Source organism: Podarcis cretensis (genome assembly GCF_951804945.1).
Source record: "Podarcis cretensis genome assembly, chromosome: 8".
Classification (NCBI taxonomy): Eukaryota; Metazoa; Chordata; class Lepidosauria; order Squamata; family Lacertidae; genus Podarcis; species Podarcis cretensis.
In genome coordinates, this window is record NC_137177.1 from 15,831,000 (window position 1) to 15,903,088 (window position 72,089).

At 42.8% G+C, this 72,089-nt stretch overlaps 2 protein-coding genes across 4 annotated transcripts in view; both read right to left on the reverse strand.

The window, feature by feature from the left end:
* Positions 1-4,157, reverse strand: part of LOC307222605 (phospholipase A2 inhibitor and Ly6/PLAUR domain-containing protein-like) — a 5,815-nt gene extending 1,658 nt beyond the window's left edge. Inside the window, exons 1-4 of the mRNA XM_079988001.1 lie at positions 4,087-4,157; positions 2,978-3,100; positions 1,554-1,703; positions 267-413 (exon numbers count right to left, since the gene is read on the reverse strand). Coding sequence (XP_079844127.1) covers positions 267-413; positions 1,554-1,703; positions 2,978-3,100; positions 4,087-4,135 — 469 coding nt within the window. The 5' untranslated portion in view covers positions 4,136-4,157. The remainder of the gene's footprint in view (positions 1-266; positions 414-1,553; positions 1,704-2,977; positions 3,101-4,086) is intronic.
* A 16,841-nt stretch (positions 4,158-20,998) lies between these two features.
* On the reverse strand, positions 20,999-42,744 carry LOC307221685 (phospholipase A2 inhibitor and Ly6/PLAUR domain-containing protein-like). Of its 3 annotated transcripts, none has more exons than XM_079986444.1 (5): positions 42,321-42,712; positions 25,638-25,760; positions 24,216-24,365; positions 22,929-23,075; positions 20,999-22,000 (listed from the first exon to the last, which is right to left on the reverse strand). In XM_079986444.1, the coding sequence occupies exons 1-5, from the start codon at positions 42,370-42,372 to the stop codon at positions 21,846-21,848; spliced, it is 627 nt and encodes a 208-aa protein (XP_079842570.1). In that variant the 5' UTR covers positions 42,373-42,712; the 3' UTR covers positions 20,999-21,845. The 3 variants fall into 3 exon arrangements, with proteins under 3 accessions (XP_079842570.1, XP_079842571.1, XP_079842572.1); XM_079986445.1 differs by lacking the exon at positions 42,321-42,712 and adding an exon at positions 26,772-26,842; XM_079986446.1 differs by lacking the exons at positions 20,999-22,000; positions 22,929-23,075; positions 24,216-24,365; positions 25,638-25,760 and adding exons at positions 33,399-33,730; positions 36,535-36,681; positions 37,168-37,260; positions 39,501-39,623 and having other exon boundaries at positions 42,321-42,744.
* Between the last annotated feature and the right edge of the window lie 29,345 nt (positions 42,745-72,089).

A 72,089-nucleotide genomic window follows, 5' to 3' on the forward strand; every position in this document is an offset into this window, starting at 1 on the left:
AGAAGGGTATTTTATATACACATCTCACTCTCAATCCTTCTTCTGGACAAGCTAGTGGCATTATGAGAGTTAAAGGATACAGTGTAGGCAGGCAAAACACTAAGGAATGGTGCACAGTGGGGCCAGTGAAAGATGTGGTCCCTCTCATTTTTCCAGCAACATGCAAGGGAAAGGGAAAGGGTGGGAGGGAGAATAGGAGAACAGGAGGGAGTCTGCATGAACCATCTGATGACTAGGCCCTTTCCCAATCTGAGTAGCAATGTTACCTCTAGAAAGAGATCCTTTAAAAACAACACACTGGGTCTCATTCTCAAGGCAGTTGATGGTCTTCTCACTTTTACACTCTTCCTTTCCTTTGGAGAAGCAGGCTGGGCACTGCAAACCATTTTCCGTCAGCATGTTGCGGTCAGGAACTGCCAAAATCAAATGTATAGTGTGACTGTTCATGGTTTTGTCTGTTTTTGTATCTCTGTGTTATATTATTGTAACCCACCCTAGGCCCTTATAGTTTTGGTGGGGTAGCTGCACATACTCATGGATGAAATATAATCTGGACACAATCTGGGTTCAGGACTGAGCATTGGACAAAGTCACCATTGGTCTCTGAGATGAATTATCTTTCCCAAAATTTGGGTGGGGGGAGTGTGAACTTTCTTTTCCTTCTTGATCTCTCTGAAGGTTTTCATGCCATTGGTTATGGTGTAGCCTCTTTGAAATTATAGGATCTTAGATCCCTATTTTTGTACAGAGATTATGTCTCTCTTCTGCTCTTCAGCAATAACCTGTGAGTTTCAGTTTACCGCCCTAAGACTACCGGGTATAAAGTTAGTGTTAGGCAACCCATCCCTTCTCAGGCAGAGCTGTAATTGCCCAGTAGGTCCCTCTTTTTCACAGTTTCTGCTCATGCCTGCCTCCCCATCCTGCCTGACTCTCCACCTTGAGAGTCCCTAATAGTCTTGAGCTGCTCACCCCATTTGAACGTGTCCAGAGGAGGGCAACCAAAATGGTCAAAGGCCTGGAAACGATCCCTTATGAGGAACGGCTAAGGGAGCTGGGCATGTTTAGCCTGGAGAAGAGGAGGTTAAGGGGTAATATGATAGCCATGTTCAAATATATAAGGATGTCACATAGAGGAGGGAGAAAGGTTGTTTTCTGCTGCTCCAGAGAAGCGGACACGGAGCAATGGTTCCAAACTACAAGAAAGAAGATTCCACCTAAACATTAGGAAGAACTTCCTGACAGTAAGAGCTGTTCGACAGTGGAATTTGCTGCCAAGGAGTGTGGTGGAGTCTCCTTCTTTGGAGGTCTTTAAGCAGAGGCTTGACAACCATATGTCAGGAGTGCTCTGATGGTGTTTCCTGCTTGGCAGGGGGTTGGACTCGATGGCCTTTGTGGTCTCTTCCAACTCTATGATTCTATGATTCTATGATTCTATGAATGAGGCACAGGTCCTCTGAATACTGCTGATTGACTAAGGATCCAGGCCAGGCCTTGGCCAAATCCAGTGCACAGCCTTAACATGTTAAGGATTCTAAAATGATGCAGAAACTTACAGCTGAGAGTTGCATCGTTACACAGTTCCGTCTTGCAGCAGTACTTCTTCATCTCAAAGAATTTATCATCCGCTGCAGTGAAGCTGTAATGGCCCGAGAGACAAGAGCTGGATGGCGAGCATTTATTCGAAAGTTGCACTTGGGGTTTCACTATGAAAAAGAATTTGAAAGAAATACCCAGTTTGGGGGTGGGGGCGGGAAATATGCAGGTCTATTGCTACTCAGGCACATTCGTTGCAATGGTTCCAATTTTTTTTGTATTGTCTGAATGAGGACCTTTTCAAACTAACAATATACAAAGTGTTATTAAATTTGTCAGTCTAAAGTGATGGGCTGTTCCTTTTTTTATTAATTAAAATATGTATACACCACTATATCATAGAAAGAAAAATGTCAAAATGTTTTCCAGCTTTAATGCATAAAGCAGACAATAAAAACTGTATTAAAAGTAAAGAAACTGATATCAATGTATACTTAATGGCTAGTATGGGCCAGAGATTTTGGGGATAACATACAACTTACAGCGTGGGAGAAGTTATAGGATTGGGATTTAAAATTTACAGCATGTTACATGCTGAAAGAAAATTATTTGAAAATGATGTAAATAGCAGTAAATTAGCAAAAATGTACAAAACTGGGTCAATTGTATGTTAGAAATGTGGTGGACATGTAAGATAGTATTGGAGATTCGGGAAATGATTTATTATGAGTTACAAAATGTTTAAAATAACTTGTTTATTTAAACTCCCCCCCCCCCAAGCTTTTCTTTTAGGAATCCTAGGTGCCGAAATCCCAAGGGAACAGAAATGACTAATTATGTATGCGACCACGGCTGCACGAATGTTATTGGCCCAGAGATGGAAAGAACATGAACTCCCTACTAGAGGAGAATGGGAGATTAAGTTGAGGGATTATGCTGAATTGACAAAAATGACTGGAAGAATCAGAAAACAGGAAGACTGGAATTTTAATAAGGAATGGGGGAAATTTATAATGTATCTTAAAAACCATTGTAAACAGTCAAAACTTTTAGAAGGGTAAGCAGGGATTTCTCATTAATGCAAATCAAATTGTCCAAGCTTGGAGATCAGCACCCAGATCCAGCCACTGATTGTGATCAGGTGATGTTAGGTTCCCCATTTTCATTTACAAACCATTGCTTACTTCAGGATTGGGAAGCTGTGATCCTCCAGGTGTTGTTGGACTACATCTCCCATCATCCCTGACTGGTGGCCAGGCTAGCTGAAGCTGATGGGAGTTCTAATTCATCTATAGCTGAAGTGCTACAGCTTCCTCAACTCTCTTTTTTCATGGGTGAGTTGCCCTAGCATAGACTTCTATATGCTAGTAGAACCCTTAAAGTTCAACAATCTTAACCTGGATTTAATCCAACAGCAAAAGACAAAAAGGCAGGAAAATCTTACTTATATTTGTACGCAGAACACCGGCAACACAGGATTGTTTCTTCCAGTCACAAGTTGTTTTAAGATAGCCATTGTATGTCATTCCAGTACCGTTATAAGCATATCTGCAGTCCAGAGGTAATACTGAAGACAGAAGCAAAAGTTTACTTCATGGATTATTATGATAATTAACATTATTATTAGTTGGTTTTGCGGTTTGCTTAATGAGATTAAGAGGAGGCGGTGATAGTAAATTAAAACTTTTAACTTAAAAGGGGTTCAATTTTAAAAGCATTTTAATAGAATGAAATGAAATGAAATGAAATGAAATGAAATGAAATGAATAAACACTCATTAATTAAAACTCTCGAAGTCATCATTCAGAACACTGGCTGAATTATTTCCAAGAGGTGGGGAGGTGAACCCTCCCTTTCCATGACCCACTTTTCCTCCCATCCAGACTCTCACTTAAATACATTTTATTCCCACTGTTTGGTTACAAGCTTAGATCTGGCTACAATTAAACTAAGACTCTCAGTGGCTACAAATCATGATGGCTATGCACTACCACCAATAGCAAAAGTAACATATTTCCTCTATCAGTTGCTGGAACCCACGGTAAGGCAGAGTGCTGCTGTGCTGAGGTCCTGATTGTGAGCTTCCCATAGTCATTGGGTTGGCCAGTGTGAGGACAGGATCCTGGACTAGGGATGAACCAATCAATCAATGTCACTTGCTCTTAATTTCTATTTTTTCCAATTTATTTATTTATCTGCAGTCACTTCCTCCCAGAAGCTCAAGGCTCTGTGCATAATTCTCCCCTCCCCATTTTATCCTCAGAAGATTCCTGTAAAGTAGGTTAAGCCAAGGTATAGTGACTGGTCTAGGATCCCCCAGTGAGCTTCATGGCTGAGTGGGGATTCAAACGCTGGCTTCCTGGATCCTTGTCTAACACTCTAATCACAACAGCACACGGGCTCTTTTAAATTCAGCTTCTCAGATTTCCACAACCAATGAGTAGTAATAGGGAATCCAGAATCCTCTGAATCCTCACCAGTGGGTTACTGGTTAAGTGGGTTAAGTGGGTTAATGTGATCTGTTCCAAGATAATTAAATGTTCCCCATCTTACCTGCAGAAAGTGGGGCCAAGAGGAGGCATGCGCTCAGGAGTGCCTTCATCCTTCTAGAAAGACTCAGAACAGAGATGAATGCAGGTAGAGGCTTACCTGGAGGAATATATAGGCCATGGACTCATGCTGCAGGCAACACTTGGGAAGAAATGGTTCAGTGAGGTCCGGGAATGGGTGTTGTTTGTTCACCACAAAGATAAAGAGGAACATACTGAAATTCAAAGCTCAGCGTCTATGATCTCATTAGTTGTTGATAGACAGTTCTCAGATTTCTTTTTTGATATAAATAATATACAATTTAAATGTAAATGGTGAAGACACTCAAGAAAGCAATTTAGAGCAAAATAGGTGAGGGTAAAAGCCCAGAGGTCACCTACAGAAAAGCCCCTCAAAATAGCCTCCATCTAAGGATTCCTCTTAATAATGATGATGATTTTATTATTTCTTCCCCACCCACCTGACTGGGTCACCCCAGCCACTCTGGGTGGCTTCAAGCCTATACAGAAATATAATAAAACATCAAACATTAAAAACCTCCTTATACAGGGCTGTCTTCAGATAATCATTAAAGGTTTCATAGTTGCTTATCTCCTTGACACCTGATGGGAGGTTGATCCACAGTGTGGGCATCACTACCAAGATGCCCTCTGATTGGTTGCCTTCTCACAGTGACAGAATCGCCAGAAGGCCCTCAGAACTAGATCTCAGTGTGTGGCCTGAATGATGGGGGTAGAGATGCTCCTTCAGAAAAAGCCTGGATATTAGATCCATTCCAGCAAGGCTAGAAAGTATGGAATGGACTCAAGGTCTCATGGAAGCAATGGATGCTTTAACCAGGAAAACTGACCCTCCAGGCTTGCCCCCAAAGCACTGGAACCTAACAGTTGATTTGCACACTATACACATTTGGTCTTTCCCACCTATGTGGTTCAGAGTTTTTCTGTAATAATTAAATAAAGTGCCTCTAGCTGAATCTGATACAGTGCTCCTCTGAGACTTTGTTGTTTTATGCACCCAGGCTACTACAGCTCCTCAATGCTTTTTTGTAATCTGCATTTTTAAATTCTTATTTCAAAAGCATGCCTGCCATTCAGTTTTATTAGGCTGTATATACATAGCAATTTTAAAGCAGAAATTTTAAAGGAGCCATATACTGGTGCAGGGCAGCAGGGAAGGTGTCAACTCCCCTGGTAGGGATACTGCAGGATCAAGGACAGCTCCAAATATGCAACTTTTCCCAAGAAGGCTGCAATGTCAATTGAGGACATCTGACTGTGTCCATCATTAAAGCAGAACAATTAATTTAGTGCTTTAGTTGTTCTGCTGCAAGCACTGTTTGAATGGCTTGCAATAATGTTTTGAAATCTCTTCCCACAATGGCTGAGACAGCAAACCATATTCTTCAGTGCCTGGCTATAGCCCTCATTTGCTACAGACATGTGCACAAACTGCTAATACTATCACATCAAAGGTCTATGGGAAGTTGATGGCTCCTTGATGGATAAAGGTATATTCTGAGCCAGTGCCTCTATCTTTGGTCATACTTGATGTAGAGTCTTACCGAACTGGAAAGAACAATGTACAATCTTCCAGGCCACTAATCAAAGTGCAATGAAAGCCTCAAGCTACTGCTCAGGTACTGAAAGCCTCAAGGTACTGCTCAGATACTGCACTTTGCTCAGCTGGCAAAGCTAGACATACCTCAGGTCTGTTGAAAGGTCCCAGGGACACACTGGTAGGCACTGAATAGAATACAACGACTCCAGGATCATTACTGAGAGCTAATTAAATCATTTTACAGAACTTTGCCCCTCCTTGGTCTAAATGTGTCAGATTGTCAGGACAGGGAGAGATACTTTGACTAAGTTTTTCCGTTTGGTGATGACTGTCCTAAGCCACATTGTTTTGAATTTACCCCAACTAGTTATTTATACCCGCTTGAAATCCCATCTACCATTTTCAAAAGATAAGAAGAACCCTGGCTGTGCTCTTTTTTGCTCTTCAAGATATAGCAACCCTAAGGAGGCATAGATGGCCACCAATTTAGATGACTTAAAAAAAGGATTAGAGAAATTCAGGCAGGGCAAAGTTACCCACAAAGGCTATGTTCTACCTCTACCGTCAAAGGAAGTTTGCCTCTGAATACTTGGTACCTGGGAATTGCTGATGGACAGAATATTGTCACAGTCGCAGTCAAGTCCAGCTTGCAGGCTTCCCACAGGGATCTGTTGAGATGCTGGACTTGAGGGGTGATTGCCCTGATCCAGCATGTTCACCTTATGTTTAACTGCTGAGGGACAGAGCAATACCCTCATTTCCCACCACCCAAGGTACATTTTAGCCACACACAGCACAGAAGGCACAGAGGACACTCTGCACTAAGTTGTCTATCTTGGGGTTTCCTTCTCTTTGCGTCATGATTTATGTTAGGACTACTTGTTATTGTTGTTTAATTGTTTAGTCGTGTCCAACCCTTCGTGACCCCATGGACCAGAGCACGCCAGGCACTCTTGTCTTCCACTGCTTCCCGCAGTTTGGTCAAACTCATGCTGCTAGCTTCGAGAACACTATCCAACCAGCTCATCCTTTGTCACCCCCTTCTTCTTGTACTCTCCATCTTTCCCAACATCAGTGTCTTTTCAAGGGAGTCTTCTCTTCTCATGAGAAGACTCCCTCGAAAAGACCCTGATGTTGGGAAAGATGAGGTGGCCAAAGTATTAGAGTCTCAGCTTCAGGATATGTCCTTCCAGTGAGCACTCAGGGCTGATTTCCTTAAGAATGGATAGGTTTTATCTTCTTGCAGTCCATGGGACTCTCAAGAATTTCCTCCAGCACCATAATTCAAAAGCATCAATTCTTCAGCGATCAGCCTTCTTTATGGTCCAGCTCTGGCTTTGGGAAGAAGGGGGTAGTACTTAGGACCCTGTCAGAATCCTCACACCTTCTTCCAGAAGCTGTACAAATGCCTCCTTTTACTGCTTCTTTCAGACCAGAAAGAAGGGGCTTGCCCAACCCTTGCACTGTTCCCACACCTCTGCATTGTTTAGCCTAGGCAGTAGTCTAAACCAAATGTGCAAAGAAAAAATATATACTCAGAAAAGCCCTCATAATGGCAGAGTGATCAAAAGCCAAGGAGTAATGAACCAGCAGGTGACCTATGGAAGAAGAAAGAGCTGGCTTGGACAGATTTATGAGCCAAGGAAATGTACCAACTAGGAAGGACTGTTCCAGTGAGGAGCAGGAAATTATGGAAATAGAGAGTGCATGCTTTCCCAGAAATCCTATATTTCTATATTGCAACACAAAGCTCTTCTTTCATATTGGATGCAATCTTTCTAAGGAACTCTGTGGGAGTCAGCCAGATGCCTCTTCCAGTCCAACCACACCCACATTGTCAGTGAACAGGTACTTTAAATGAATATGTTTGTTTCTCGGGCTTTATGATAAAAGTGAACTCGAAACAACCTACTCCTAATGAGGCACAAAGTAATCAAAAATTAGCATGTCCCACACAAGCTCTTCCCAGAAATCAGGGGAACCTGGAACCTGCTTGTATCCATGGGGCCATGCAAGTTTGCACTAGAGGTTTTGTAGCTTATCAGTAAGTTCTTTTTTATGCAGTCATGATGGCTACCTTCCCTTCAGTATGAGAGCCATTAAGCCTATTAATACCAGTTGTTGCACATCACAGTGGAATATGTGTCCCGGAAAGGGATGTGTACTCACTGATGGTTGCCACATCTCTTTGAGGGTCAGAAATTGGTGTTAAAATACACTAGCTTAGATTAAGTCAGATTTGTTGTTTTCTGTGTAGGTATTTTCCCAAATGTTCCCGAATTCTTAAGTGACCTTCTTCTATGATCTTTTATTCCTATATGGTAACAGGGTTCTTACTACACTGTTGTTATTTTTTAAAATAAATATGTATTCTGTACTTTCTGTGCTTATTTGGATACAGTGTTGATTCAAACCAGAACCTCAGATCTCTTTGTGCATCCTGCTGGAGACATTGGGCAACAGCTCCTGCTTTCTTGGTCACCCAGATGTCCTTTGTACCCACAGGTGTCTCCTGGACCTGAAGGGAAGAATGGATAGCAAGAGGGGTGACATTCTAATGTTCTGGGAGGTTGGCCTTTTGTTGAACAGAAATCAGAATCCAACAAGAGAACAAGCTCTTAGAATGATGGGCCCTTTTCATAAGCTACAGGAATGAAAAGATTGTAGATAACATCTCCTCTTGTGACCTATCTTCAGTGATCTGCCTTCTGAACAGCTTTCATCTGCATTTTAAACAAGCACACATTCCTCTCCTCCATATATTTCTCTTTCCCCTCTCCTTCCTTCCTCTTTTCCTTTCCTTTCCTTTCCTTTTTCTCTTATTTCCCCCTTTCTTTTCTCCTCTCTTTCCTACTTTTATGCTGTTCTCTCTTTTATAGACCCTAACATTACCATGTTTGCAAAAAATATTGAGGATGAAATTGCTTGCATCCACTGGAAACTCGACCCCTCTGTTACTGCAGATGAATCTCAAGGGGTATGCAGAGCACAGTCTAGCCCTGTTGTGTTTTAGTTGGTCAAAAGAAACAAAGATCATCAAGCCGGAGGCAAAACAAAATGACCGCCTCAGTTTCTCTCTATCTTTTGTGGTTGGCTGTCTTAACTGTATTTTGTTCTGAAGTTGTTCTATGGGTTTTTGGACCTCAATAAAGATTATATATATATATATATATATATATATATATATATATCTCCACAGAAAACAAGGAATGGAGGAGACTAGCAGCACCTCCTAATTTTCCAAGAGCCCACTGAAGAGGTGACCTGATTTGGGAGGGGAGGTGTAAATCTGGTCTCTAAGGAGTGCAGCTGTTGCTGCCACTGTGGCAGCAGCAATGGGCAAGGAATTCCTTGCAGGCCAGATCTGCTGCCCCTATAATGATCTCTGGCAGGCATGCAGCCTGATAAGTGGCAAGGACTCTCTGTCAGTTTTATGTAAGTTTGTTTACAAGAAAAACACATCCAGAGTATGGTGTGCCACAGACAAAGCACAGCCTCTTTATTCTCCTTCTCTCTCGCTCTGCCAGTGAAGTCTGGAGCCTGCCTCCCCCAGTTCGTCTCTGGGCATACTGCCAAACCTTCGCACTGAAATGTCAGGAATGCCAGCCATCTTTAATGGCTGCCTGCCTGGCCCCCTCCTTCTTATCCTTCATTCCATAGCGTGGTGATCTAGTTGCAGAGAGAAGCCTGTACCATGCTCTCTAATGAGGAGAGTGTGCATCCTGGCCAGCTCATCCAGTAAGTCCCCATTAAGCCCGGCTTGATACAACGCCACAAGGGGCTTCTCCCCCCACTCCAGCTGTTGCCACCACATATTGAACTCCGCCCAAAATTGCATCACTGTTCTACTCCCCTGCCTCAAATTAAGCAATTGCCTGGAAGCAGCAGTCTGCCTCTGGGGGTCTTGGAACATCGTATCCATGAACGCCAAAATCCCGCCTTTCTTCTCCTTCCCTTCCATTGCTCTTAAAGCTTCTCCACTCTCCTCATTCAGGGACTGAATGGCTGGCCTGTCTCTTCCCCAGAGGGATGCGGGTGGCGCTGTGGTCTAAACCACTGAGCCTCTTGGGCTTGCCGATCACGGGGTGAGCTCCCGTTGCTCTGTCCTAGCTCCTGCCAACCTAGCAGTTCAAAAGCACACCAGTGCAAATAGATAGATAGGTACTGCTGTGGTGGGAAGGTAAATGGCATTTCCGTGTGCTCTGGTTTCCATTACAGTGTCCCGTTGCACCAGAAACGGTTTAGTCATGCTGCCCACATGACCCAGAAAGCTATCTTCGGAGAAGCGCTGACTCCCATGGCCTGAAAGCGAGATGAGCGCCACAACCCCATAGTTGCTTAATCGTCCAGGGGTCCTTTACCTTTTTTACCTTTCTTCCCCAGAAGACACCGCCTCAGACTCTGTCTTATCTGATGGTTGCCTGGCTTCCAACACTTCCTCTCTTCCTCATGAGAACAAAAAGATTATTCCCTGGGGAAAAAGGGGGTGGGCTGTCCTCTCTAAACTCAAACAGACAGCTTGCATTTGCAGAGTTAGCCCTTTGCTAGCTCAGCTCAATTTCTGAGGCTGACTGTCCTGCTGTGCTCTGGGGGGCCATGTTCCCGACCACCCCTATCAATCCAGCCACCTAAGATGGTCACCACACCTTGCTTCATGGGTGGGACCATCCTGCATCTTGATATGCCAAACTACACATTCAACCTCATCACTATGTAACCAGCATCACAAACACCAAATGGGGGAAAGCATTTACAGCTGTGACTCCAGTGTCTGAAGTTGAAGGATGCTATCACCGGATTCCCTTTGTAGAAAATGTTTGCCTACATGGAGATGAGGTTCTGAAATATTTACCCAACTACTTGCTGGTTTGTCCCATCTATGAGGACTTAAGAGAAGTTTTGTTCAAATATTTAAACCTCCCAAATGAGAGATGGATTGGGTATATGATAAACTTTTTATTAAGGGACAAGTGCCCATACACCTCTGAAAAAGTGGTCTGTTCTGCCTTTACAGTGACAATTATAAGGAGAAAAAATAATTCTGCTTTTATCCTGTTTTATGTATTTTTGATTTTGTAATTGCTTCAGCTAAACCAATAAATAATAATTGCATTTGTATCTGAAACAGAACTAAGAACCAAAATTTTATTTCCCATAACCATTTATTTTGTTTTGTAATGATCATAATGAAAACTTAACTATTTGTTAATGATACACTACAGGGTTCTTTGTAGTTAGAATCTACAACCCCACATTTTGACCCCTTTTTCATTGCCCCTTGCTTCCGTTTACCTCCACCAAAAGCAAAAAAGAAAGATCCACAAATCCTAAGCCCTGGATTTCACCACTAGGCCTCCAATTCCCCCTCATTGTCATGGATTTTGCAATACACAAGGCGGAGGTCTACACTGTCCTATTTACCCTTCATGTTCAGGCTGGCGTGATATTCCTGAAGCAGTATAACATCTTTTTTGGGTAATAAAAAGGCCAAATTCCCCACATCCAAGTCTTCTTCTGTTTTTCGTGATGGCACAAAAATCTGTTGTTCCACAACCTTGGAACGTGAAAATGTGGCAATTAAAGGGGGCTAGGAAAAAAGGAAAGAAATGCTGACATTAGTCCTTTACTCAGGGACTAGGAGATTGTGCTTGTGAGGCTAAATGAGAATTTTAGTAAGTTAGTTTTAAAATGTGTATATTTAAGAAATCTGAAAAATATAATTTCATCGGAACATGAATATACAAAATTTTGAACATGAAGTTCAGATAAAAAAAAAAATAACTTATATGTTATTCAGAATGGCCATCATACCCAAAGGAGTCTCAAGACATGAAGATTATTAGTAAACAGGTTATATTTATAAAATATAATGAAATTAGAGGATCTGAAAACAGGCCTAATTAACTAGATAAAACTGGTCAAATTCTAGTGTGCAGCTGAGTTGAATAAAATGGGAGGAATTCTATCCCTACCATCTCCTGGGCATGTTAAAAGTCACATGCTGTGGACACACAGCAAGATTTGAAAACAACACTCCCTCCCTGGTGTGGGAGCACTGAGTGTTTGAACCTGGCATGAGTCAACAGCCATACACACAAAAAAGCTGGAGGTGCACTCCATTGTCTCTCAGGACAGTTGGATGCCCACTGAGGCTTCCTCATTGCCCCACTGTGATCTAAGCATCCAGAGAATCCTCCTTTTATTTTACAAGTTTCATGTTAAACCCATCTAACATGAGGTAAGTGAAAAGGGGGGACTGCAAAAGCCAGTCAGGAACACCCCTCAGAATTCTTACTCAGCCCTTAGAAGAGAAATTTGCAAAGCCTGGGGCTATAAAGGGCAGGAGAAGGATCAGAAGAAGGAATGTAGGGCAGAAGCAGCTCAAATGGCCTTGACTCTGCCTCTTCCTTTATGGGGCAAATCAACCCAGATTCCCTTCCCCCATTCATTCCAAATTCCCTCTTCTTTTCAGAAAGGAGGGATTTGGCAAATTTGTCTTGTCTCCAAACAGCATTATTCCTCAAAACTATGTTGATAGGGAGGTATCCATCTAAGGCTGGATCTAGACACATCAAAATAGCAATTCAATTAAATGCGTTGCAACCTTCATACAAGCAAATGCGATTGATGACAGATGGGATTCCGTCATGCCATCTGGTGTCACAGTGTTATAACGAATAAAAAGTGCTATATCTTTACTAATGTAGCTAAATCATGACATCAGCAAAATGATGTATTCTTGTGGAACTGAGTATATCCTCCCTCTCTTCGTCCTCCTAAATACATTCCGGGGTTTTCCCCAATTCTGTGGAGTAAGTTTTGGGAGGATACAGAACACATACAGGCAGAGGAGAGCGGAAATTCTGTTGCACAACTGTAAATCCTTGCACTGATGGTCTGAGTTAGCCAAACACTGCTCATTTTCACAGAATTTAAGGAAACTTATTACATGCCTTTTACATAATAAATATGCTTTTTGAGCAAGAGGGACACATTTTGTTCTGGAATGCAAACCAATGGTGGAGAGATCCAAATGCAACTGGGGTGAAGCAATGAAGTAATTTGCCACATCTTTTACCATTATCTATCTATTAATTTGGACGTGGGTGGCGCTGTGGGTTAAACCACAGAGCCTAGGACTTGCCGATCAGAAGATTGGCGGTTTGAATCCCCACGATGGGGTGAGCTCCCGTTGCTCGGTCCCTGCCAACCTAGTAGTTTGAAAGCATGTCAAAGTGCAAGTTGATAAATAGGTACCGCTCCGGCGGGAAGATAAACGGCATATCTGTGTGCTGCTCTCGTTCGCCAGAAGTGGCTTAGTCATGCTGGCCACATGACCCGGAAGCTGTACACCAGCTCCCTCAGCCAATAAAGTGAGATGAACGCCTCAACCCAGGAGTCAGTCACAACTGGACCTAATGGTCAGGGGTCCCTTTACCTTTACCTATCTATTAATTAACCATAATAATCATAAATCATTCCACATTGCAAGTGTCCTAAGCCTGTCAAAGGAGACTATAAGGTTGCGGTGCTCATCTCGATTTCAGGCCGAGGGAGCTGACGTTTGTCCACAGACAGCTTTCCGGGTCATGTGGTCAGCATGACCAAACCACTTCTGGTGGGCAGACAGCGCGGAACCTTTTGGCACCCGAGACGTGTAGCTCGGGCGCATTGCAGGCCTTGTGGTGAGTGCCGCCTGCCATTTTGTCACCCCCCTCAGGGTGACACCCGAGGCAGACCGCACCCACCACAGCATGATTCCTAAGCCCCTAGCTGGTTTTTTTTTTTTTTTCATTCTTTCTTTTTTACAATATTTTTTAATTAGCTGTTTGATAATTTTATACATATAAAACAACCTTTTCAAACATTCAAATACAAGGTTCTTTTGAACCTTTGGACCTCCTTCCTTCCCTCCATGGATTCCATATTTAAATGTATGTTTGCCGCATCTTTTACCATTATCTATCTATTAATTAACCATATTTAACATAAATAATTCCACATTACAAGTGTCCTTACATCCCTGCCAAATATTTTAACCATTTACAGTGGTCTTTTAAGTAAATTACAAATTTACTCCAGCCTTTAGTAAATACTTGATCTTCCTGGTTTTGGATTTTCCCCATCAGTTTTGCCATCTCCACATACTCCATCAGTTTCATCTGCCATTCTTCTTTTGTTGGTACTTCTCCTTCCATCCATCACTGGGCTAGTAGCATGCTCACTGCCATTGTTGCATACATAAAAAGTCTTTTGTCTTCTCTTGGTAACTCTTCACTTGTTATACCTAACAAAAAGGCTTCTGTTATTTTAATGATAATAATAATAATAATAATAATAATTTATTATTTATACCCCGCCCATCTGGCTGAGTTTCCCCAGCCACTCTGGGCGGCTCCCAATCAGTGTTAAAAACAATACAGCATTACATATTAAAAACTTCCCTGAACAGGGCTGCCTTAAGATGTCTTCTGAATGTCAGGTAATTCTTTATCTCTTTGACATCTGGTGGGAGGGCGTTCCACAGGTCGGGCGCCACTACCGAGAAGGCCCTCTGCCTGGTTCCCTGTAGCCTCACTTCTCGCAATGAGGGAACCGCCAGAAGGCCCTCGGCGCTGGATCTCAGTGTCCGGGCTGAACGATGGGGGTGGAGATGCTCCTTCAGGTATACAGGACCGAGGCCGTTTAGGGCTTTAAAGGTCAGCACCAACACTTTGAATCGTGCTTGGAAACGTACTGGGAGCCAGTGCAGATCTCTCAGAACCGGTGTTATGTGGTCCCGGCGGCCACTCCCAGTCACCAGTCTAGCTGCCGCATTCTGGATTAATTGCAGTTTCCGGGTCACCTTCAAAGGTAGCCCCACGTAGAGCGCGTTGCAGTAGTCCAAGCGTGAGATAACCAGAGCATGCACCACTCTGGCGAGACAGTCCGCGGGAAGGTAGGGTCTTAGCCTGCGTACCAGGTGGAGCTGGTAGACAGCTGCCCTGGACACAGAGTTAACCTGCGCCTCCATGGACAGCTGTGAGTCCAAAATGACTCCCAGGCTGCGCACCTGGTCCTTCAGGGGCACAGTTACCCCATTCAGGACCAGGGAATCCTCCACACCTGCCCGCCTCCTGTCCCCCAAAAACAGTACTTCCGTCTTGTCAGGATTCAACCTCAATCTGTTAGCCGCCATCCAACCTCCAACCGCCTCCAGGCACTCACACAGGACCTTCACCGCCTTCACTGGTTCTGATTTAAAGGAGAGGTAGAGCTGGGTGTCATCTGCATACTGATGAACACCCAGTCCAAACCCCCTGATGATCTCTCCCAGCGGCTTCATATAGATGTTAAAAAGCATGGGGGAGAGGACGGAACCCTGAGGTACCCCACAAGTGAGGGCCCAAGGGTCTGAACACTCATCCCCCACCACCACTTTCTGAACACGGCCCAGGAGGAAGGAGCGGAACCACTGTATAACAGTGCCCCCAGCTCCCAGCCCCTCTAGACGGTCCAGAAGGATGTTATGGTCGATGATGTCAAAGGCCGCTGAGAGATCCAGCAGAACTAGGAAACAGCTCTCACCTTTGTCCCTAGCCCGCCGGAGATCATCAACCAGCGCGACCAAGGCAGTTTCAGTCCCATGGTGAGGCCTGAATCCCGATTGGAAGGGATCCAAATGGTCCGTTTCCTCCAGGCGTGCTTGGAGTTGTTCAGCAACCACCCGCTCAATCACCTTGCCCAAGAATGGCAGATTTGAGACTGGGCGATAGTTGGCCAAATTGGCCGGGTCTAAAGATGTTTTTTTAAGAAGCGGTTTAATGACCGCCTCTTTTAGCGGGTCTGGGAAGGCTCCCTCACAGAGGGAAGCATTCACCACCCCGCAAAGCCCATCGCCCAGCCCTTCCCGGCTCGCTTTTATCAGCCAGGATGGGCAAGGATCAAGGAGACAGGTGGTCGGTTTCACTCAAGTTTCTCAGCCCTCATGCAGAAAAAGTCAAAGCCTGAAATGAATGCTGGGGAAAGGGAGTTCAGTGAGGATGCTGAAGAATGTTAGTAAGTGAAGCAGCCAAACTGTGTGTTGGAGCTTGGGGGGGGGGGAGGCATCACCAGCCCTCCTTGCCTTTCATTATATCCTTCCCCCATCCCTTTCTGTTACTCTGAGCCAGAAAAGCAGCCTAAGTTTTCCTGCTTGCCACATGCATTAGCTCTCACATTTCCAAGGATCCTGTCCACATCCTTGGGCTATACAAACTGAAAGTTATCGATTATCACTGGACAGACAGGGGCCAAAGTTACATCCATATCTGGAAAGTCATATGTAAGATTGGGTCATCTGTTTTACCAGTGCATGCCTAGGAGGGTTTAAGAAGAGGATATTGGGGACTCAAGTTCAATTTTAACCCAAGGAACTGAAGCCAAACCACTTATAACATGTATTAGCTGTTTTATTTTAAAAGCCTTATGCTATCACTTGAGGCTTGTAGCTCCCAGGCCTCCTTTAATTCTGGGTATAAGGTCAGGCAATCCATCCTGCTTCTCTTCCCTTCTGGAATGAAACTGTTAAGTAAGTCTTGCCAGAAAGCCAATGGAGAATGAGCAACAGGTATGGGCAAGGTCTGCTAAAATACCTGCCCCCTGCCTCCAATCCTTCCAGCCAAATATATTTATTAGTGAGGGATGGGGTAGAAACTTGAGAAGCATCCTTGGCTATCAAGGAAGGCGTTGCATTGCTAAATAGGCCTAGATAAATGAGTTTAGCTTCTCCAGGACATCAGAAATTCTGCTGAAGCAAAGCATAATCTGCATCAGAAAAATTCTTCAGTTTAATCATTGAATTGTAGAGTTGGAAGGGGCCCCAAGGGCCATCTAGTCCAACCCCTCAATTCCCCCCATGGGACTTGACCATGAGATTAAGAGTCTCATGCTCTACTGGCTGAACTATAGAAAACCCACATCAGCAATGAAAGCCACAGTTGGATAGACCTAACTGTGGACTTGTCACATTTATGGAAGAGGCTATCAGGGGCTATTAATTCTGATGCTGGGGGAAAACAGTGGGAGTGGGCTACTACCCTACTGTCATGATAGTCCTGTACCCATGGACATCTGATCAGCCACTCCAAGTAGGATGCTGCTAGACTGCAGGGTTCTTCTTGTCTTCTGAAAATGGAGGGTGGGATTTGAAGCAGGGATAAACAACTACGTAGCTGGATTCAGTTCAAGACAATGTGGCTAAGGATAGTCATCACTAAACAGAACAGCTGAGTCAAAGTATCACTCCCTGTCCCAACAATTTGACATAATTAAAACAAGGAGGGATTAAGTTCTGGGAAATGATTTAATCAGCTCTCAGTGTTGATCTTGGAGTCCTTGTATTCTATTCACTGCATACCAGTGTGTCCCTGACATCTTTCAACAGCCCTGAGCTATGTCTAGTTTGGCAGCTGAGCAGTCACCTGAGCAGTACCTTGAGGCTTTCATTGCACTTTGATCAGTATATTGCTCTTTATCCATGAATACATATCCATTATGTATTTAATGTCTATGTGAAAAACATTTTGATATTTTTTCCTTTTATGATATTGCACTGCACACACATTTAAATAAATAAACAAAAATTAAATAGCACCTCTCTTTAGATTACCAAATTTAATAACACTTTCCACATTGTCCAGATTCAGGCATCAAAGAAAATTGGTACCATTACATTGAATATGCCTTAAGAGCAATAGACCTGCATATTTTTTCCAGATCAAGATATTTCTTTCAAATTCTTTTTCATAGGGGGACACCGAGTGCAACTTCTGAATGCATTCGCAGTAACCAGGTATTGTGACTCAGGTGAATACGGTTTCACTGCAGGGAATGGTAAATTCTTTCAGATGAAGAGGCACTGCTGCAACACTGAACTGTGTAACAATGCAACTCTCAGCTGTAAGTTTCTGCATCATTTTAGAATCCATAGGATGTTAGGGCTTTGCACTGGACTTGGCCAAGATCTGGATGCTTAGTCAAGCAGCAGTACTCAGAGGATATGTGCCTCATTCAAATGGGGTGAGACAGCCAAAATGGCTATAGGTTGGGTTGAGCAGTTCAGCACTATTTGGGCCTCTCAAGGGGTGGAGAGGCAGGCAGGATGAAGAAGCAGGCAGGAGGAGAAACTGTTTTTAAAAAGGACCTACTGGGCAGCTACATCTCTGCCTGAGAAGGGATGGGTTCCCTTTCCAAACAGGCTTCTCCTGAATCTGTCCCAATGTCAGTCCTAAACCCAGACTGGGTCTAGATAATCTTTTCATCCAATAACACTTGCTGGTGCCCCACCAAAACTGTAAAGCCCTTGGGTGAATTACAATAATATAACATACAGGTACAAAAACAGATAAAACCATTAACATGCTCACTATACTTTTGATTTTGGCAGTTCCTGATCGCAACGTGCTGGCTGAAAATGGTTTGAAGTGCCCAGACTGCTTCTCCAAAGGGACCAAAAACCTAATAAAACATTTTTTAAAAAAGAAAGAAAGAAGAGAAACTCCAGCTAGGAGCGTAGGAAGTGGGGTGTGGTGGGTGCAGTCCGCCTCGGGTGTCACCCTGATGGGTGGTGACAATATGGCAGGTGGAACTCACCGCAGGGCCTGCAGCATGCCGAAGCCATGCATCTCAAGAGCCCGCAGGCTCCACGCTGTCCGCCCACTGCCTCCCCCCCCCCCAGCTGTAGGGCATCGTCGGTGTGGGCGCTGCGCGTGCGATGCCAGGCGGTTCGCCCTGTCCCTCGGCACCCCACCCTGGGTGCCGGAAAGTCTTCCTCCGCCACTGACTCCAGCCATCATTAGAGGAAGCTGATCTCTTAGAGTTCTCCATGATCCTGCAAACAATGGCCTGGTGGCCCTCTCTGTTGGCACATGCACCATCGCCCCAGCAGGGCCGTTCCTGGGTTTCGGCAAAGTGGGCAGCTGCTCCCCCCTCCCCACAGCACCATGGGCAAGAAACGCTCCCTAGAGCACTTGCTGGCCAAGCAGCATTGGGGGATTTGTATGCCAGCCAACCAGCTGATATTTTACCACACTGTCCCCCCCCCCAAACACCATGATTGGTTGGATAGTTTGCTGCCACGAGGAAGCGATATTCAGCGGTGATATTGCGTGTGATTTGTGGCTATGTTAAGGGTTTAAGAGAGCCAGTGTGGTGTAGTGGTTAAGAGCAGTAGACTCGTAATCTGGTGAACCGTGTTCGTGTCCCTGCTCCTCCACATGCAGCTACAGGTTGACCTTGGGCTAGTCACACTTCTCTGAAGTCTTTCAGCCTCACTCACCTCACAGAGTGTTTGTTGTGGGGAAGGACGGGAAAGGAGACTGTTAGACGCTTTGAGACTCCATAGGGTAGTGATAAAGCTGGATATCAAATCCAAACCCTCCTCCTCCTCCTCCTATTTTATCATATGACATCATCCATCAAACTCTGAGGGGTTGGGCATAAGCAATTGACAGGAGGTATTATCCTTAAACAAGTGGTGCCTGTTGTAAGCATGACCAAAGTTTCCTGCCAGGTTGCTCAGTCCGTGGAATTTGGGGGAGACGGGACACTGTCTATGGCACCCTGTCTGAAGGCATCTAGGAGAGACAGACAGACCGGTTGTCATGCCCTGGCCTGTAGTTCAATTTCAGGAGAGATGAGCTGGATGAGTTCAGGAAATCTCATATTTTAAATCATGATTTCTGTGCTAATCACACTTCTGCCTGTCTGGTCAAATGTGCTCCTTGGCAAGGCTTCCCCAAGACATGTTGCCAGATGAGGCAAACCACAAAATTGTGCCTCCCCATTCCAGGAAAGAAGGGTTGAGTTAATTTCAGCATCAGGAAGAATGCAAGAGGTGAGGAATAAAGACCTACATTGGAAACAAGAGTGGGAGGAGATCAGTAGCACCTCCTATTGTAGGGTTACCAGATGTCCCCCGATTTGCAAATCTGTCCCTGGACAAATTCTGTCCCTGGAATGTCCCCAGATTTGCAAATCTGTCCTTGGGAAATGTGGCAGCGGCAGCCTCAGCAGCCCAGAGCCAGCCTATTAGCACAGTGGGCTCTGGCTGGCTTCAGGAGTTGCTCTCTGCCGTGACACCACGTCAGCAAACAGCAAGCAGCTCCTGAAACCAACCAGAGCCAAGTGCACTCCCAGGCTGGCCCCTTCTGGGCAACGGCCATTCGCCCGTTACTCCCGAGCCTCCCCTGATCTGTCAAAACAAAGGGGGAAGGGGAAGGAGATCAGGGAAGGCTCGGGAGTCACAAGCAGGTGACGTGCCGTTGCCCAGTTTTTTTAAAAAAACTCTGTGCATTTATGTTTCACAGAGTGTGAAAGAAGGGTTTTGCACCTTTATACAATATGCATGTGTGCTTGGGCCCAGAGGAAAATCTCAACGTGGTGCCAGTAACCAGGTTGAGAGGTGGAGAAGTGGCCATCTCCCAGGGTGAGTGGCTGGGTGAGGAATTCTCCAAGGTGAAAATGGGGAGGGCATGTCATTGGGAGCCAGGGAGTATGCTTGCGACTTGTCAATGCTGTAACTTGTTTGCAAAAAATATTGAGGATGAAATTGCTTGCATCCACTGGAAACTTGACCCCTCTGTTACTGCAGATGAATCTCAAAGGGCATGCAGAGCACAGTCTAGCCCTGTTGTCTATTGCCCAAGAGGCCACTGAAGAGGTGCCCTGATTTTGGGGGAAGGGGCCAATCTGGTCTCTCAGGAGTGCGGTGCAACTGTTTCTGCCACTGAGGCAGCAGCAGTGGACAAGGAATTCTCTGGAGGCCAGATCTCCTGCTCTTATGGATCCAGCCGCCTAAGATGGTTGTCACACCTAGCCTCATGGTTGGGACAGTCCTGCACTTTAGAATGCCAGACTACTCATTCACCCCCCTCACCCTCAGAATGTAACCAGCATTACAAATACCAAATGGGGAAAAGCTTTTACATCTCTACAACTCCAGTGTATGAACTCTGTCATATGAGACTCTGTGTATGAACTCTGTGCAATGTATTTTGTTTTGTTTTTAACCTCTTTTATGTATTTTATCTTTTGTAATCTCTTTGGCTAAACCAATAAATAATACTTGCATTTGTATCTGAAAGAAACATATCTGAGATCCGGCATTTTATTTCCCATAACCATTTATTTCGTATTGTAATGAACATAATGAAAACAAGTATTTTTTACTGAAACATTGCAGGGTTCTTTGTAGTTATAATACACAATTCCCACACAACTGTCATGGAAATTCTACTCAATATCAATCCAGAGAAGATCCCAGTGTATAGTTAGCAGAGTAAAAACTTAAACACGTTTTAGGATTCCCCCCAAAATAGACTGGAGGCAATTAATATTTCATCCAGCAGAGTTTTACTGCTACTGAAGGCAAATGAACACAATGGTCACATATACAATGCATTCAGGATTGGCACTGTCCACAAGAAATCCAGTTGCAGCAGACTTCACATAAACTTACAATAACTTACAATAAGTCTAAACCTTAACACTATATACGGAACTCCACACCAGAAGGAAGAGATATAGAAAGAGAAATGAAACCCGGGCTCCTTCTGGCCTCTTAATATGACCTTAAAAAAGAGATAACAGAACCAGTTCAAGCCAGCAGTACTAAGCTTCTCTGAAGGAGTAACCTAAACATCATGACCCTTCTGCTTGTTTCTTTCATACAGAGAAGTTTCCAGAGCCCCCTTGAATTAATCAGAATAGGGAAGATGTCTGCAGGCAGAGGGCCTTCTCGGTAGTGGTGCCTGCCCTGTGGAACGCCCTCCCATCATATGTCAAGGCAATAAGCAACTATCTTACTTTTCAAAGACATCTGAAGGCCTCCCTGTTTAGGGAAGTTTTTAATGTTTAATGCTGTACTGTGTTTTAATATTCAGTTGGGAGCTGCCCAGAGTGGCTGGGGAAGCCCAGCCAGATGGGCGGAGTATAAAAATATTATATTATTATTATTATACACCAGATCAATATTTTCTGCACCAAGAAATGCAAACTGACAATTCTGAATCCTTTTTCTCTGCCCCTTGCTTCACTTTACTGCCACCAAAAGCAAAAAAGTAAGAACCAGAGATCCTGAGTCCTGGATTTCACCACTAGGCCTCTAATTCCCTCTCATTGCCATGAATTTTGGAATACACAAGGAGGGGTCTACACTGTCCCATTTACCCTTCATATTCAACCTAGTGCGAGATTCGTGAAGCATTATAACAGCTTTCTTGGATAACTAAAAGGAGAAAGCTCCCCATTCCAGTTACACCTCTTCCATTTTTCCGGAGTGCACAAAAATCTGTTGTTCCACAACCTTGGAAAGTGAAACTGTGCTCCTCAAAGAGAGCTAGGGAAAAAAGAAAACAAATGTTGACATTAGTCCTTTACCCAGGGAATAGGAGAGGATGCCTGTGATGCTAAAAAGGGAATTTTACTAAGTTAGTATTAAAATGTGCATATTTAAGGAATCTGAAAAATATCATAATTTCACTGGAACATGAATATACATGAATTCTAATGCACTATAAATCCTTGCAGTAATGGTCTGAGTTAGCCAGATACCGCTCATTGTCACAAAATTTTAGGAAATTGATTTAGCCCTGAGTGCTCACTGGAAGGACAGATCCTGAAGCTGAGGCTCCAGTACTTTGGCCACCTCATGAGAAGAGAAGACTCCCTGGAAAAGACCCTGATGTTGGGAAAGATGGAGGGCACAAGGAGAAGGGGGTGCCAGAGGACTAGATGGTTGGACAGTGTTCTTGAAGCTACTAACATGAGTCTGACCAAACTGTGGGAGGCAGTGGAAGACAGGAGTGTCTGGCGTGCTCTGGTCCATGGGGTCACAAAGAGTTGGACATGACTAAACGACTAAACAACAAAATTACAATCCTTTTACATAATATGTTTTTTCAGGAAGAGGAACAAATTTTGTCCTGGACTACATTCCAGTGGTGGAGAGATCCAGATGCAACTGGGGTGAAGCCATGAATGCACTTTTTACTTTTGTTCAGAAGGGTATTTTATATACACATCTCACTCTCAATCCTTCTTCTGGACAAGCTAGTGGCATTATGAGAGTTAAAGGATACAGTGTAGGCAGGCAAAACACTAAGGAATGGTGCACAGTGGGGCCAGTGAAAGATGTGGTCCCTCTCATTTTTCCAGCAACATGCAAGGGAAAGGGAAAGGGTGGGAGGGAGAATAGGAGAACAGGAGGGAGTCTGCATGAACCATCTGATGACTAGGCCCTTTCCCAATCTGAGTAGCAATGTTACCTCTAGAAAGAGATCCTTTAAAAACAACACACTGGGTCTCATTCTCAAGGCAGTTGATGGTCTTCTCACTTTTACACTCTTCCTTTCCTTTGGAGAAGCAGGCTGGGCACTGCAAACCATTTTCCGTCAGCATGTTGCGGTCAGGAACTGCCAAAATCAAATGTATAGTGTGACTGTTCATGGTTTTGTCTGTTTTTGTATCTCTGTGTTATATTATTGTAACCCACCCTAGGCCCTTATAGTTTTGGTGGGGTAGCTGCACATACTCATGGATGAAATATAATCTGGACACAATCTGGGTTCAGGACTGAGCATTGGACAAAGTCACCATTGGTCTCTGAGATGAATTATCTTTCCCAAAATTCGGGTGGGAGGAGTGTGAACTTTCTTTTCCTTCTTGATCTCTGTGAAGGTTTTCATGCCATTGGTTATGGTGTACCCTCTTTGAAATTATAGGATCTTAGATCCCTATTTTTGTACAGAGATTATGTCTCTCTTCTGCTCTTCAGCAATAACCTGTGAGTTTCAGTTTACCGCCCTAAGACTACCGGGTATAAAGTTAGTGTTAGGCAACCCATCCCTTCTCAGGCAGAGCTGTAATTGCCCAGTAGGTCCCTCTTTTTCACAGTTTCTGCTCATGCCTGCCTCCCCATCCTGCCTGACTCTCCACCTTGAGAGTCCCTAATAGTCTTGAGCTGCTCACCCCATTTGAACGTGTCCAGAGGAGGGCAACCAAAATGGTCAAAGGCCTGGAAACGATCCCTTATGAGGAACGGCTAAGGGAGCTGGGCATGTTTAGCCTGGAGAAGAGGAGGTTAAGGGGTAATATGATAGCCATGTTCAAATATATAAGGATGTCACATAGAGGAGGGAGAAAGGTTGTTTTCTGCTGCTCCAGAGAAGCGGACACGGAGCAATGGTTCCAAACTACAAGAAAGAAGATTCCACCTAAACATTAGGAAGAACTTCCTGACAGTAAGAGCTGTTCGACAGTGGAATTTGCTGCCAAGGAGTGTGGTGGAGTCTCCTTCTTTGGAGGTCTTTAAGCAGAGGCTTGACAACCATATGTCAGGAGTGCTCTGATGGTGTTTCCTGCTTGGCAGGGGGTTGGACTCGATGGCCTTTGTGGTCTCTTCCAACTCTATGATTCTATGATTCTATGATTCTATGAATGAGGCACAGGTCCTCTGAATACTGCTGATTGACTAAGGATCCAGGCCAGGCCTTGGCCAAATCCAGTGCACAGCCTTAACATGTTAAGGATTCTAAAATGATGCAGAAACTTACAGCTGAGAGTTGCATCGTTACACAGTTCCGTCTTGCAGCAGTACTTCTTCATCTCAAAGAATTTATCATCCGCTGCAGTGAAGCTGTAATGGCCCGAGAGACAAGAGCTGGATGGCGAGCATTTATTCGAAAGTTGCACTTGGGGTTTCACTATGAAAAAGAATTTGAAAGAAATACCCAGTTTGGGGGTGGGGGCGGGAAATATGCAGGTCTATTGCTACTCAGGCACATTCGTTGCAATGGTTCCAATTTTTTTTGTATTGTCTGAATGAGGACCTTTTCAAACTAACAATATACAAAGTGTTATTAAATTTGTCAGTCTAAAGTGATGGGCTGTTCCTTTTTTTATTAATTAAAATATGTATACACCACTATATCATAGAAAGAAAAATGTCAAAATGTTTTCCAGCTTTAATGCATAAAGCAGACAATAAAAACTGTATTAAAAGTAAAGAAACTGATATCAATGTATACTTAATGGCTAGTATGGGCCAGAGATTTTGGGGATAACATACAACTTACAGCGTGGGAGAAGTTATAGGATTGGGATTTAAAATTTACAGCATGTTACATGCTGAAAGAAAATTATTTGAAAATGATGTAAATAGCAGTAAATTAGCAAAAATGTACAAAACTGGGTCAATTGTATGTTAGAAATGTGGTGGACATGTAAGATAGTATTGGAGATTCGGGAAATGATTTATTATGAGTTACAAAATGTTTAAAATAACTTGTTTATTTAAACTCCCCCCCCCAAGCTTTTCTTTTAGGAATCCTAGGTGCCGAAATCCCAAGGGAACAGAAATGACTAATTATGTATGCGACCACGGCTGCACGAATGTTATTGGCCCAGAGATGGAAAGAAGATGAACTCCCTACTAGAGGAGAATGGCAGATTAAGTTGAGGGATTATGCTGAATTGACAAAAATGACTGGAAGAATCAGAAAACAGGAAGACTGGAATTTTAATAAGGAATGGGGGAAATTTATAATGTATCTTAAAAACCATTGTAAACAGTCAAAACTTTTAGAAGGTTAAGCAGGGATTTCTCATTAATGCAAATCAAATTGTCCAATCTTGGAGATCAGCACCCAGATCCAGCCACTGATTGTGATCAGGTGATGTTAGGTTCCCCATTTTCATTTACAAACCATTGCTTACTTCAGGATTGGGAAGCTGTGATCCTCCAGGTGTTGTTGGACTACATCTCCCATCATCCCTGACTGGTGGCCAGGCTAGCTGAAGCTGATGGGAGTTCTAATTCATCTATAGCTGAAGTGCTACAGCTTCCTCAACTCTCTTTTTTCATGGGTGAGTTGCCCTAGCATAGACTTCTATATGCTAGTAGAACCCTTAAAGTTCAACAATCTTAACCTGGATTTAATCCAACAGCAAAAGACAAAAAGGCAGGAAAATCTTACTTATATTTGTACGCAGAACACCGGCAACACAGGATTGTTTCTTCCAGTCACAAGTTGTTTTAAGATAGCCATTGTATGTCATTCCAGTACCGTTATAAGCATATCTGCAGTCCAGAGGTAATACTGAAGACAGAAGCAAAAGTTTACTTCATGGATTATTATGATAATTAACATTATTATTAGTTGGTTTTGCGGTTTGCTTAATGAGATTAAGAGGAGGCGGTGATAGTAAATTAAAACTTTTAACTTAAAAGGGGTTCAATTTTAAAAGCATTTTAATAGAATGAAATGAAATGAAATGAAATGAAATGAAATGAAATGAAATGAAATGAAATGAAATGAAATGAATAAACACTCATTAATTAAAACTCTCGAAGTCATCATTCAGAACACTGGCTGAATTATTTCCAAGAGGTGGGGAGGTGAACCCTCCCTTTCCATGACCCACTTTTCCTCCCATCCAGACTCTCACTTAAATACATTTTATTCCCACTGTTTGGTTACAAGCTTAGATCTGGCTACAATTAAACTAAGACTCTCAGTGGCTACAAATCATGATGGCTATGTACTACCACCAATAGCAAAAGTAACATATTTCCTCTATCAGTTGCTGGAACCCACGGTAAGGCAGAGTGCTGCTGTGCTGAGGTCCTGATTGTGAGCTTCCCATAGTCATTGGGTTGGCCAGTGTGAGGACAGGATCCTGGACTAGGGATGAACCAATCAATCAATGTCACTTGCTCTTAATTTCTATTTTTTCCAATTTATTTATTTATCTGCAGTCACTTCCTCCCAGAAGCTCAAGGCTCTGTGCATAATTCTCCCCTCCCCATTTTATCCTCAGAAGATTCCTGTAAAGTAGGTTAAGCCAAGGTATAGTGACTGGTCTAGGATCCCCCAGTGAGCTTCATGGCTGAGTGGGGATTCAAACGCTGGCTTCCTGGATCCTTGTCTAACACTCTAATCACAACAGCACACGGGCTCTTTTAAATTCAGCTTCTCAGATTTCCACAACCAATGAGTAGTAATAGGGAATCCAGAATCCTCTGAATCCTCACCAGTGGGTTACTGGTTAAGTGGGTTAAGTGGGTTAATGTGATCTGTTCCAAGATAATTAAATGTTCCCCATCTTACCTGCAGAAAGTGGGGCCAAGAGGAGGCATGCGCTCAGGAGTGCCTTCATCCTTCTAGAAAGACTCAGAACAGAGATGGATGCAGGTAGAGGCTTACCTGGAGGAATATATAGGCCATGGACTCATGCTGCAGGCAACACTTGGGAAGAAATGGTTCAGTGAGGTCCGGGAATGGGTGTTGTTTGTTCACCACAAAGATAAAGAGGAACATACTGAAATTCAAAGCTCAGCGTCTATGATCTCATTAGTTGTTGATAGACAGTTCTCAGATTTCTTTTTTGATATAAATAATATACAATTTAAATGTAAATGGTGAAGACACTCAAGAAAGCAATTTAGAGCAAAATAGGTGAGGGTAAAAGCCCAGAGGTCACCTACAGAAAAGCCCCTCAAAATAGCCTCCATCTAAGGATTCCTCTTAATAATGATGATGATTTTATTATTTCTTCCCCACCCACCTGACTGGGTCACCCCAGCCACTCTGGGTGGCTTCAAGCCTATACAGAAATATAATAAAACATCAAACATTAAAAACCTCCTTATACAGGGCTGTCTTCAGATAATCATTAAAGGTTTCATAGTTGCTTATCTCCTTGACACCTGATGGGAGGTTGATCCACAGTGTGGGCATCACTACCAAGATGCCCTCTGATTGGTTGCCTTCTCACAGTGACAGAATCGCCAGAAGGCCCTCAGAACTAGATCTCAGTGTGTGGCCTGAATGATGGGGGTAGAGATGCTCCTTCAGAAAAAGCCTGGATATTAGATCCATTCCAGCAAGGCTAGAAAGTATGGAATGGACTCAAGGTCTCATGGAAGCAATGGATGCTTTAACCAGGAAAACTGACCCTCCAGGCTTGCCCCCAAAGCACTGGAACCTAACAGTTGATTTGCACACTATACACATTTGGTCTTTCCCACCTATGTGGTTCAGAGTTTTTCTGTAATAATTAAATAAAGTGCCTCTAGCTGAATCTGATACAGTGCTCCTCTGAGACTTTGTTGTTTTATGCACCCAGGCTACTACAGCTCCTCAATGCTTTTTTGTAATCTGCATTTTTAAATTCTTATTTCAAAAGCATGCCTGCCATTCAGTTTTATTAGGCTGTATATACATAGCAATTTTAAAGCAGAAATTTTAAAGGAGCCATATACTGGTGCAGGGCAGCAGGGAAGGTGTCAACTCCCCTGGTAGGGATACTGCAGGATCAAGGACAGCTCCAAATATGCAACTTTTCCCAAGAAGGCTGCAATGTCAATTGAGGACATCTGACTGTGTCCATCATTAAAGCAGAACAATTAATTTAGTGCTTTAGTTGTTCTGCTGCAAGCACTGTTTGAATGGCTTGCAATAATGTTTTGAAATCTCTTCCCACAATGGCTGAGACAGCAAACCATATTCTTCAGTGCCTGGCTATAGCCCTCATTTGCTACAGACATGTGCACAAACTGCTAATACTATCACATCAAAGGTCTATGGGAAGTTGATGGCTCCTTGATGGATAAAGGTATATTCTGAGCCAGTGCCTCTATCTTTGGTCATACTTGATGTAGGGTCTTACCGAACTGGAAAGAACAATGTACAATCTTCCAGGCCACTAATCAAAGTGCAATGAAAGCCTCAAGCTACTGCTCAGGTACTGAAAGCCTCAAGGTACTGCTCAGATACTGCACTTTGCTCAGCTGGCAAAGCTAGACATACCTCAGGTCTGTTGAAAGGTCCCAGGGACACACTGGTAGGCACTGAATAGAATACAACGACTCCAGGATCATTACTGAGAGCTAATTAAATCATTTTACAGAACTTTGCCCCTCCTTGGTCTAAATGTGTCAGATTGTCAGGACAGGGAGAGATACTTTGACTAAGTTTTTCCGTTTGGTGATGACTGTCCTAAGCCACATTGTTTTGAATTTACCCCAACTAGTTATTTATACCCGCTTGAAATCCCATCTACCATTTTCAAAAGATAAGAAGAACCCTGGCTGTGCTCTTTTTTGCTCTTCAAGATATAGAAACCCTAAGGAGGCATAGATGGCCACCAATTTAGATGACTTAAAAAGAGGATTAGAGAAATTCAGGCAGGGCAAAGTTACCCACAAAGGCTATGTTCTACCTCTACCGTCAAAGGAAGTTTGCCTCTGAATACTTGGTACCTGGGAATTGCTGATGGACAGAATATTGTCACAGTCGCAGTCAAGTCCAGCTTGCAGGCTTCCCACAGGGATCTGTTGAGATGCTGGACTTGAGGGGTGATTGCCCTGATCCAGCATGTTCACCTTATGTTTAACTGCTGAGGGACAGAGCAATACCCTCATTTCCCACCACCCAAGGTACATTTTAGCCACACACAGCACAGAAGGCACAGAGGACACTCTGCACTAAGTTGTCTATCTTGGGGTTTCCTTCTCTTTGCGTCATGATTTATGTTAGGACTACTTGTTATTGTTGTTTAATTGTTTAGTCGTGTCCAACCCTTCGTGACCCCATGGACCAGAGCACGCCAGGCACTCTTGTCTTCCACTGCCTCCCGCAGTTTGGTCAAACTCATGCTGCTAGCTTCGAGAACACTATCCAACCAGCTCATCCTTTGTCATCCCCTTCTTCTTGTACTCTCCATCTTTCCCAACATCAGTGTCTTTTCGAGGGAGTCTTCTCTTCTCATGAGAAGACTCCCTCGGAAAGACCCTGATGTTGGGAAAGATGAGGTGGCCAAAGTATTAGAGTCTCAGCTTCAGGATATGTCCTTCCAGTGAGCACTCAGGGCTGATTTCCTTAAGAATGGATAGGTTTTATCTTCTTGCAGTCCATGGGACTCTCAAGAATTTCCTCCAGCACCATAATTCAAAAGCATCAATTCTTCAGCGATCAGCCTTCTTTATGGTCCAGCTCTGGCTTTGGGAAGAAGGGGGTAGTACTTAGGACCCTGTCAGAATCCTCACACCTTCTTCCAGAAGCTGTACAAATGCCTCCTTTTACTGCTTCTTTCAGACCAGAAAGAAGGGGCTTGCCCAACCCTTGCACTGTTCCCACACCTCTGCATTGTTTAGCCTAGGCAGTAGTCTAAACCAAATGTGCAAAGAAAAAATATATACTCAGAAAAGCCCTCATAATGGCAGAGTGATCAAAAGCCAAGGAGTAATGAACCAGCAGGTGACCTATGGAAGAAGAAAGAGCTGACTTGGACAGATTTATGAGCCAAGGAAATGTACCAACTAGGAAGGACTGTTCCAGTGAGGAGCAGGAAATTATGGAAATAGAGAGTGCATGCTTTCCCAGAAATCCTATATTTCTATATTGCAACACAAAGCTCTTCTTTCATATTGGATGCAATCTTTCTAAGGAACTCTGTGGGAGTCAGCCAGATGCCTCTTCCAGTCCAACCACACCCACATTGTCAGTGAACAGGTACTTTAAATGAATATGTTTGTTTCTCGGGCTTTATGATAAAAGTGAACTCGAAACAACCTACTCCTAATGAGGCACAAAGTAATCAAAAATTAGCATGTCCCACACAAGCTCTTCCCAGAAATCAGGGGAACCTGGAACCTGCTTGTATCCATGGGGCCATGCAAGTTTGCACTAGAGGTTTTGTAGCTTATCAGTAAGTTCTTTTTTATGCAGTCATGATGGCTACCTTCCCTTCAGTATGAGAGCCATTAAGCCTATTAATACCAGTTGTTGCACATCACAGTGGAATATGTGTCCCGGAAAGGGATGTGTACTCACTGATGGTTGCCACATCTCTTTGAGGGTCAGAAATTGGTGTTAAAATACGCTTAGATTAAGTCAGATTTGTTGTTTTCTGTGTAGGTATTTTCCCAAATGTTCCCGAATTCTTAAGTGACCTTCTTCTATGATCTTTTATTCCTATATGGTAACAGGGTTCTTACTACACTGTTGTTATTTTTTAAAATAAATATGTATTCTGTACTTTCTGTGCTTATTTGGATACAGTGTTGATTCAAACCAGAACCTCAGATCTCTTTGTGCATCCTGCTGGAGACATTGGGCAACAGCTCCTGCTTTCTTGGTCACCCAGATGTCCTTTGTACCCACAGGTGTCTCCTGGACCTGAAGGGAAGAATGGATAGCAAGAGGGGTGACATTCTAATGTTCTGGGAGGTTGGCCTTTTGTTGAACAGAAATCAGAATCCAACAAGAGAACAAGCTCTTAGAATGATGGGCCCTTTTCATAAGCTACAGGAATGAAAAGATTGTAGATAACATCTCCTCTTGTGACCTATCTTCAGTGATCTGCCTTCTGAACAGCTTTCATCTGCATTTTAAACAAGCACACATTCCTCTCCTCCATATATTTCTCTTTCCCCTCTCCTTCCTTCCTCTTTTCCTTTCCTTTCCTTTCCTTTTTCTCTTATTTCCCCCTTTCTTTTCTCCTCTCTTTCCTACTTTTATGCTGTTCTCTCTTTTATAGACCCTAACATTACCATGTTTGCAAAAAATATTGAGGATGAAATTGCTTGCATCCACTGGAAACTCGACCCCTCTGTTACTGCAGATGAATCTCAAGGGGTATGCAGAGCACAGTCTAGCCCTGTTGTGTTTTAGTTGGTCAAAAGAAACAAAGATCATCAAGCCGGAGGCAAAACAAAATGACCGCCTCAGTTTCTCTCTATCTTTTGTGGTTGGCTGTCTTAACTGTATTTTGTTCTGAAGTTGTTCTATGGGTTTTTGGACCTCAATAAAGATTATATATATATATATATATATATATATATATATATATATATCTCCACAGAAAACAAGGAATGGAGGAGACTAGCAGCACCTCCTAATTTTCCAAGAGCCCACTGAAGAGGTGACCTGATTTGGGAGGGGAGGTGTAAATCTGGTCTCTAAGGAGTGCAGCTGTTGCTGCCACTGTGGCAGCAGCAATGGGCAAGGAATTCCTTGCAGGCCAGATCTGCTGCCCCTATAATGATCTCTGGCAGGCATGCAGCCTGATAAGTGGCAAGGACTCTCTGTCAGTTTTATGTAAGTTTGTTTACAAGAAAAACACATCCAGAGTATGGTGTGCCACAGACAAAGCACAGCCTCTTTATTCTCCTTCTCTCTCGCTCTGCGAGAGTGCGCATCCTGGCCAGCTCATCCAGTAAGTCCCCATTAAGCCCGGCTTGATACAACGCCACAAGGGGCTTCTCCCCCCACTCCAGCTGTTGTCACCACATATTGAACTCCGCCCAAAATTGCATCACTGTTCTACTCCCCTGCCTCAAATTAAGCAATTGCCTGGAAGCAGCAGTCTGCCTCTGGGGGTCTTGGAACATCGTATCCATGAACGCCAAAATCCCGCCTTTCTTCTCCTTCCCTTCCATTGCTCTTAAAGCTTCTCCACTCTCCTCATTCAGGGACTGAATGGCTGGCCTGTCTCTTCCCCAGAGGGATGCGGGTGGCGCTGTGGTCTAAACCACTGAGCCTCTTGGGCTTGCCGATCACAGGGTGAGCTCCCGTTGCTCTGTCCTAGCTCCTGCCAACCTAGCAGTTCAAAAGCACACCAGTGCAAGTAGATAGATAGGTACTGCTGTGGTGGGAAGGTAAATGGCATTTCCGTGTGCTCTGGTTTCCATTACAGTGTCCCGTTGCACCAGAAACGGTTTAGTCATGCTGCCCACATGACCCAGAAAGCTATCTTTGGAGAAGCGCTGACTCCCATGGCCTGAAAGCGAGATGAGCGCCACAACCCCATAGTTGCTTAATCGTCCAGGGGTCCTTTACCTTTTTTACCTTTCTTCCCCAGAAGACACCGCCTCAGACTCTGGCTTATCTGATGGTTGCCTGGCTTCCAACACTTCCTCTCTTCCTCATGAGAACAAAAAGATTATTCCCTGGGGAAAAAGGGGGTGGGCTGTCCTCTCTAAACTCAAACAGACAGCTTGCATTTGCAGAGTTAGCCCTTTGCTAGCTCAGCTCAATTTCTGAGGCTGACTGTCCTGCTGTGCTCTGGGGGGCCATGTTCCTGACCACCCCTATCAATCCAGCCACCTAAGATGGTCACCACACCTTGCTTCATGGGTGGGACCATCCTGCATCTTGATATGCCAAACTACACATTCAACCTCATCACTATGTAACCAGCATCACAAACACCAAATGGGGGAAAGCATTTACAGCTGTGACTCCAGTGTCTGAAGTTGAAGGATGCTATCACCGGATTCCCTTTGTAGAAAATGTTTGCCTACATGGAGATGAGGTTCTGAAATATTTACCCAACTACTTGCTGGTTTGTCCCATCTATGAGGACTTAAGAGAAGTTTTGTTCAAATATTTAAACCTCCCAAATGAGAGATGGATTGGGTATATGATAAACTTTTTATTAAGGGACAAGTGCCCATACACCTCTGAAAAAGTGGTCTGTTCTGCCTTTACAGTGACAATTATAAGGAGAAAAAATAATTCTGCTTTTATCCTGTTTTATGTATTTTTGATTTTGTAATTGCTTCAGCTAAACCAATAAATAATAATTGCATTTGTATCTGAAACAGAACTAAGAACCAAAATTTTATTTCCCATAACCATTTATTTTGTTTTGTAATGATCATAATGAAAACTTAACTATTTGTTAATGATACACTACAGGGTTCTTTGTAGTTAGAATCTACAACCCCACATTTTGACCCCTTTTTCATTGCCCCTTGCTTCCGTTTACCTCCACCAAAAGCAAAAAAGAAAGATCCACAAATCCTAAGCCCTGGATTTCACCACTAGGCCTCCAATTCCCCCTCATTGTCATGGATTTTGCAATACACAAGGCGGAGGTCTACACTGTCCTATTTACCCTTCATGTTCAGGCTGGCGTGATATTCCTGAAGCAGTATAACATCTTTTTTGGGTAATAAAAAGGCCAAATTCCCCAGATCCAAGTGTTCTTCTGTTTTCCGGGATGGCACAAAAATCTGTTGTTCCACAACCTTGGAACGTGAAATGCTGGAGCCTAGAATAAGCTGAGGGAAAAGAAAACAAATATTGACATAAGTCCTTTACCCAGGGCTAGAAGATTCTGCCTGTGACAGTGAATGAGAATTTTAATTAGTTAGTTTTAAAATGTGTATATTTAAGAAATCTGAAAAATATAATTTCATCGGAACATGAATATACAAAATTTTCAACATCAGAAGTTAAGGTAAAAAAATAACTCATATGTAATTCAGAATTGCCATCATACCCAAAGGAGTCTCAAGACACAAAGATTATTAGTAAACGGGTTATATTTATAAAATATAATGAAATTAGAGGATCTGAAAACAAGCCTAATTAACTAGATTGAGTAGATCCAGGCCACGCAGCAAGATTTGAAAACAACACTCCCTTCCCTGGTGTGGGAGCATTGAGTGTTTGAACCTGGCATGAGTCAACAGCCACACACACAAAAAGCTGGAGGTGCACTCCATTGTCTCTCAGGACAGTTGGATGCCCACTGAGGCTTCCTCATTGCCCCACTGTGATCTAAGCATCCAGAGAATCCTCATTTTATTTTACTAATTTCATGTTAAACACATCTAACATGAAGTAGGTGAAAAGGGGGGACTGCAAGAGCCAATCAGGAATTCCCCTCAGAATTCTTACTCTGCCCTTAGAAGAGAAATTTGCAAAGCCCAGGCTATAAAGGGCAGTAAAATGATAAGAAGAAGGAATGTAGGGCAGAAGCAGCTCAAATGGCCTTGACTCTGCCTCTTCCTTTATGGGGCAAATCAACCCAGATTCCCTTCCCCCATTCATTCCAAATTCCCTCTTCTTTTCAGAAAGGAGGGATTTGGCAAATTTGTCTTGTCTCCAAACAGCATTATTCCTCAAAACTATGTTGATTGGGATGTATTCATCTAAGGCTGGATCTAGACACATCAAAAAATGTGATTTAGTTAAATGCATTGCAAACTTCATACAAGCAAATGCCATGACGAAAGACGGGATTCCATCAAGCCATCTGGTGTCACAGTGTTATAACGAATAAAAAGTGCTATATCTTTACTAATGTAGCTAAATCATGACATCAGCAAAGTGATGTATGCTTGTGGAACTGAGTATATCCTCCCTCTCTTTGTCCTCCTAAATACATTTGGGAGGATAAAGAACACATACAGGCAGGAGAGAGCGGAAATCCTGTTGTACAACTGTAAGTCCTTGCACTAATGGCTGAGTTAGCCAGATACTGCTCATTGTCACAGAATTTAAGGAAACTTATTACATGCCTTTTACATAATAAATATGCTTTTTGAGCAAGTGTAGCACCCTGCTTGTGGTTAACGCTTAGCTGGAATGAAATATTCAACGCAGCAATAGAGAAATTAAAATAATAATTTATTTGTCAGACAAATAAATATGAGGCACAGTTGTATATGGTTACCAAGCTCTGGCCTGGCCTCCTGCCATTCTGGCCAGCACTTATATTTCCTTAATCCAGCCCCCTTGCTCCTCCTGTGGCTGTCTCTGTCCAATCAGCCTGGTTGAAATTCCTATTGGCTGTTTGCTAGAACCAATCACAAAAGACACACCCATTTCCTCTTGTCCTTTTATGGGAAACAAAAAGATATATATTCTTCTATCTATAAATGACAAATAAGTAGTAATATATCTTACATGTGTCTCAACAAGGAACCTTAATTACCAGCTCACCTCGCCCTATTGCCCTCCAAAACAGATGGTTTAATCTTAAATTTTTATCTTAAACAGATGTCAAGGATCTTGAGTTCACATCATCATTGAAAGATCTCCTTCTCTTGAAGGTCTTTAAACAAATAACCATATGTGTGCTCTAATGATGTTTCCTGCTTGGCAGGGGGGCTGGGCTGGTGGCTGATGGCCCCTGTGATCTCTTCCAACTATATGAAATAAGAATCTAGCATAAGGATTTAACATTTCTTAGCTTTAATTCCTTTGCATAATTACATTTAAGCCAATATATTTAATACATAACATAGATAGCTTTTTAGAAGAATAAACCTTTTCAAAGTAAAAAAAGGAAGGAACAGTTTCCAGCCTCAAAATAAGATAGAAAGAAAACCTCTCTTCTCCAGCCAAGCCAGTTGCCTTTTTTACTGCTCTTGACCTTTCAACCTTAGGAAAATATGGCTCAAGTTTAATGGGAGGCACATGGTTTTATTTTACTATTTACCCACTCTTAATTATGTTTTTCTCTGCTTTTTTATCTTCTGTAATATGTAGGGTCAGTGTAACCTTGGCTGTCAGCCTGTAATTCCCTTTGACTTTGAGAATTGTTTTCTGCTATAAATCAGGGGGGCCCCTTGTCCAGGAGAATAAACATTTTGCCAAGGTTCTTAGGCAGCTGGTCTTCTGCCTGGCATGAACATTTGAAAATCTTTAAGCTCATTTTAAAATACAGGCCCTGATCAAGCCTTAATAAAAATGCAGGCTATGATTAGATGCCTCACAAGAGGACACATTTTGTCCTGGACTTCAACCCAATGGTGGAGAGATCCAGGAGCAACTGGGGTGAAGCAATGAATGCACTTTTTACTTTTGTTCAGAAGGGTGTTTTACATACACATCTCGCTCTGAATACTCCTTCTGGACAAGCGAGACATTATGAGAGTTAAAGGAAACAGTCCAGGTAGGCAAAACATTACGGAAGGTTGCAGAGTGGGGCCAGTGAGAGATGTGGTCCCTCTCACATTTTTAGTAATATGCAAGGGAAAGGGAAAGGGGGGAGGGAGAATAGGAGAACAGGAGGGAGTTTGCATGAGCCAGCCAATGACTAGGCCCTTTCCCCCTGTCTGAGTAGCAATGTTACCTATATGAAGAGCTCCTTTAAAAACAACACACTGGGTCTCATTCCCAAGGCAGTCGATGGTCTTCTCACTTTCACACTCTGTGGTTCCTTCGGAGAAGCAGGCTGGGCACTTCAGGCCATTTTCAGCCAGCACGCTGTGATCAGGAACTGCCAAAATCAAAAGTATAATGAGCATGTTAATGGTTTTATCTGTTTTTTGTACATGTATATTATATTATTGTAATTCACCCAAGGGCTTTACAGTTTTGGTGGGGAACCTGCAAGTATTATTGGATGAAAAGATTATCTAGACCCAATCTGGGTTTAGGATTGACATTGGGACAGATTCAGGAGAAGCCTGGTTGGAAAGGGAACCCATCCCTTCTCAGGCAGAGATATAGCTGCCCAGCAGGTCCCTCTTCTTCACAGTTTCTCCTCATGCCTGCTTCTTCATCCTGCCTGCCTCTCCACCCCTTGAGAGGCCCTAATAGTGCTGCATGGCTCAACCCATATAGCCATCTGGGGCTGTCTCACCCCTTTTGAATGAGGCCCAAGTCCTCTGAGTACTGCTGATTGACTAAGGCTCCAGCCTTTGGCCAAATCCAATGCAAAGCCCTAACATGTTGTGAATTTTAACATTATACAGAAACTTACGGCTGAGAATTGCATTGTTACACAGTTCAGTGTTGCAGCAGTGCTTCTTCATCTCAAAGAATTTACCATCCCCTGCAGTGAAGCTGTAATTGCCTGAGAAACAATTGTCAGATGGCGTGCATTGATTCAAAAGTTGCGCTCGGAGTTCTACTATGGAAAAGAAATTGAAAGAAATATGGAAAGTATTATTAAATTTGACAATCTAAAGTGAGGTGCTGTTTGTTTGTTTGTTTGTTTGTTTAAATGCGTGTGCACTGCTATAACATAAAAGGAAAAAATATCAAAATGTTTTTTCAGTAATAATACATAAGAGATACAATAAAAACAACATTAAAAGTAAATAGATTGATATCAATTAACCAGTGTGGTGATGAATGGTCTCTTTAAATTTGAAGGTTCATTATTGTTCCACAAGATGTGAATTTCTTTAAGGGCCAGAGCAAATAACGTGACCTAGTTTTACAGCTGTGAAGCAGTATATCAGGTGCTGTTAAGGTGTGGTAATAAAGCTGTTGAGTATAGTATATAAAGAGCAGCACCTAGCTCTCTCACTACCTTGGTGGATGGGTCATGCTTATTGATATATTATAATTAATGTAAAAAGAGTTTTTGTTATTAAAACCTAGCAGAAGTTATATTTCCATTCCTTGTAATGTGTGGTCTCCCCAGCATGCTTTCTGCAGCGCAGCTAATCTGCAAATAGCCAACCTGTGGAAAGATCTATTCTTAATGATCTGCATAGCCCTGGTGGAACAGAATAGTTTTCTGCAGGCATTTATGAGTTCAGCTCTCTGCCACAAGCAGTAGTCTCTTGCCTCCTTAATCCATAGGACCAACCTCTGTTTTTATGTTTGCAATTAATTTGTATAATGCTTTAAATTTGGATTGTATGTAGAACTTCATTTCACATCCAATTTCTAGCACGAGGACTCATGCCTTCTCCTATACATCTTACAATACATCTGACATACACTGCACTCTAGCTGCTAGTCGATCATAACAGTTTGCAGGTTCGGGGCATGCTTCACAGAACTCCTGTTGTTGAACAGAAGACACTTGGCAAGACACTTGCATTGCACCAAACTTACTGCCCACTTGCCCCTCTCCCTCCAAAAATATAGCAGTGATGTTGGAACAGGTGGTCAAGTGAACACCACCAACCCACCCAGGATTGCCCCAATGCATTTTGGCACCTCAGATAAACCAGAAATGGCACCCATGTCCTTCAGGGTAGAAGGGGTGGGTTAATCAGGAACAAGGAAGAAAAAGGAGAAGAAGGAGGAGAAGAAGAAGAGGAGGAGGAGGAGGAGGAGGAGGAGGAGGAGGAGGAGTTTGGATTTGATATCCCGCTTTATCACTACCCGAAGGAGTCTCAAAGCGGTTAACATTCTCCTTTCCCTTCCTCCCCCACTACAAACACTCTGTGAGGTGAGTGGGGCTGAGAGACTTCAAAGAAGTGTGACTGGCCCAAGGTCACCCAGCAGCTGCATGTGGAGGAGCGGAGACGCGAACCCGGTTCACCAGATTACGAGTCTACTGCTCTTAACCACTACACCACACTGGCAAAGGAATCAAATCAACCTTAACCAATGGCTGAAGTATGAAAGAAGTTCATCAGGTGGAGAGGCCCACACTGAATCAAGCTGGGTAACGGAAACCCTTTTTAATAGGTGAACTGCAAGAATACTCCCGTAATGCTGGTTCCTTCCTAATCATTTCATCACTGAGAGTTATTTCAAAATTACTTGAGGGGGGAGGGGGAGCCATGAAAGTGTGAAGCACCTCCATTTCCCATCCCAATTGCTCAGCTTTTGATTAGTTTTTTATAGATCTGTGAAAGGACTCTCAATTTCAATGTCATTTATGGCAAAGGGAATATTCAGTTTATATTCTAGGTTTATTGTCTAGTTTGATAACCAAAACTAAATTGGAGTTCATTGTTTTGGGTCAATAGGGATTTCTCATTAATGCAAATCAAGTTCTCCAAGCTTGGAGATAAGCACACAGATTCAGCCACTGGTTGTGATCAGGTGATGTTAGATTCTCCATTTTCATATGCAAGCCATTGCTTACTTCAGGATTGGGAAGCTATGATCCTCCAGATGTTGTTGGACTAGATCTCCCATCATCCCTGACTGGTGGCCAGGCTAACTGAGGCTGATGGGAGTTCTAATTCATCTATAGCTGAAGTGCTACAGCTTCCTCAACTCTCTTTTTTCATGGGTGAGTTGCCCTAGCATAGACTTCTATATACTAGTAGAACCCTTAAAGTTCAACAATCTTAACCTGGATCTAATCCAACAGCAAAAGACAAAAAGGCAGGAAAAACTTACTTATATTTGTACGCAGAACACTGGCAAAACAGGAATCTTTCTTGGAGTCACAAGTTATTTTAGCATAGCGATTATATGTCAGTCCAGTCTTGTTATAAATATATCTGCAGTTCAGAGGTAATGCTGAATACAGAAGCAAAAGTTTACTTCATGGATTATTATGATCATTAACATTATTATTAGTTTGATTTTGCAGTTTGCTTAATGAGACTAAGAGGAGGAGGTGATAGTAAATTAAAACTTCTAAATTAAAAGGGGTTCAATTTTAAAAGCATTTCAACAGAATAGAGTAAAATAAAAGGAAATGAGTAAAACACTCATTAATTAAAACTCTCAAAGCTATTGCCCACAACACTGCTTTAATTGTTTCTAAGAAGTGTGGGGGGGGTGAACTCTCCCTTTCCCACGACCCACTTTTTCTCCCATCCAGACTCTCACTTAAATACGATACATTTTCTTTCCACTCTTTGGTTACAAACTCACATCTTAGCACAATTAAACTATGGAATTTTCTACAAGATCCCAAGGTGAAAGACTTCTGGGAAAAGATTTATAAGGAATTGGAAAAAATGTTGAAATATACATTTATTAAGAAACCAGAAGCCTTTCTACTTAGAATAACAGGTTTGGAATTTCCCAAGAAATATGTCAGATTGTTTTTGTATTCCACAACTGCAGCTAGAATTTTGTTGGCCAAAAATTGGAAATCACAAGAAGTACCAACAGTGGAGGAATGGCAGATGAAGGTGATGGACTTTTGGGAGCTAGCCGACCTGACCGGAAGACTTCGCAACCAGAAGGAGGAGGCGTACCAAGACGAATGGAAGAAATTCAAAGACTACTTAGCTAAATATGTTAAGATAACTTAAATAGAATTACTTGTGAGTATCAGATAAGGAAATCAGCCCTGAGTGCTCACTGGAAGGACAGGTCGTGAAGCTGAGGCTCCAATATTTTGGCCACCTCATGAGAAGAGAAGACTCCCTCGAAAAGACCCTGATGTTGGGAAAGATGGAGAGCACAAGGAGAAGGGGACGACAGAGAACAAGATGGTTGGATAGTGTTCTCGAAGCTAGCAGCATGAGTTTGACCAAACTGCGGGAGGCGGTGGAAGACAGAAGTGCCTGGCGTGCTCTGGTCCTTGGGGTCACGAAGAGTCGGACACGACTAAACAACAACATCAGATAGGCCTAGGATTTACATTTGTGATGTTGTAGAATACTATGTTAAGTTAAAATGAAAAGAAAGAAAGATGTTAATTGACTAAGTAATTTTTTTGTGAAAATAGTTTTGTAAAACTGCTACAATGACTTACATGGAAACTTAGCCAGGGGGATTCAAGGAAGTCACCCAACAAAGTTAACAAAAGTGAAACTATTACAATTAGGATAAATGTTTGTTTGTTCGTTTGTTTTTGGTGCGTTTTTTATTTGTTATAAATTTGGAAAACTAATAAAAAAATTTGGGGGAAAAAGGAATTTTCTACAAGATGTAGTCAATGCCACCAATTTGAATGGCTTTTTAAGAGAATTAGACAAATTGATGGAAAATAAGACTCTCAGTGGCTACTAAACATGATGCCTACGTACTACCTCCAGTATAAAAAGTTGTTGCACTGAGGTCCTGTGAGCTTCCCATAATCATTTGGTTGGCCAGTGTGAGGACAGGATCCTGGACTAGGGGTGAACCAATCTATCAATTTAACTTACTTTCAGTTTCTATTTTTCCGATTTATTTTTTTCTCTGCAATAAATTCATTGTTTATCTCTATGACATCATTTATCTGGATGACTGTGAAGGAAAAGTTTGTTTTTGCTGGGGCAGGTTGGGTCCCCAAGTATTTTCTGTTTCTTTTCCCCATGCCAGAAAAGGGTTAATGTACGACACCCTCTGATTGGCCAAGGTTCCAGGAGGGGGAGTTGAAAAGGAGAGGATTTGGAGAGAAAGGAGGAGTGAGTTTTGGAGGGAGTGTTGGGAGGAGGTTTTGGAGTAGGTTGGGATTGAGGTTGGGAGGATAGGTAGGAAGATAGGGAGTAAGAGTTGGTTCTGGGCAGAAACATCCACTCTGAGGAAAATATCACACGCTAGAGAAAGGAGTCTCTGAGCTTAGTGTGAAGAACAGTGTGTGGTGTCCTGTAAGAGTATTTAGGCCAGAAATTAACTGGGGGGCTGAGGTTGAGAAAGTAGAAGTAGAAGCTGTAAAGAGACAGTCTACTTAGGTCTCATTCCAGTCAGGAGGGGAGAGATTCTTCTAGTAAGAGAAGACTCCCAAACCAGTGAAACCTTGGAGTGCCTCAGGAGTAGGGTTGTCTAGGGGTGTGTAACTGACAGAAAGTACCACCTTGTTAAGAACCAAAGTATTAAGTGAGAAAACCTTGAAGTGAAATAACATTGTAAACTGAAGTATCCTAAGTTTTATCTACTCGTGTCATAAACTTCCTTGTTAAATAAAATTGTTATTGTTAATTTGAACAAATCCTGCCCGAGACTCCTAATTATTAAGTTTTACTTCATGCAAATCCCCTACAAGATAATCTGAGGTAGACTGTGGAAATCCGTGGGATTGGTGTTCTGTGAGTTGTGTGCACTATACTTAAGTGAGAGGACGGGCCCAACGGTGCCGGGGGAAAAAGGATCATCGGGCCCATCATAATGACATCACAAGAAATATTCATGACCTAACTCTCTGCTACTTTCTCTTGGTAACCCTGCACTCCTTGCTCTGTGGGGTGTTGATCTGCACTTTTAATTCCCCTTATCTCCCAAGCTGCAAGTTCTTTTCAGTGTCCTCTAAAGGTAATTAAATGTTCCCCATCTTACCTGGAGAAAGCAGGACCAAGAGGAGGCTTGCGCTCAGGAGTGCCTTCATCATTCTGGAAAGATTAGGAGACTCAGAGCAGAGATGGATCAACAAGGGAATTGATGCAGGTAGAGGCTTACCTGGAGTTATTTATAGGCCATTGTCTCATGTCGCAGGCAACACTTGGGAACAAATGGTTCAGTGAGGTTCGGGAATGGGTGTTGTTTGTACACAACAAAGATAAAGAGGAACATACTGAAATTCAAAACTCAGTGAAGGAATTGTCTATGATCTCATTAGTTGTTGACTGACACTTCTAAGATTTATTTTTCGATATAGATAATTTACAGTTTACAATGTCAATGATGAAGGCACTCAAGAAAGCAATTTAGAGCCAAATAGGCAAGGGCAAAAGTCCTGAAGCCACCTACAAAATAGCCCCTCAAAATGGCCTCCATCTAAGGATTCCTCTTAATAGTAATAATAATAATTTTATTATTTCTACTCCCCACCCCATCTGATTGGGTAACCTCAGCCACTCTGGGTGCCTTCAAGCATATACAGAAACATAATAAAACATCAAACATTTAAAATCTCCCTATACAGGACTGCCTTCAGATGTCTTCCAAAAGTTCTATAGTTACTTATCTCCTTGACAACTAATAGGAGGCCATAGTTACTTATCTCCTTGACATCTAATAGGAGGCCATACCACAGTGTAGGTACAACTCCCAAGAAGGCCTTCTGCCTGGTTCCCAGCTTATATGCTTTGCACTCAGCTGTTATACCTTTTATTTCTTCATCAGATCTTATATTTCTCACCAGGGTCTCTAATACTAAAATGAACAGTAATGGTGACAGGGGCCAAACTCTGTCTTGTCCCTTTTGTAATTTTACATTTTCTGATACTACATTATTGACTATCAACATTGCCTGCTGGTCTGCATAACTTGCGTTAATTCCCCTTAGGAATGATTTTCCAAAATTCATCATCTCCATATTCCCCCCCCACCACCATAAAGGTCCATGACACGTTATCAAAGTCCTTCTCTGCATCCACAAACATCAAAGCTGCTTGCTTTTCATTTCTTATTGCCCTTCCTGTATTATTATTGGTGCATTTAAATAATTGATTTTCTGTTTTGGAATCTTTGGTAAATTACTGTGCTTTAAATATTCTCCAGTTTTAGCTTTATATTCTTTACCGGCTCAATATAGCTCTGTATAATATTTTACAAATTGTTGTCTACTGTCGTTCGGGTTTTCTATTATTTTTCCTTCTACTTTCAATTTATTTATTACATTCAATTCATGGTTCTTTTTTAACTGCCAAGCAAGCAGTTTTCCTCATTTGTTTGAATTTTTTTTTTAAAAAAATCTACCTTAACATTTTAATCTTTCATTCAGTTTCTTGGTTCACTAACACCTCTGAATCTTTTCCAGGTTTTTAAATCACTTCTTCCAATATTTCTTTCTTTTTACCCTCTTCAAACTTTTTTTTTAATAAGCATTTTGTTGAGTAAAAAAACCACCTCATCACTGCCATGGCCATTCTCTCAACCAGTCAAGTGGTTTAATGCCCATCATTAAAGCAGAACAACTAATTTAGTGCTTTGGTCGTTCTACTGCAAACAAAGTGCTTGAATGGTTTGTGATGAGGCTTTTAAATTTCCTCCCACAATGGCTGAGACTGCCAACCATATTCTTCAGTGCGTGGTCGTAGCCCTCATTTGCTACAGACATGTGCCTAAACTGCTAATACTATGACCTCCAAGATCTATGGGAAGTTGCTTGGTCCTTGATGGATAAAGGTATATTCTGAACTAGTGTCTCTGTCTTTGCTCTTACTTGATGTGGGGTCTTAACGAATTGGAAAGAGCAATTTACTTTTTCTGATTTTCCAAGCTGCTAATCAAAGTGCAATGAAAGCCTCAGGGTACTGCTCAGGTGACTACTGCGGTGGTAGAGCTAGACATAGCTCAGGACTGTTGAAAGGTTCCAGGGACACATTGGTAGACACTTAATAGAATACAGTGACTCCAAGATCATTACTGAGAGCTAATTAAATCATTTTACAAAACTGTGTCAGATTGTTGGGACTGGGAGAGATACATTGACTAAGCTCTTCTGTTTGGTGATGACTGTCCCAGGCCACATTGTATTGGATTTAATCCAGCTAGTTATTTATACCTGCTAGAAATCCCATCTTCCATTTTCAAAAGATAAGAAGAACCCTTGCAGTGCTCTTTTTTGCTTTTCTGGAACCCTCTTTTTGCTCTTTTGCAACCCTAACAGCAGACATTGATGGCCACCAATTTAGATGACTTAAAAAGAGGATTAGACAAATTCAGGCAGGGCAAAGTACCCACAAAGGCTATGTTCTACCTCTACCATCAAAGGAAGTTTGTCTCTGAATACTTGGTGCCTGGGAATTGCTGATGGACAGAATATTGCCACAGTCAAGTCCAGCTTTCGGGCTTCCCACAGGGATCTGTTGAGATGCTGGACTTGAAGGGTGATTGCCCTGATCCAGCATGTTCCCCTTATGTTTAATTGGTGAGGGACAGAGCAATACCTTCATTTCACACCACCCAAGGTATTTTTTAGCCACACACAGCACAAAAGGAACAGAGGACATTCTGCACTAAGATGTCTATCTTGGGGTGTCCTTCTCTTTGTGTCATGATTTATGTTAGGACTACCAGCAGGTAGGACTCTCTTATGTTAGGACTACCAGCAGGTAGGACTCTCAAGAATTTCCTCCAGCACCATAATTCAAAAGCATCAATTCTTCAGCGATCAGCCTTCTTTATGGTCCAGCTCTGGCTTTGGGAAGGGGGTTGTACTTAGGACCCTGTCAGAATCCTCACCCCTTCTGCCAGAAGCCGTACAAATGCCTCCTTTTGCTGCTTCTTTCAGACCAGAAAGAAGGGGCTTGCCCAACTGAGGCATCTAATCATAGCCTGCATTTTTATTAAGGCTTGATCAGGGCCTGTATTTTAAAATGAGCTTAAAGATTTTCAAATGTTCATGCCAGGCAGAAGACCAGCTGCCTAAGAACCTTGGCAAGATGTTTATTCTCCTGGACAAGGGGGCCCCCTGATTTATAGCAGAAAACAATTCTCAAAGTCAAAGGGAATTACAGGCTGACAGCCAAGGTTACACTGACCCTACATATTACAGAAGATAAAAAAGCAGAGAAAAACATAATTAAGAGTGGGTAAATAGTAAAATAAAACCATGTGCCTCCCATTAAACTTGAGCCATATTTTCCTAAGGTTGAAAGGTCAAGAGCAGTGAAAAAGGCAACTGGCTTGGCTGGAGAAGAGGTTTTCTTTCTATCTTATTTTGAGGCTGTAAAATGTTCCTTCCTTTTTACTTTGAAAAGGTTTATTCTTCTAAAAAGCTATCTATGTTATATATTAATTATATTGGCTTAAATGTAATTATGCAAAGGAATTAGAAAGAAAGAAATGTTAAATCCTTATGCTAGATTCTTATTTCATATAGTTGGAAGAGATCACAGGGGCCATCAGCCATCAGCCCAGCCCCCCCTGCCAAGCAGGAAACATCATTAGAGCACACATATGATTGTCAGGCCTTTGTTTAAAAGACCTTCAAGAGAAGGAGATCTTTCAATGCAAGATCCTTGACATCTGTTTAAGATAAAAATTTAAGATTAAACCATCTGTTTTGGAGGGCAATAGGGCGAGGTGAGCTGGTAATTAAGGTTCCTTGTTGAGACACATGTAAGATATATTACTACTTATTTGTCATTTATAGATAGAAGAATATATATCTTTTTGTTTCCCATAAAAGGGCAAGAGGAAATGGGTGTATCTTTTGTGATTGGTTCTAGCAAACAGCCAATAGGAATTTCAACCAGGCTGATTGGAGAGAGGCAGCCACAGGAGGAGCAAGGGGATTGGATTAAGGAAATATAAGTGCTGGCCAGAATGGCAGGAGGCCAGGCCAGAGCTTGGTAACCATATACCACTGTGCCTCATAATTATTTGTCTGACAAATAAATTATTATTTTAATTTCTCTATTGCTGCGTTGAATATTTCATTCCAGCTAAGTGTTAACCACAAGCAGGGTGCTACACAACCATTGCACTTTTCCCACACCTCTGCATTGTTTAGCCTAGGCAGTAGTCTAAACCAAATGTGGAAAGAAGAAATATATACTCAGAAAAGCCCTCATAATGCCGGAGTGATCAAAAGCCAAGGAAGAATTCAGCAGCAGGTGACCTATGGAAGAAGAAGGAGCTGACTTGGAGTTATTATGGGCCAAGGAAACGTGCCCAGGAATTCCAACTAGGAAGGACTGTCTCACTGAGGAGCAGGAAATTATGGAAATAGAGAGTGCATGCTTTCCCAGAAATCCTATATTTCCATATTGTAACACAAAGCTCTTTTTTCATATTGGATGCAATCCTTTTAAGGAACTCTATGGGAGTCAGCCAGATGCCTCTTCCAGTCTAGCCACACCTACATTGTCAGTAAACAGGTACATTAAATGAATGTATTTGTCTCTCGGGCTTTATGATAAAACTGAGCTGGAAACAACCTAATCCTAATGAGGCACAAAGTAATCAAAAATTAGCATTTCACAGACATGCTCTTCCCAGAAATCAGGTGAACTTGGAACATGCTCTCATCCATGGGGCCATTCAAGTTTGCACTGGAGGTTTTGTAGTTTATCAGTAAGTTCTTTTTGATGCAGCCATGGTTGTCATGTGACAAAGACACATGAGAGCAGAAGCAGCAAAGCAGGCTGGGAAGTGCTGGGACTGCACAGTCATTTGGGCCTACTAAAGTTATTCAGGCCTAACGGCTAACTGTTGAGGCATTCTAACATGTGACTGAGTAGCCAGTTTCTCTTTCGTGTTCTCTGTAAGATGTGAGAGTCTGTCTGCTTCAGTTGTGAACAGAGTCAGTATGTAATCTCAGACAAACTGTTCGGAACATGTTGTTTATTAAGAAGATTATTTTAATTCAGTAAAGTTTTTATTCTTTAAAATTCTGCATTATTAATTTACGCTTTGTGTCAGTGATGGCTACCTTTCCTTCAGTATGAGAGCCATTAAGCCTATTAATACCAGTTGTTGCACATCACAGTGGAAGATGTGCCCCGGAAAGGGATGTGTACTCACTGATGGTTGCCACATCTCTTTGAGGATCAGAAAGTGGTGTTAAAATACACTAGCTTAGACTAAGATTTGTTGTTTTCTCTGTATGTATTTTCCCAAATGTTCCCGAATTCTTAAGTGACCTTCTTCTACGATCTTTTATTCCTATATGGTAACAGGGTTGTTACTACACAGTAATTTATTTATTAATAAATAAATATGTATTCTGTACTTTTTGTGCTTATTTGGATACAGTATTGATTCAAACCAGAACATCAGCTCTCTTTGTGCATTCTGGGTGATATATTTTGCTGGAGACATCGGGCAACAGCTTCTGCTTTCTGGGTCACCCAGATGTCCTTTGTACCCACAGGTGTCTCCTGGACCTGAAGGGAAGAATGGCTAGCAAGAGTGGTGACATCCTAATATTCTGGGAGTTTGGCCTTTTGTTGAACAGAAATCAGAAGCAAATAGGAGAACAAGCTCATAGAATCATGGGTCCTTTTCATAAGCTACAGGAATGAAAAGTTTTTAGATAACATCTCCTCTTGTGACCTATCTTCAGTGATCTGCCTTCTGAACAGCTTTCATCTGCATTTTAAACAAACACACATTCTTCTCTTCCCCATATTTCTCTTTCCTCTCTCCTTCCTTTCCTTTCCTTTTTTTTCTTATTTCCCCCTTTCTTTTCTTTTCTCCTCTCTTTCCTACTTTTATGCTGTTCTCTCTTTTATAGACCTTAACATCATCAACATTACCATCATTTTTGCTATTATTTCTATTTAAATATACCTCTTTCTATTCATTTCCTTTGTATCGGTGTGTCTTTTGTATTTTCTGATACTAACAGTATCTCAGAATTTAAGATATCTCAACCACATGATGATATGAATGCATTGGTCTGAGCTTTTACAAGAAAATAAAATAAAAGGTTTAATGTGCTGCCAGTGGTGGTGAGGAAAATCTCAACCTGGTGCCAGTAACCAGGTTGAGAGGTGGAAAAGTGGCCATCTCCCAGGGTGAGAAGCTGGGTGAGGAATTCTTCAAGGTGAAAATGGGGAGAGCATGTCATTGGGAGCCAGGGAGGGTGCTTGTGACTTGTCAATGCTGCGACTTGTTTGCAAAAAAATATTGTGGATAAAATTGCTTGCATCCACTGGAAACTTGACCCCTCTGTTACTGCAGATGAATCTCAAGGGATGTGCAGAGCACAGTCTAGCCCTGTTGTGTTGGATGAGTTTCAGTTGGTAACATTCAAGGACACTGCCCCTTGCCCCAACCTATTCTCCCAACCTCTATCCCAACCTAAAAACCTGTCTCTCCAAATCCTCTCCTTTTCAACCTCCTCTCCTGAAACTCCGGCCAATCAGAGGCTGCCATTCGTTAATTGCTTGCTGTCACCGAAAAAGAAAAAGAAAACACTTGGGGACCCAACCTGCCCAGCAAAGCAAACTTTACCGTCACACCAGGCTGCTCAGTCAGTGGAATGGGGGGGATGACGACAAATAGGAGAGACAGATCAGTTATCATGCCCCTGGCCTGTCCTTCAGTTTCAGGAGACATGAGCTGGCTGAGTCCAGGAATGATAAACCATGGACTGGAAAACTGAACCTGAATCCTGATACTGAAGCTCCACCATGATTGCCCCCAGGGTCCTGTAACTTTGTAAATACAATACATTGGTTATTAATTCAGTCAACTCTCTATCAAGGTTCTGTTGGAGTATTGCAGATTCCCCGAGCCCTCAAAACTTACAACGTCAAAGTAACCCCACAAATCTCTTATGGTGCACAAAAATGGGGATTTCCTCAAAGGCAGAATTTGTAAAACCATGGAGTAAAAATATATGCACTATCTTAGAGCTGCCCAAAGCTTCTCCTTTTGGAAGTTGTCAGCTGTGCCAACTTGAATCATATAGGGGTGTGGGGCTGGTTAGCCCCGCCCCACCCAATCAGTCACATGATGTGGTGCACGCATACCATCTGAATGGCAATTCCCATCAACTTTGGGGCTGCCCAGCTCCCTCAGACATTTTATTGGAGGTGGTGAAGACCCCTTACCCCCTAAGAGTTGGCTCCTATGGAAGCTGGTGTTTGCTCAGTGGTCAGAGTGCATATCCTTTCCCTTGGGTATTTTAAAATGGAATGGAGGTTTCAATGGGAAGCTGACTTATAACAATTGGGAGCTTCTAGCTAGGGATAAGGAAATGCTACACATTTCAGTGGTACCTTGGGTTACATATGCTTCAGGTTACATACACTTCAGGTTACAGACTCTGCTAACCCAGAAATAGTACCTCGGGTTTAGAAATTTGCTTCAGGATGAGAACAGAAATTGCGCAGCAGCGGGAAGCCCCATTAGCTAAAGTGGTGCTTCAGGTTAAGAACAGTTTCAGGTTAAGAACAGACCTCCGGTCCAAATTAAGTACGTAACCAGAGGTACCATTGTATTGATGAATATGAGTGTGCTAGCTATTGAGGTGGCACCTTGCCATATGAAATCTCATATTTTAAAGCATTATTTCTGTGCTCATCACACTTCTGCCTGTCTTGTCAAATGTGCTCCTTGGTAAGGCTGGCCCAAGACATGTTGGCACCTAAGGCAAACCACAAAATACTACCTCCCCATTCCAGGGGAAAAGGGGTTAAGTGAAGACTGACATCAGGAACAATGTGAGGCGTGAGGAATAAAGATCTCCACAGGAAACATTCCACATAATGACCTGCCATCTTGATCCCATTTCATCTGTGGAAGTCCTTTGGAAGTGCTAAACGGTAGAATGAGAGGCATCCCTTATCATAATACACTTTATGTTCTCAGGACGTCGATTGCATGAAGCATAGCTTACTGCATTGTGGGCAATATGAGCAAGCAAGGGACCAATAGATCAAACCCCTACTGGCAAATCTGCCGGGAGAATCAAAACCCTCCCATATTAAATATCTTTTGGATGACAGGTCTAAAGATATTACATTGGCCATGGCAAAGTTCCTTTTGGAAGTCAAAAGAAACAAAGATCATCAAGCTCGAGACAAAACAAAATGAGCGCCGCAGTTTCTCTCTCTCTTTTGTGGTTGGCTGTCTTAACTGTACAGTCATACCTCAGGATAAATGTGCTTCAAGTTAAGTATTTTCGGGTTGCGCTCCGCGGTGACCCGGAAGTAACAGAGCGCGTTACTTCTGGGTTTTGCCGCGCGCGCATGCGCAGACAGTCAAAATAATGTCATGCCATCTCATCCAGTGAATCCCCATTAAGCCCGGCTCAATACAACACCACAAGGGGCTTATTCTGCCCACTTCAGCTGTTGCCACCACATATTGAACTCAGTCCAAAATTGCATCACTGTTCTACTCCCCTACCTCAAATTAAGCAATTGCCGGGAAGTGGCAGCCAGCCTCTGGGGGTCTTGGAACATTGTATCCATGAACACCAAAATCCCGCAAACATCGTACAGTGGTACCTCCGGATATGAAGGGTATCTGTTCTGGAGCCTCGTTCACATCCTTAAGCGAATGCAACCCACATCTGTGCATGCTCGCAATTCGCCACTTCCGCGCATGTGCATGACGTCATTTTGACCATATGCGCATGAGCGAGTGGAGAAACCCAGAAGTAACAGGTTCCATTACTTCCAGGTCACCACGGAGCGCAACCCGAAACTGCTCCAAATGGTCTGCTTCTTCCATGCGTTCCTGGAGTTGTTCAGCAATCACTTGCTCAATCACCTTGCCCAAGAATGGATGATTTGAGACTGGGTGATAGTTGGCCATATTAACAGCATCTAAAGATGGTTTTTTAAGAAGCAGTTTGATAACCACCTCTTTCAGCGGGTCTGGGAAGGCTCCCTCACAGAGAGAAGCATTCACCACCCCGCCAAGCCCATCGCCAAGCCCTTCCCAGCTAGCTTTTATAAGCCAGGATGCGCAAGGTTTTACAGCTCTGTGACTCCAGTGTCTGAAGTCTGTCATAGTTAAAGGATGTTATCGCTGGATTCCCTATGTAGAAAAAGAAAAAGCCTACATGGAGATAAGGCTCCTAAATATTTATACAACTGCTTGCTGGTTGGTCCCATCTATGAGGACTTAAGAGAAGTTTTGTTCAAATATTTAAATCTCCTGACTGAGAGATGGATAGGTATATGATTAACTTTTTATTAAGGGACAAGTGCCCATACACTTCTGAAAAAATAGTCTGTTCTGCCTTTAAGTAAAGGTAAAGGTACCCCTGCCCGTACGGGCCAGTCTTGACAGACTCTGGGGTTGTGCGCCCATCTCACTTAAGAGGCCAGGGGCCAGCGCTGTCCGGAGACACTTCCGGGTCACGTGGCCAGCGTGACATTGCTGCTCTGGCGAGCCAGAGCCGCACACGGAAACGCCGTTTACCTTCCCGCTGGTAAGCGGTCCCTATTTATCTACTTGCACCCGGAGGTGCTTTCGAACTGCTAGGTTGGCAGGCGCTGGGACCGAGCAGTGGGAGCGCACCCCGCCGCAGGGATTCGAACCGCCGACCTTTCGATCGGCAAGCCCTAGGCGCTGAGGCTTTAACCCACAGCGCCACCAGCGTCCCAAGCGTTCTGCCTTTACAGTGACGATTATAATGAGAAAAAATTGTTCTGCTTTTATCCTGTTTTATGTATTTTTGATTTTGTAATTGCTTCAGCTAAACCAATAAATAGTAATTGCATTTGTATCAGAACTAAGAACCAAAATTTTATGTCTCATAACCATTTATTTTGTTTTGTAATATCATAATGAAAACTTAACTATTTGTTAATGATACACTACAGGGTTCTTTGTAGTTAGAATCTACAATCCCCACATTTTGACCCATTTTTCTCTACCCCTTGCTTTCCTTTACCTCCACCAAAAGCAAAAAAGAAAGAATCACAGATCCTGCAACCTGGATTTCACCACTAGGCCTCCAATTTTCCCTCATTGCCATGGATTTTGCAATGCACAAGGAAGAGGAAGAGGTCTACACTGTCCTATTTACCCTTCATGTTCAGGCTGGTGTGAGATGCCTGAAGCATTATAACATCTTTTTTGGGTAATAAAAAGGACATATCCCCCAGATCCAAGTCTTCTTCTGTTTTCCGGGATGGCACAAAAATCTGTTGTTCCACTCCGGCGCCGGAGTCGTGGAAAGATGCTTACATCACTCTTATACCGAAAAATGAAGCGGAAAAGACACAGCTTAAGAACTACCGCCCCATTTCCCTACTTAATGTGGATTATAAAATTTTTGCAGATATTTTAGCTAAAAGACTGAAAAAAGTTTTGGCAGGAATTATACATAAAGACCAAGCAGGCTTTCTTCCAGGTAGACATATGTCAAATAACACAAGGAATTTAATTGATATTTTGGAAAAATTACAAGTTAATATCAATACGAAAGCAGTATTGATATTTATTGATGCTGAGAAAGCCTTTGATAATATCTCTTGGAGTTTTATGAAGAAAAATTTGCAAGGGATGGGGGTGGGAGAAAGGTTTGGAAATGGTATAGGGGCGATTTATTCTGAACAAAAGGCAAAGTTAATTGTGAATAATGTGGTTACAGAAGAAGTCAAGATAGAGAAAGGGACACGACGAGGCTGCCCAATTTCCCCTCTACTTTTTATTTCAGTCCTGGAGATATTGCTGAACATGATTAGAAGGGACCAACAGATTCAGGGTATACAGGTCGGAGTGAAACATTATAAATTAAAAGCCTATGCAGATGACCTAGTTTTGACATTACAGGAGCCAATCCCTAGTACTAGAAGAGCTTTGGAATTAATACAAGAGTTTGGTCAAGTGGCAGGGTTTAAACTCAACAAATCAAAAACTATGGTTTTAGAGAAGAACTTAACACAAATGGAGAAGGATAGGTTTCAGAGAGAAACAGGTTTAACGGTGGTGAAAAAAACAAAATACCTAGGGGTGAACATGACTTCAAAGAATGTTAATTTATTTAAGGATAACTATGAAAAATGTTGGTCTGAAGTGAAAAAAGATCTTGAAATATGGACAAATTTAAAATTATCCTTACTGGGTAGAATAGCAGTTATTAAAATGAATGTATTGCCAAGACTATTGTTTCTGTTCCAATCGTTACAGATAATTGACAAGATGGATTGTTTCAAGAAGTGGCAAAAAGAAATTTCTAGATTTGTCTGGCAGGGCAAAAAGCCCAGAATTAAATACAAAATTCTTACTGATGTGAAGGAGAGAGGGGGGGGTTTGCCCTGCCGGACTTTAAACTATATTATGAGGCGGCAGCTTTTTGCTGGCTGAAGGAATGGCTACTTCTTGAGAACACAGACATTCTTGATTTGGAAGGGTACGATAATGCTTTTGGATGGCATGCATATTTGTGGTATGGCAAGGATAAAGTACAAAGGTCGTTCAAAAACCATATTGTCAGGAAAGCGCTGTTTAATGTCTGGGTCAGATATAAAGATCTTTTGGAGAATAAAACCCCAAGGTGGCTCTCTCCAATGGAGGCTAAGGCCTTAAAAAAACTTAATATGGAATCTAAATGGCCAAAATATTGTGAAATTTTGGAGCAGGAGGGAGATAAATGGAAATTGCAGAGTTATGAGAAACTTAAAGATAAGGTGCATGACTGGTTACATTACTTTCAAATAAGAGAGGCCTATAATTTGGACAGGAAAAATGGCTTCCAGGTGGAAAAATCGAAGTTGGAAACAGAATTACTAGAACCCAGGGTTAAGGTATTGTCGAGAATGTATAACTTGCTGCTGAAATGGAATACCGAGGATGAAACGGTCAAATCTGCTATGATAAAATGGGCACAAGATATTGGTCATAATATTATGTTCGCTGACTGGGAACGGTTGTGGACCACCGGTTTGAAATTTACGGCATGTAATGCCTTAAGAGAGAATATTATGAAAATGATGTATAGGTGGTACATGACCCCAGTCAAGCTTGCAAAAATCTATCATTTGCCCGATAATAAATGCTGGAAATGTAAAGAGGTTGAAGGTACATTCTTTCACCTTTGGTGGACTTGCCCAAGGATCAAGGCTTTCTGGGAGATGATTTATAACGAAATGAAAAAGGTATTTAAATACACTTTTCTAAAGAAACCAGAGGCCTTTCTCCTGGGCATGGTCGGCCAATTGGTGTTAAAGAAGGATAGAACCTTTTTTATGTATGCTACTGCAGCAGCAAGAATACTCATCGCAAAACACTGGAAGACACAAGATCTACCCACCTTGGAAGAATGGCAGACACAAGTAATAGACTATATGGAATTGGCAGAAATGACCGGCAGAATCCGAGATCAAGGAGAAGAGTTGGTGGAAGAAGACTGGAAGAAGTTCAAAGTTTATCTACAAAATCATTGTAAAATCTATGAGTGCTAAGGGCAGTGTAAATGAAATGATGGGGTTCCAGTGATTAGGATAAGGAAGAGTATAAAGGGAAAGATAAAGGATAAAACGAATTTGAACGAGCTTGCTGAAAAAACTTTTAAAGTGGAATACAAGAAGGGAGGCGGGAGGAAGTAAGGAAAATAAGGTTTTGAAGACTATTAGAAAGAACCAGAGTTTTCTTTTAATGTTTCTGCTATTATTATGTTGAATCTTTTGTATGTTTTTGTTTTTTATGTTTTTTTTGATATTGTTTGTATTTCTGATGTTTGTTATTTGTTGTTTCGAAGTTTGTTATATTTTGTGAAACTTAATAAATATTATTAAAAAAAATAAAAAATCTGTTGTTCCACAACCTTGGAACGTGAAAATGTGGCGATTAAAGGGGGCTAGAAAAAAATGAAAGAAATGTTGACATTAGTCCTTTACCCATGTACTAGGAGATTGTGCTTGTGAAGCTAAATGAGAATTTTAGTAAGTTAGTTTTAAAATGTGTATATTTAAGAAATCTGAAAAATATAATTTCATCGGAACATGAATATACAAAATTATCAACATCAGAAGTTAAGGTAAAAAAATAACTCATATGTAATTCAGAATTGCCATCATACCCAAAGGAGTCTCAAGACACAAAGATTATTAGTAAACAGGTTATATTTATGAAATACAATGAAATTAGAGGATCTGAAAACAAGCCTAATTAACTAGATTGAGTAGATCAAATTCTACTGTGTAGCTGAGTTGCAATAAAATGGGAGGAATTCTATCCCTACCATCTCCTGGGCATGTTAAAAGTCACATGCTGTGGCCACGCAGCAAGATTTGAAAACAACACTCCCTTCCCTGGTGTGGGAGCATTGAGTGTTTGAACCTGGCATGAGTCAACAGCCACACACACAAAAAAGCTGGAGGTGCACTCCATTGTCTCTCAGGACAGTTGGATGCCCACTGAGGCTTCCTCATTGCCCCACTGTGATCTAAGCATCCAGAGAATCCTCCTTTTATTTTACTAATTTCATGTTAAACACATCTAACATGAAGTAGGTGAAAAGGGGGGACTGCAAGAGCCAATCAGGAACTCCCCTCAGAATTCTTACTCAGCCCTTAGAAGAGAAATTTGCAAAGCCCAGGCTATAAAGGGCAGGAGAAGGATAAGAAGAAAGAATGTAGGGTAGAAGCAGCTCGAATGGCCTTGATTCTCCCTCTTCCTTTAATGGGGCAAATCAACCCAGATTCCCTTCCCCCATTCATTCCAAATACCCTCTTCTTTTCAGAAAGGAGGGATTTGGAAAATTTGTCTTGTCTTCAAACAGCATTATTCCTCAAAACTATGTTGATTGGGACATATTCATCTAAGGCTGGATCTAGACACATCAAAAAATGTGATTTAGTTAAATGCATTGCAAACTTCATACAAGCAAATGCCATTTACAAAAGATGGGATTCCATCATGTCATCGTGTGTCATAGTGTTATAACGAATATAAAGTGCTATATCTTTACTAATGTAGCTAAATCATGACATCAGCAAAATGATGTATTCTTGTGGAACTGAGTATATCCTCCCTCTCTTCGTTCTCCTAAATACATTCTGGGGTTTTCCCCAATTCTGTTGAGCAGATCTTGGGACGATACAGAACACATAAAGGCAGAAGAGAACGGAAATCCTGTTGCACAACTGTAAGTCCTTGCACTAATGGCTGAGTTAGCCAGATACTGCTCATTGTCACAGAATTTAAGGAACCTTATTACATGCCTTTTACATAATAAATATGCTTTTTGAGCAAGAGGGACACATTTTGTCCTGGACTGCAACCCAATGGTGGAGAGATCCACATGCAACTGGGGTGAAGCAATGAAAGCACTTTTTACTTTTGTTCAGAAGGGTGTTTTATATACACATCTCGCCTTGAATACTCCTTAAGGACAAGTAAGTGGCATTATGAGAGTTAAAGGACACAGTCAGAGTTGCAGTGTTACCTATATGAAGACCTCCTTTAAAAACAACACACTGGGTCTCATTTTCAAGGCAGTTTATGGTCTTCTCACTTTTACACTTTTTGGCACTTCAGGCCATTTTCAGCCAGCACGTTGCGATCAGGAACTGCCAAAATCAAAAGTATAGTGAGCATGTTAATGGTTTTATCTGTTTTTGTACCTGTATGTTATATTACTGTAATTCACCCAAGGATTTTATAGTTTTGGTGGGGCACCTACAAGTATTATTGGATGAAAAGATTATCTAGACCCAGTCTGGGTTTAGGACTGACATTGGGACAGATTCAGGAGAAGCCTGTTTGGAAAGGGAACCCATCCCTTCTCCGGCAGAGATGTAGCTGCCCAAGAGGTCCTTTTTAAAAACAGTTTCTCCTCCTGCCTGCTTCTTCGTCCTGCTTGCCTGAGCTGCTCAACCCATACAGTGGTACCTCAGGTTAAGTACTTAATTTGTTCCAGAGGTCAGTTCTTAACCTGAAACTGTTCTTAACCTGAAGCACCACTTTAGCTAATGGGACCTCCCGCTGCTGCCGTGCCACTGCCGCGCGATTTCTGTTCTCATCCTGAAGCAAAGTTCTGAAGCCGAGGTACTATTTCTGGGTTAGCGGAGTCTGTAACCTGAAGCGTATGTAACCTGAAGCATATGTAACCCGAGGTACCACTGTATAGCCATTTGGGGCTGTCTCACCCCATTTGAATGAGGCACATGTCCTCTGAGTACTGCTGATTGACTAAGGATCCAGCCCTTGGCCAAGTCCAGTGCACAGCCCTAACATGCTAAGGATTCTAAAATGATGCAGAAACTTACAGACCTTACAGAAACTTACAGCTGAGAGTTGCATTGTTACACAGTTCAGTGTTGCAGCAGTGCCTCTTCATCTGAAAGAATTTACCATTCCCTGCAGTGAAGCTGTATTCACCTGAGTCACAATACCTGGTTGGGGTGCATTCATTCAAAAGTTGCACTCGGCGTCTCCCTATGAAAAAGAATTTGAAAGAAATATCTTGATCTGGAAAAATATGTAGGTCTATTGCTCATAATGCACATTCATTGTAATGGTTCCAATTTTCTTTGATGCCTGAATCAGGACAATATGGAAAGTGTTATTAAATTTAGTAATCTAAAGTGAGGTGCTATTTAATTTTTGTGTATTTATTTAAATGTGTGTGCAGTGCAATATCATAAAAGGAAAAAATATCAAAATGCTTTTTAGTATTAACACATAAAAGAGATAAAAGACCGTTAAGTTCAACTATCTTAACCTGGATCTAATTCAACAGCAAAAGACAAAAAGAAAGGCAAATCTTACCTAAATTTGTACGCAGAACACTGGCAGAACAGGAATATTTATTGGAGTCACAACGTCTTGTTAAATTGCTTTGTGGTGTCAGTGCATTGTAGTTTCGGATATAGCTGCACATCAGAGGTAATGCTGAGGACAGGAGCAAAATATTACTTTGTGGATTATTAATATCATTAACATCATCATTATTTGGTTTTGTGGTTTGCTTAATGAGACACAGCAGAGGAGATTAAACTATGGAATTTTCTACAATACATAGTGGATGCCACCAATTTGAATGGCATTAGAAAGGAATTAGACAAATTGATGGAGAATAAGACTCTCAGTAGCTACAAATCATGTGGCTCCGTCCCAGCTCCTCCAACCTAGCAGATTGAAAGCATACTAGTGGAAGTAGATAAATAGGAATCTCTGTGACGGGAAGCTAAACAGCGTTTCCGTGGGCTCTTGCTTTCGTCACAGTGTTCCATTACGTCAGAAGCGGTTAGGTCATGCTGACCGCATGACCCGGAAAGCTGTCTGTGGACAAACGTCAGCTCCCTCAGCCTGAAAGCGAGATGAGCGCCGCACCTCCATAGTCGCCTTTGACTGGACTTAACCATCCAGAGCTCCTTTACTTTTTCCTTTTTTACTGTCACATCCAAAGTCTATGGGAAGTTGCTGTGTCCTTCATGGATAAACAGCAATATACTGATCAAAGTGCAATGAAAGCCTCAAGGTATTGCTCAGGTGACTGCTCAAGTGCCAAGGTAGACATAGCTCATGGCTGTTAAAAGATGCCATGAACATCCTATTAGGCATTGAATAGGATACAATGACTCCAAGATCAACACTGAGAGCTGATTAAATCATTTTTCGGAACTTAATCCCTCCTTGTTTTAATTGTGTCAGATTGTTGGTACAGGGAGAGATACTTTGCCTCAGCTGATCTGTTTAGCCACAGTGTAGCAGCATCCTACTTGGAGTGGCTGATCAGATGTCCATGGGTACAGGACTATCATGACAGGAGGGCAGTAACCCACTCCCACTGTTTTCCCCCAGCAACTGGAAATAGTATATCCATCAGAATTAATAGCCCCTGATAGCCTCTACCATAAATGTGACTAGTCCAAACTTAGGTCTATCCAACTGGCTTTCATTGATGATGTGGGTTTTCTATAGCTCAGCCAGAAGAGCATGAGACTCTCATGGTCAAATCCCATGGGGGGAATTGAGGGGTTGGACTAGATGGCCCTTGGGGCCCCTTCCAACTCTACAATTCAATGATTAAACTGAAGAATTTTGCTGATGCAGATTATTCTTTGCTTCAGCAGAATTTCTGATGTCCTGGAGAAGCTAAACTAATTTATCTAGGCCTATTTAGCAATGCAACGCCTTCCTTGATAGCCAAGGATGCTTCTCAAGTTTCTACCCCATCCCTCACTAATAAATATATTTGGCTGGAAGGATTGGAGGGAGGGGGCGGGTATTTTAGCAGACCTTGCCCATACCTGTTGCTCATTCTCCATTGGCTTTCTGGCAAGACTTACTTAACAGTTTCATTCCAGAAGGGAAGAGAAGCAGGATGGATTGCCTGACCTTATACCACCCCAGAATTAAAGGGAGCCTCGGGACTACAAGCATCAAGTGGTACCATAAGGCTTTTAAAATAAAACAGCTAATACATGTTATAAGTGGTTTGGCTTCAGTTCCTTGGGTTAAAATTGAACTTGAATCCCCAATATCCTCTTCTTAAACCCTCCTAGGCATGCACTGGTAAAACAGATGACCCAATCTTACATATGACTTTCCAGATATGGATGTAACTTTGGCCCCTGTCTGTCCAGTGATAATTGATAACTTTCAGTTTGTATAGCTCAAGGATGTGGACAGGATCCTTGGAAATGCGAGAGCTAATGCATGTGGCAAGCAGGAAAACTTAGGCTGCTTTTCTGGCTCGGAGTAACCGAAAGGGATGGGGGAAGGATATAATGAAAGGCTAGGAGGGCTGGTGATGTCTCTCCCCAAGCTCCAGCACAAAATTTGGCTGCTTCGCTTACTAACATTCTTCAGGATCCTCACTGAACTCCCTTTCCCCAGCATTCATTTCAGGCTTTGACTTTTTCTGCATGAGGGCTGAGAAACTTGAGCCATCATTAAAAAAACCAGAAGCCTTTTCGTTAGGTATAACAGGTGAAGAGTTACCAAGAGAAGACAAAAGACTTTTTATGTCTTTTTAAGAATGCTACTAGCTGAGAGATGGATGGAAGGAGAAGTACCAACAAAAGAAGAATGGCAGGTAAAACTGATGGAGTATATGGAGATGGCATAACTGATGGGGAAAATCCGAAACCAGGAAGATCAAGTATTTACTAAAGGCTGGAGTAAATTTGTAATTTACTTAAAAGACCACTGTAAACTGTTAAGATCTTTGGCAGGGATGTAAGGACACTTGTAATGTGGAATTATTTATTATAGTTATGGTTGATTAATAGATAGATAATGGTAAAAGATGCGGCAAACTTACATTTAAATATGGAATCCATGGAGGGAAGGAAGGAGGTCCGGAGGTTCAAAAGAACCTTTCATTTGAATGTTTGAAAAGGTTATGTTTTATATGTATAAGATTATCAAAAAGCTAATTTAAAAATATTGTAAAAAAGAAAGAAAGAAAAGAAACACCAACTAGGGATGTAGGAAGTGTGTTGTTGTAGGTACGGTTCGCCTCGGGTGTCACCCTAAGGGGGGTGACAAAATGGCAGGCGGCACTCACCATGGGGTCTGCAGTATGCCCAAGCTACACGTCTCGGGTGTCCGCAGGCTCTGCACTGTCCGCCCACTGCCCCCCCCCCAGCTGTAGGGCGGCTAAGTGCGCACATACCCTGAGGGTATGGGTGCCGCTCGAGCACCGTCGGTATGGGTGCTGCGAATGCACCATCTATATGGGTGCTGCACATGCGCCACCAGGTGGTTTACCCCGCCATTCAACTCCCACACCAGGTAGAATTAAACCAGTTTTCTGGACAATGACTTCAACAGCTCTAATTAATCTGCCATTTATTTTATTTATTTAAATTTATTTTATTAAAATGTCTATTAAATTGAATCCCTGTTAATTTAAAAGTTATGATTTACTATTACCTCCTCCTCTATGTCCTATTAAGCAAACAAGAAACACCAAATCATCATCATTACATATGAAAATGGGAAATCTCAACATGTGTCTGAACCCGTGTATGAATTAGGGTGCTCATCTGCAGCTTGGCTTGCAGAATTTGACTTGCATTAAACAGAAATCTTCATTGACCCAAAACAATAAATTATTAACTTCATTAATGCACATATTTTCTCCCTCAGTGCGGCCTGAAATGAGCAGTAAATGTGCACTAAGCGAGCATCCAAGCTGAAAATAAACCCCATTCCTCCTCCTGTCTCAACCTGGAAAATGGGTCCACAAAAGTTACTAAAACGTAGAGCTTGCTTGCCCACTCCTACCCAAATTAGTTGTTTGTTTGCACACGAACATCTTGTTCTTATTGATGGTGTTGCTACTTCCCCTTTCATTGCTATCCAAGATGGACCAGATTTGGTGTTAATATGTATTTAGTTTATTCCTTCTTCTTTCATCCCTCTTTGTAACTTCTTATGAAATATTTGTCACATCATTATATTATGCTCAGAGATTCCCCACCCACTGACACTCCACAAGTGTGTGCCCAACATCAATTTCTGGACACAACCCAGAAGGAAAGAGCAGAACCACTGTCAACTCCCAACCCTCCTAGACAGTCCAGAAGAATACCATTGCTGATGGTGTCAAAAGCTGCTGAGAGATCCAGCAGAACCAGGAAACAGCTTTCAACTGTGTCCCCAGACCAAGGGAAACCATCAATCAGCCTTACCAGGGTGGTTTCAGTCCCATGGTGGGGCCTGAAACCCAACTGGAAGGAATCCAAATGGCATGCTTGAAGTTATTCTGTGACTCAGTCAGCTTGTCCAGGACTGTAATATTTGAGAATGGGTGATAATTGGTCAAGACACTCAGGATGAAAGAGAGAAATGTGCTACGAGGAAGACACGTTTGGTAAACCCTTACCATGATCAACTCCCTCCTGGAAACCTATGTGTGGTGCCAGTGTGGTGTAGTGGTTAAGAGCGGTAGTCTCGTAATCTGAGGGACCGGGTTCACGTCTCCGCTCCTCCACATGCAGCTGCTGGGTGACCTTGGGCCAGTTACACTTCTTTGAAGTCTCTCAGTCCCACTCACCTCACAGAGTGTTTGTTGTGGGGGAGGAAGGGAAAGGAGAATGTTAGCCGCTTTGAGACTCCTTAAAGGGAGTGAAAGGCAGGATATCAAATCCAAACTCTTCTTCTCTTCTTCTTCTCTTTTTATGTTCCCGCTGTGGAAGAACGTGTGCATCCAGAATTGGTCTCCACAGTCACTTACAGACTCACTGTTAAGACCATTTTCATATAAGACAATCTTACTTGGCTATGAGTGGTTGCCAAAGAAAGGACAATGTGTTGCTTTCTCTAGGTAATCTAGGATTCCTTACTATTCAATGAACCACTTGTCCTCTCATTCCTAATCTTCCAAAGGACCAAGTTCTCATGGCAGCTCCCAGGCAGTTCCAGCCCACTTAATAGGACAACCAAAGGAGGAAAATTAGAAATCTCTGGGAGCTTCCAAATCTTTATCCCATAGGTTTCTTCCAGTATTATAGTCTTGGCTCCCAGATTCTCCTGCCCTTCATCACTATATCCATGTATTCAATATCCCATCTAACAGCACATTGACCTCTCTTCTCTAGCTCCACTGAGTACTCCCTATTCTAGAGGAAATTAATGGAACACAGAATTTCTGGTTTCTACTCACCTACTGAAAATAAGCTCAAGAGGAGGCCTGTGCACAGGAGAGTCTTCATGGTGTTGGGATGATCAAGAGCTAAGAAGGACTTCAAGAAGACCTCATCCCAAAAAGGCAATGGATACAACTATGAGCTTACAGAGGAATTTATACTCAGGAATTGGGGCATCAGGCAGCACTTGCGAACAACTAGTTTAATGAGACGTGGAAACTGGCACAAATGGAGGCTGCATGTTTTCCCAGAGAGCCTGTCATGTGGTCTTGGAACACAAATCACTTTTGAAATTGCATGCAATCTTTTCCAGGAACCCCATGAAATTTTGGCAAATGAGAATCCAAGTTACCCCCAGTGTTCTTCACAGTGGGTTTGCGAAAGCGTTTTCACAATCATATTCACGGGGCTCAGTCTACACATGATGTGATCTTCCCCTCCAGGCAAGTTGGTATCTCTTGGACTTAAGCTATGTTGGATGGACAATTATTTAGCATTCCATAATAAAATTATTCTAAAAATATTTTTTTTATTCTTAAGCTGAATAAAGGCATTATTATCTACTCTTTGAATTCATAACCGAGGGAGCAGGCTTAGTCGTTATTTGAGGACTATCCCTGCCTCTGGGTCTGGTCTTGACCGGATGGATACTGGAATCAACAAGGGAAGCCCACATGACCTGATGGTGTTGCTGTGTAATGCAAGGTCAATGATTCATAAGACCACTGCCATCCATGACTTGATCATGGATGGGGGACTTGACCTGGCATGTGTAACAGAGACTTGGTTGGATGAAGCAGATGGGCCTGTCTTAGCTGCTGCTTGTTCACCAGGTTTCCCAGGTCATGTGGGTGGGGAGGGGGGTTGCAGTGATTTTTAGCAATTCATTAGCTTGCATTAGGCATCCTACTGGGAAGACCCAGTTCTCTGAGTGCATGTTCTGGAAGTTGGGCAATAGGGGCAGCACAGGATTCCTTTTGGCTTATCGAGCTCCCCACTGCACCAAGGATTCCCTGCCCGAGCTGCTTCAGGTTGTGGCGGATGTTCTCCTGGAGACACCTAGTTTGGTTGTCCTAGGTGATTTTAACATCCATGCTGACACGACCTTACAAGGGGCTGCTCGGGACTTCATGGAAAGCATGGCCTCCATGGGGCTATCCCTGAATAGGTTTGGCCCAACTCATAGTCACAGACATGCCTTAGACCTGGTTTCACCTCTAGTGACGTGGGTGATCTGACACTAAGTAAAAGTGAAACAAAAGAAGTGCCATGGTCAGATCACTTCCTGGTTCAAGTGGACTTCTCCGCAACCCTTCCCCTCTGCAGGGAGGTGGGACCAGTTCAGATAGTCTGCCCCTGCCACTTAATGGATCCAAATGGTTTCCAGAGAGTGTTAGGGGATGCTTTATCCCATGTTGATGGCCTTTCAGCTGATTCCCTGGTGGCCCACTGGAATGCGGAGTTAACCAGGGCTTTTGGCTGTCTGGCTCCGAAGCGCCCTCTCCGATTGTATGGAGCCCGAACAGCCTCATGGTTTTCTTCAGAGCTGAGGGCGAGGAAACAATCATTGAGATGGCTAGACCGTTGGTGGCAGAAAACTCATTCTGAATTGGACTGGACACAGGTTAGGGCTCAACATCGAGCCTACCGTGGCGATAGCAACAGTGAAGAAGACTTTCTTCACTGCCTCTATTGCATCTGCAGAAAATAATAGCAGGAGACTCTTTCAGGTGGTTCACAATTTAACAGAACCACCTTTACCACTACGACCTTGTAAAGACCCCAAGATCTCCTGCAAGGATTTTGCAAAGTTTTTTGCAGATAAAGTCGCTCATATTCGGAAGGAGGTAGACACCACCATGGGAGCAGGGCCAGGGCAGGAGAGTGCTAGAGCCCTGTCTAGTCAAGGTGCATGGAATCAATTTCAATCCGCTACCCCCCGAGGATGTGGACAGGCTGCTTGGATGCATGAAACCAACCACCTGTCTCCTTGATCCTTGCCCAATCCCTGATTGGGGTTACAAAATAGCAGGCGGCACTCACCGCGGGGCCTGCAGTATGCCTGAGCCACACATCTCGGGCACCCGCAGGCTCCACCCTGTCTGCCCACTGCCTCCCTCCCCCAGCTGTAGGGTGGCCAAGGGTGCAGGTGCACTGTCAGAGTGGGCGCTGCATGTGCGCCGTCAGGAGGTTCGCCCCGTCCCTCGGCACCCCGCACCGGGTGCCGGAAAGTCTTCCTCCGCCATTGACTCCAGCCATCATTAAAGGAAGTTTCTCTCTTAGAGTTCTCCATGATCCTGCAAACAATGGCCTCCCTTGCCACTTCAGGCCCGCAATAAGCAAGCATCACTGATGTGTGTTGGGGGAGGGGGTTCCCACAAGGATTGGAATAGCCAGGGCTAAGAATGAATGTCCAGAGGGTGTCATCTGCCCCAGTCACAACATTACCACCTGAGAAAGCTATCTCAGTTGATAACATATTTTTTAAAGCATCCTTAGTATGCTATCCTTTCCTGGATTCTTTGACAGATTTCAGGCCTATCAGCTCCTTTTAAACTGCTGTACGAATGTAATGTAGACATGCAGCAACACATTGAATGGTAGTTTTCACATTCTGGAAACCTGAAACTTTGAATATTCAGTGTAGCCCATGTTAAATGATGAGATTTTTGAGAAACTCAGATCTCCACTTGTTTCACTTCCTATACCCTTATGAAAGCACTTGTTCCTAGGTATTGTTCTGACGCTCCTCTTGTCCTGAAACTAAGGTGGATTTGGAAGAGGTGTAATATCTGGCAAAAGTCCAGTATGTTCCAGAAAATGATTTCATCTGATTACAACACTGAATGAATGTTTTTAATTAGAACGTCGTGCATTATGCAGAAACTTGCCGGCAACCATACTTCTGCAATTTCTACAGCTTAATTTGCACTTTTGTCAGGACCGTCTTGTGCTAACCATCAATATTTATCAGCATTTGCGGGCTTGATGCTCCAGACTAGATCCTGCCTTGTGACTGAATTAATTCTCTGAAATGCCAGGAAATGGTCTTCCTAAATGATGATGTGGAAAACATATTAATGACTCCTATTTCCACCTTTAGTGGGAATGTCATTTGTGTTAGGCTCTTCTTATGTTATTATAAAAATATAACTTCCTCCCAAAGTTTGTTTGTACTGTTTTGGAAGGGAATCAAATACCAATTCCATGAGAACCTGCATCTTAGGTTGTGTTTAAAAACCAAGTGTGTGGGGGGGGGGAATGGCTTCCAAATATTATTTCAGTTGGCAGTAAACATTATTAGAAGTGTGTTTGTGTGTGAAAGACAGCAAGCAGACACTCTATTGGAGTGTGTGTTTGAGTGTGTGTGAGCGCGCGCGCGCGCGCGCGCGCATGCAGGTGTATTCCATCAATGGTACTTTATTCTGAGTAGACTAGTATATAATTGCGTGGTAAGAAATAAATGGCTCTTGCTTACACCAACAGTGCACAGGAGCATAAGAAAGTTCCCGCATAGGAATATGAGAAGAGCCTGCTGAATCTGGCCAATGGCACTTCTAGTCAGCATCCTGGCCAATGGCACTTCTATCATGTCATGCATGTGTGTGCCGCTGGGCACCTGCGGTCTGGGGCCCAAGTTGGTGGCTCTGCCAAGAGGCCATTTTAGAGGTCACATTGGGGACTGATCTGGCCTCCAAGGACTGCAGCACAGCTGTTGCTGCCACTGAGGCAGCAAGCAGCAGGCAAAACCTCCCTTGGAGGCTGGATTTGCTGCTCCTGTGGATCTTGCCACCTGATCTGGTCACCTCACCTGGCCTCATAGGTAGGCCAGCCATGCCCCTTGACATGCTAAACTACCCATTCAGACTATCACAAATATCAAATGGAGAAAAGAATTTAAAGTTCTGTGTCTCAAGTCTATGAACTCTGCCATAGTTGAAGGAGACTGTTTGGGTCCTCAATGAAGAAAGAGTTTTACTTCACTCCTGTGTTAGAGTATATGAGTTTATGCATGCAGAGAAAGAGGACAAGAAAGGGTTGATTTAGGTGTGCTTGTCCTACACCTGCAGCTGGTCAGGTGTGAGTCAGCAAACATGTGAGAGTGAGTCAGCACAAAATATAAATACTTTTTCAGTTTGTAGCAAGCTAGCTTGTGTTTGGCTAGAACCTAATCTGTGTTGGACCACTGCAGGGAGGTCATGTTGATGGAAAGACCTTTCATTACTTTTGCTGTAAGCTGTCTATTGAGAACTAACAACAGATGGAGGTAGCATTGTTTTATTATACAACTGTATCTTACTGCTAAAGCTGAGAAATTTCTTAATAATCTAGGAAAGCCAAGGGACTGCATTATACTTTGCGCTAACTGTCAATAAACAAACTGACCTTACCCAAACTGTCTGGATTTTTCCTTTGACAACCACATCCTGGCTTTTCATTTGCACAACCCACTGGCACATTGGATGGGCACTTCGCACATGCCCCAACCTCTTACTGCTTTGCTCAATTTACGAGGACTTAAGAGCACCCTTGCTCAAAGATTTAAATCTTCCAATTGGGAGATTGGTTATTTGATTAACTTTTTGTTAGTCCCCCTACACTTCTGAAAAAAGCTGCCTTTTTTTCCTTTAAGTGGCAACTTTAAGGAGAAATGCTTGTAGTCAAATTCTTCTGAGGAGCAAATTCTTATCTAACAAAATGTCTGTTTGTAATAATTATTTTAACAGTGTATTGTCTTTTATTCTGTTTTTGTCTGTTTATTTTATCTTTTGTAAACAAAATTATTCGTAGTTGTATCTTAAAGAAACAGATTGAAGAACCAGCATTAATTTCCCATAGCCATTTATTTTTATCATAATGAAAAAAATAACTAATTTTAATGATACACTTCAGGGGGTGTAGAACTAGAATGCACAACCCCCACATTCTGCCCCTCTTTTCTCTGCCCCTTTCCTTTCATTCCATCAAGAGAAAGGAAGAACCAGAGATCCTAAAGCCTGGCTCTCACCACTAGGCCTCCAACTGCACCTCATTGCTGTGAATTTTGGAATCCATAAGGAAGGAGGTGTGCACTGTATCCAATTTACCCTTCAAGCTTAGGCTGGGATGAGATTTGTGAAGCATTCTTGGGTAACAAAAAGCGTAAATTTCCCAGCACCGATTACAAAGTTTCCACTTTTCCAGATGGCACAAAGGTCTGTTGTTCCACATCCTTGCAAAGTGATATCTTAGCTCTTACCATCTAAAGGAACAGCAGCCGCACGCTTAATGCAAGGAAGCTGGCTGGCCATCGTTAACTGCAAGAACTGATCGCATCAGATTTAATTACCTGAAAAGACTGTCCTCCATGCCTTGCGAGCGCTTGCCAGGCCTGTGCTATGTGGAATTGGAGAACAGCCAATGGTGGGAATCTGACACTCAATGTTATTTGAACTCTTGTTATTTCCCTAAACGAGAGGATATTATATCCACAGACAAACACCAATTAAGTGATTGGTGCCACTGGATAGAATCACTATCATCAAATCTTCTAAATGCTCTCCTTGGTTCCCCCTTCTAAAAATGATCCATTTTAGAGTCAGTTACCTGTCGAATCACCAGCCGGCCTCACTTAGATTGGCTTTTACAAGCTATGCCATTCACCGTCTTAGACAGACAACTTAATAGGGTACCATACAAAGACAGACACTGTATATGTGGGCAACTGCAGGTGGAAGACATATTGCACTATTTACTATTTAGCCCACTATACATTGGACCCAGGAGGAGATTTCTCACCTTACCATCCATACAGGAAAGATGTCTCTCCCCGGCAGTGAAGGTCCTATGGCTTCTTAGCAATGTAAATGCTTCGGTGACTCATAAAGTCACCCTTTTTGCTTTGGCAGCCAAAAAGATCAGAAAAAAGACAATACAACCATGAACTGGAAGGGAGACACAGTGATCTAAACAGAGACAATTATTTATGATGTGAAACCCCTTTTGCTTGTATTTATTTTTGATTCAGATTTGTCATGGCCAATGGCTAGTATAATAAAGACATTTGGATTTGGTTTGGCTCTTACTAAAACCTGGGGGCGGGGGGAGACAGAGAGATAAATGATGAAACTAGTGCTTCACCAGGGGCTTGGAGGTTGTGTTTGTGGAGGTGAATGAGAATGAGAATGTTAATAAGCTAATATGTCAGATTTGTAATATGTAAATTTAAGAAATCTGAACATGAATATACATTTTTTTCAACATCAGAAGCTCAGACAAAAAGTAACTCAGATGTAATTTAAATTGCCATCAAAACCAAAGGAGTATCGAGAGACCAATATTATTAATAAACTGGTTGTATTTATTAAATGTAACCAAATTAGAGGATCTGCAAAGCAGCCTCATTAACCAGATTAGGCAAATCAAATTCACGAGTTGCAATAAAATAAAGGGAATTTGATTCCGGCTACTTCCTGAGTGCCCATTCAACACGCCAGCAGATTGTACAAATGAAAAACCCAGAATAGGGTTGCTTTTGCCAGAGAAGATGTGGGTGGCCTTTCCAACCAGGCTTCTCCTCCTCACCAGGCCTTTCCTCTTTCTTGCACCCTGAAGTAGCAACATACTGGATCAGATCATTCTGCTGATAAGTGAGAGGATCTGATCCTGCACAGTGTCAGTGACCATGTCCCAGTCATATTTCTTACTGTATGTCAAAATACATTTCAAGAACCAATAAACAAATCTCTTACCACCCTCCACTGCTTTGGATATAGAAAAGGATATATGTGGCAAACTATCCCAAAACCTTTCAACTGAGAGGAGTTGGCTTACTTTGTTTAACTATCGAAGGTGGTCAGGGTATTCTTTTCTTTCTTTTAAAAAATCCTGTTTCTGCCATTTTTTAAAAAGAATCTCATGGCTGGTTGCAACAGCTGGGAGGGCATCTGTGGACTTTTGGCATGGCTCCCTTTGTGTCAGCCAGCCCAGGAAGGGAAAGTGAGATTCAATGGTGTAGGACAGGCATAGGCAAACTCCGGCCCTCCAGATGTTTGGGACTACAATTCCCATCATCCGTAGCTAACAGGACTAGTGGTCAGGGATGATGGGAATTGTAGTCCCAAACATCTGGAGGGCCGGTGTTTGCCTATGCCTGGTGTAGGATACAAATTGGTTTTAAAAATAAAACAAAACATTGTCTATCCTAAGGCAGTGGTGGCCCTCTCTGTTGGGACACGCACCATCGCCCCAGCAGGGCCATTCCTGGGTGTTGGCAAAGTGGGCAGCCACTTCCCCCCTCCCGCCCATGGCATTGCGGGAAACACTCCCTAGAGCGCTTGCTGGCCACAAGTTATTGGAGATTGCTCAGAAGGTTTCTGTGAACCGAGACACAGAAGCTAAGAGGGAGGCGGAGAGGAGGATGAAGAAGAAAGCAGAGTTACTTGCTCTGGCCATCACAGGGGCACCTCAAGGGAAAGGGAGGGGATGGTCCCCCTCAGGTCGAACCCCCTTAGGGAGAAATCAATGTCCCATCTGCAAACAGGAAGTGCACTGGAAAAATGAGTGCCCTAACCGGGTTCAAGACCGAATCGTGGCAAAGGATGGAGGGGACAAGGACAAGGAGGAGGAAACAGAGGACATGGAAAAGGATATGTGAAGGAGGGACCTTACCAGACAGGCACCCCCGGATTGAACCCCAGAGCCAATGAATATGAGGGACTGGCAGCCATGATGGGGCAGGAAAATGACTACTAGGACAGACCGGGTTCTTTCCCCTTTGGCCCACGAGAACCTATGGTCAAATTGAAAGTGGGGGGGGACAGTCCATCGACTTCTTGGTGGACACAGGGGCCCAACATCCTGTAGTCACTGAACCCCTTTCCAAACCCAGCACCATGAGAATCCCTGTAATGGTAGCAACCAGAAAGAGAACGATTAAACCCTTTTTGCAAGCCCAAGAATGTGAAGTGGGAGGACATTTGGTCACTCAACAGTTCCTGTATATGCCTGAATGCCCTCTACCATTGATGGGACGGGACCTGCTTAACAAGCTGTGAGCCTAGATAACCTTTTCAGATGAAGGCATGAATTTGAAGATTCCCCAGAGAATCTTAAGCCTTACAATACCAAGAGACAATGCATGGAAATTGTTGGTGGTCTTGAGGGAACAAGGCAAAGGGGGGTTAATGCAGCCCGACGGCTTACCCCTGAACTTTTTGGCATTCCGTCAGGGGTTTGGGTAGAAGGCAACCCCCCAGGATTTGCAAAGAATGCAACCCCAATAGTAGTCCAGGTGAAGCCAGGAGCAGCCATCCCCAACATCAAGCAGTACCCAATCCCTCGTGCTGCACATATAGCAATAACAAAACACATCCATAGGCTGCTGGAATGAGGGATCCTAGTCCCCTGCCATTCTACCTGGAACACACCTTTGCATTTCAAAGTATCCCCTATAGAGCACTATTGGACTATTCCCATAGGAGGGACTGAGAGAGCCTGAAGGGCCCGGCTTGCCTCTTTCCATCTGCCTTGGGGTGGGGCCTGAAGGGCTCTATAAGGACTGTGGCTGCTGCAGCTGCTGCCGCCCAGTGGGGGACTGACCTGCTGAGAGCCTGGGTGTCCCTGCCTTGCCTTTTAAAAATGTTTTTTATATAGTTTTAAATTACAGTGTTTTAAATTTTGGTTTATGATTTGGTTTTAGCTGGGTTGGGGTGGGATTAATGTGTACTTGGGGTTGGGGGTTACTCTAATTTTTAATGAGTGTAAATTATTGTTGTTTTTCAATTAGTTTTATTGTTTCATAGAGTTTATATTTTTGTATTCTTAAGGGGAGAGGGTCAGGGCTGCTGGGGAGTGGGCCCCAGCCAACAGAATGGCTGGGGCAGGTTACACAGGGGGGGGATGCGCTGGGACACCCAATCTCAGTGATCATCAGGGGGTTTGGGCTGGGTGTTCATCAGTATGTGGATGATACCCAGCTCTACCTCTCTTTTAAATCAGAACCAGTGAAGGTGGTGGATGTCCTGTGTGAGTGTCTGGAGGCAGTTGGAGGATGGCATCTAACAGATTGTTGAATCCTGACATCAGAAGTAACTTAGGGTTGCCATATGTCTGGGATATCCCAGACATATCCTCTTTTGGGGGGACCTGGCCATCCAGGGTA

Excerpts from the sequence above, each read along its gene's own strand:
- LOC307221685 (XM_079986444.1), bottom strand. The coding sequence starts at position 42,372 with ATGATGAAGGCACTCCTGAGCGCAAGCCTCCTCTTGGTCCTGCTTTCT. Across the intron at positions 25,761-42,320 it reads CTTGGTCCTGCTTTCTCCAG|TATTACCTCTGGACTGCAGA; the intron begins GTAAGATGGGGA and ends TTCTGTCTTCAG. Across the intron at positions 22,001-22,928 it reads TAAAGGATCTCTTTCTAGAG|CTCTCTTTGAGGAGCACAGT; the intron begins GTAACATTGCTA and ends TTTTTTCCCTAG.